General features: G+C 40.0%; 1 protein-coding gene across 4 annotated transcripts; it reads right to left on the bottom strand.

The window, feature by feature from the left end:
* Positions 1-11,430: 11,430 nt before the first annotated feature.
* Positions 11,431-64,170, bottom strand: ZC3H12C (zinc finger CCCH-type containing 12C). 4 transcript variants are annotated; one of them, XM_070749747.1, is made up of 6 exons: positions 64,121-64,170; positions 29,115-29,867; positions 17,622-17,761; positions 16,585-16,819; positions 14,849-14,955; positions 11,431-13,741 (listed from the first exon to the last, which is right to left on the bottom strand). In XM_070749747.1, the coding sequence occupies exons 1-6, from the start codon at positions 64,138-64,140 to the stop codon at positions 12,345-12,347; spliced, it is 2,652 nt and encodes an 883-aa protein (XP_070605848.1). In that variant the 5' UTR covers positions 64,141-64,170; the 3' UTR covers positions 11,431-12,344. The 4 variants fall into 4 exon arrangements, with proteins under 4 accessions (XP_070605848.1, XP_070605851.1, XP_070605849.1 ...); XM_070749750.1 differs by lacking the exon at positions 64,121-64,170 and adding an exon at positions 61,065-61,234; XM_070749748.1 differs by lacking the exon at positions 64,121-64,170 and adding an exon at positions 60,790-61,133.
* Between the last annotated feature and the right edge of the window lie 1,060 nt (positions 64,171-65,230).

Genomic DNA, 65,230 nt, shown 5'->3' with positions numbered 1-65,230 from the left:
AAGATGGTAGTGCCCACGGATCGGCACTGACTGTGACATGACCAATGGGTCGCTATCGATTCAGGGCATCCGGTCTGAACCAGGAGGAACCCACCTCTGGTACACACTTTAGAGACCGTCCATCTCATTCACAAAATGACTCTTCCTGGAATTACCAAACAAGTCAATTATATATTTTGATTTCATTGCGACTTCCACATGATCCTAATTTAGGAAGAAATTATGTCCATGTCTCCACTCATTGTTAAATTATAAAGACCATTTCAAAGGTCTGGTGAAACATTTTTTCTTATTCTCAAACCATTACATTGGGGGAGGGGACCTATAATTTAATAATCTACGATTATTCCCAAACTTTATTCAAGGCTGGTGGGATTCTGAGGCCAACAACGTCTGTTTTTATTCTAAACTATGGATCATGCAGATATGAGTCTTCTAAACATTTGCCACTGGCCATGTTTGATGTGTCTCTAAAGTATCTGGAGGGTGCATTATAGTGAATCCCTAACTTTAATTGAATAGCTATGCTTGTATGGGTAAGACTATTAAATCTGCTTGGTTTCTTCCTGTGTCTTTATGCAGGTTACAAAAGTACGATCTCTTGCAACCTTTAGGATAGAAACTTATTAAGAAGCAACAGAAGATTCTGAGGTTTGCCTCTATTCTTCTGTTAGTTGGAAGTTTGCAATTTTATAAGGAAATGTAAAGCCCATACCAGAAAGTGTTTGTGTGAAACTAAGCACACTGATAATGATGGAGTTTATGATGTGGAAATGATAGAAAGCCCTCAAACGTGATTATATTCATCCATTATATTTATATTCTTGTTTAAAGATGATTTACTGAACAGCTACAATTAGCAAGCTGTGTATAATAAGCCATAGTTTATAAATTGCTGTTTGGATTCACAATTTATTAGATATTTACATTGCTTGACTCCCCACAGCCACATTGATTTCATAAATAGGAACAATAGAATAAAACAATAAAGAGAATTTAAGTAAAATATGGCTCAGTACTATATGCAAACCAGATCATAGCAGTATTGTGTACAGTGAAAATGACAAAGGTATATGTAGGAAACAAACTGGGGGAAAACAACAACAGGATCAGTATGGAAGTACCTTTGCAGATATTTATGATGCAGTTAAATGTAGAGTATGATATGCAATTATTTTATTTTCAGCCCTGGAAGCAGTGTGTTACAGTCAACACTAATTGCTGGAGAACAGGAGGTGCTGTTGTGCTTATAAAGGCATCTGGTTTCAAACATTAGGAACAATTCTAGAACATATGTCCTTTCGTCTGATGCAATTCAACTTTTCTAAGTTCTTACATTAAAGCACCAAAAAAATATAAACACGATGATGACCTGGGATTGTCCAAGTTCAGATTGGAAGTATAAACTTTGTGCCTGTTGTTTCACATTTCTGCAAAGGGCAGCAGCTTGTAATGCCAAACTATCAATATACGGTACATCCTTCAAGAGAAAGATATGTACACCACTTCACAGAGTCATGTTACCCCAGGTATTTCCTCTGTTAGAGACAGTAAATCAAAGTTCATAAACCAAATAGGTTATAGACTGACAATGGAACAGAGATTTACATCTAATCATCTCTGAATAAAGTATGAATAGAGCATAGAAACATAGAAGTCTGACGGCAGAAAAAGACCTTATGGTCCATCTAGTCTGCCCTTATATTATTTTCTGTATTTTATCTTAGAATGGATATATGTTTATCCCAGGCATGTTTAAATTCAGTTACTGTGGATTTATCTACCATGTCTGCTGGAAGTTTGTTCCAAGGATCTACTACTCTTTCAGCAAAATAATATTTTATCATGTTGCTTTTGATCTTTCCCCCAACTAACTTCAGATTGTGTCCCCTTGTCCTTGTGTTCACTTTCCTATTAAAAACACTTCCCTCCTGGACCTTATTTAACCCTTTAATATATTTAAATGTTTCGATCATGTCCCCCCTTTTCCTTCTCTCCTCCAGACTATACAGATTGAGTTCATGAAGTCTTTCCTGATACGTTTTATGCTTAAGACCTTCCACCATTCTTGTAGCCCGTCTTTGGACCCGTTCAATTTTGTCAATATCTTTTTGTAGGTGAGGTCTCCAGAACTGAACACAGTATTCCAAATGTGGTCTCACCAGCATTCTATATAGCGGGATCATAATCTCCCTCTTCCTGCTTGTTATACCTCTAGCTATGCAGCCAAGCATCCTACTTGCTTTCCCTACCGCCTGACTGCACTGTTCACCCATTTTGAGACTGTCAGAAATCATTACCCCTAAATCCTTTTCTTCTGAAGTATTTGCTAACACAGAACTGCCGATACAATACTCAGATTGAGGATTCCTTTTCCCCAAGTGCATTATTTTACATTGCATAGGTCTTCAAACTTGACAACTTTAAGACTTGTGGACTTTAACTACCAGAATTCTGGAGGTTGAAGTCCACAGGTCTTAAAGTTGCCAAGTTTGGGGATCTCTGGCATAGAGGTTTTGATATTTGAATAAAAGCAAGCAAAAAGCCACGTCAAAGGAAAAATAAGTCAAAGAAGACAGTTTTATTATATTCTTATTTTTCTTTATTGTACAAAGGTCATTTTTTTTCTGTACAAATTAGGAATTTGTGTAATGTCAGTCTTTTAGCTATCCATCTGGCTGAGTATGAATGTGCCAAGTTTTCCCTCCAGTTTTCTTGTATTATTTAGAGCAAAATATTGAGCAATTTATAGCAAATCAGCATCATTTTATAGTCCAACTGGCATGCTGCATTTTCTTTTGTAAATTTCTTCTAAATTACTACTTTACTATAATCTGGGCCACTCAGGAATGTATTCTATTCAACTTATTCAAATATAGCCTGAAATATAACATCTATTATTAAATTTGTATTTTTTGCTCTTTAAATGATGTTTGGTTTTATTTATTTGTGGCAAGATTGATCTAAACCAGGGGTAGGCAAAATTGGCTCTTCTATGACCTGTGGACTTCAATTCTCAGAACTCCTGAACCAATCATGCTAGCTCAGGAATTCTGGGAGTTGAAGTCCACAAGTCATAGAAGAGCCAATTTTGCCTACCCCTGGCCTAAACCCCAAGGCTGAGGACGGGGAGAGGAAGAGTTGAATAATCAAATCATGTACCTCTGTACTCCATGGCCAGGAGCTTTATTACTGAAATTACTGTTTTTATCCTTTAATCAACTCTCACTCAAATGGGGGTGAATCCCTGGTTAAGAACCCCTGGACCATATTGTATTTTTCAGAGTATAAGACCCACCTTTTTCCTTCCTAAAAGAGGCTGAAAATTCAGGTGCATCTTATATTCTGAATGTAGGTTTTTTCCAAGCCCCCCCCCCCCCCCACCAGCTCTAGCTAGGTGCTAACGATCTTCCCAGCTCTTGCATTGCAGGCTCTTTCATTGTTTCTCTCTGCCAAGAATTTTTTCCAAGCCCTAAGTCTTTGCAGGGTTTTATTCATTGCCCTAACTTGCTCCAAATGTTTCTTTCCAGCCCTAACCAGGTGCTAACGATGTTCTCAGCTCTTACTGGCTTGCAAGCTCTTTCATTGTCACTCTCTCTGAATAGGTTTTTTTTTTTTAAATGCTAACCACGGAATAAAATAATGTGCCGGAGCTGACCAGACTAAAGATGCTAGCCAGATGAATATCTGGTAAGCAGATTCTTTTCCCTATTTTCCTTCCCAAAACTAAGGTGCGTCTTATACTCTGAAAAATATGGTGCAGTGGGTAAATAGAAACATAGAAACAGAAGTCTGACGGCAAAAAAAGACCTCATGGTCCATCTAGTCTGCCCTTATACTATTTTCTGTATTTTATCTTAGGATGGATATATGTTTATCCCAGGCATGTTTAAATTCAGTTACTGTGGATTTATCTACCATGTCTGCTGGTAGTTTGTTCCAAGGATCTACTACTCTTTCAGTCAAATAATATTTTCTCATGTTGCTTTTGATCTTTCCCCCAACTAACTTCAGATTGTTTGTCCTTGTTCTTGTGTTCACTTTCCTATTAAAAACACTTCCCTCCTGGACCTTATTTAACCCTTTAACATATTTAAATATTTTGATCATGTCCCCCCTTTTCCTTAAGTTCCTTAAGTTCATTAAGAGTTAATTAAGTCTAAGTTATTAAGTTCATTAATTACTAACAAATTTTAATCCCAAAGTAAAAAAATAAGACGGGATGCAAACTCCCAGAAGGCTACTGAGGTTTGATACCTTCAGCTTACCATATGGATACAGCCACTCACCTCTGTTGGTTTCAAGCCACAACCAGGTAACAATATACTCTTATATACTCTGCACCTCTATATTGAAAATATCATTAAAAATGAAGCCAAAACCTTAACCAAAAAAGAAAACAAGGATTTGACATTCACATATTCTAAAATTTAGCAAGACAAGGAAGATATGCAGCGGACCACGTCTTTGACTTGTGGGGCCCGGGAAGAGAGACTTCTCTGCCATTTTCCTGCCCTTTGGAAAATTCTCCCCTAAGACCTGACTCTGCCAACTTGCTTCGGTTAGCGCCCCGAAGCTCATCCTCCACCTTATTACTATTTTTAACTTTTTATTGTAATATCTACTGTATATATTCTTTTCATGCCTATTTATACTTCCCAGTCCCTCTATGAGGTAGATGGGCATTGTATGAATGTGGTGTATAAATAAATAGTTCTGAGTTGAACTTTTATTGATGCTTTTGCTTTCATTACATTTATGAAGAGCTGCTATGTGAGATGGGCGGTTAGAAAATAGATGATGGATGGATAGACAGAGAAAGAGAGGGGGAGACACACACACACACACACACACATCTACATATAAAAATAAATATGACAATGTTGTGGTTGGCTCTGGCCCAGCTCCTGCCCCAGGGAATGGGAAGGTGGATGCAGGGGAAACATCAACATGTCACAGGCCTGTGTTATTGCCGACAGAATCAGTTCAGAGTTTAGTTTCCTCGGACGAAGAAGAAGGTGGGAGTGACTCGGCAGAGGAGGGCTTGGCACACAGCCCAGGCAGTCAATCTTCCTTATCTTCTATTGCTTCAGATGATGACATGTTGGACCCACGCAAGCGCAGAATTATGCGTAGAAGAGACCAAGAACGAACATATTACAGGAAATAAGGGAGGCCACCTGTGTTTGGGTGGGGCTCCAGTAATTAGGACTGCTGCTATAAATAGCAGCATGTGGGTTTGGCCATTGTGGAAGAATATCTGTTGCAGTTCGTCAGGGATCTTGTGTGCTGGACTTTGTTGCTTTTTCACATCTTTGAAACCAAAGCAGAGCAACGTGTGTGTGTGTCTCACTTCGTTGGAAGAAGAAGGGGTGTGAAGTTTTTTCACAGGTGCTGGACTAGTACTTAATGACTGCTTAAGGGAAATTGTACAGGCTACCTGGTTGTTTTGGGAAGAGTGCTCTTTGCAATCCAAAAAGAGTGCTTAGTTTGTTTTGACTTTTGTGATAAAGAATATTGTTTTGAATTTTCAAACGTGTGTGTGTCTGAAATTTGTATCCTTGAATTTTCGGGAGGCTCCTATCAGAGAGCCCGGCAGAACAACTGAAATAGCCTGAAAATATCTTATGCCACCTGATGTGCAGAGATAAACAAATCCTGTAGTACACTTGTGGCTAGTACATGTTACTTGTGGGACCACCACCTGCCGCATGAGTCCCAGCGACCAGTCAGGTCCCACAGAGTCTGCCTTCTCCAGGTCCCGTCAATTAGACAATGTCGTCGGGCATGGCCTAGGGTGCAAGTGCCCACACCCATAATTCAATGCCTGGGGAGGGTGAAAACAGCTCCCCCCGCCTCCCAGAAGCCCTCTGGAGGCCAGAAACGGCCTATTTCCCAAGTTCTGGTGGGCCCGGTAGGCTCACCCCAGACTCCAAAGGCTTCCCGGGAGCCAGGGGAGGATAAAAATGCCCTCTCCCATCTCGGAGGCTCTCTGGAAGCCAAAACTGCCCTCCCAGAGCCTCTGTGCGAGCCAAAGATCAGCTGGCAAATGCCCGTTGGATGTCCGCTAGGGCAACGGCTCGCATGCCAGCAGATACGGCTTCTGTGGCACCCGTGCCATAGATTCTCCATCACTGGCCTGGGGAAAAACCTTCTCTGTCGGGGCTCTGCCCCTCTGGAATCAGCTCCCCCCAGAGATTCGTATTGCCCTACCCTCCTCGCCTTCCATAAGAACTTGAGGCCACTCTGCAAATAAAATGGGCTTTTAAATCAAACTTAAGTGAATGGAGAAGCTCAGTGCCTGTAAAAACACGCCATTGAGGGTCTTTTGGGGTGGAAGATGCTTCCCTAACTAGCCCATGGGTTGCCAGGAGGAATCACTGCAGAATTTGGGGAGCAGGTGAGAGGGGCCTCCTCGCTTGTGACCGGAGCATGAGCCATGGCCTCGGCGAAGATTTGAAGACCAAGTTCCAAGTTTGAAGACCGCTGAGTTAGGAGTGCAAGGGTCTTCAAACCTGGCAAGTTTAAGGCTTGTGGACTTCAACTCCCATTCCTGAGATAGCGTGGTTGAAGAAGGAATTCTGGGAGTTGAAGTCTACAAGTCTTGAAGCTGTCAAGTTTGAAGTTTTTAAAAAGTATACATGGTTTTAAAAAGTGTACATGGTTTTAAACAGTATACATGGTTGTAAAAAGTATTCTACACCGGTATTTTATTAAACAATATTTAATAACTTAATGAACTACACCATTTAGTTCAGAATACTTTTTTCCTTGTTTTCCTCCTCTAAAATCTAGGTGCATCTTATACACCGAAAAATACTGTACGTACTGGCATTTGCTGGATTTGTAGTTTTCTACATGGACTGCTTGATATTCCCCAACAATGGAAACACAAGAGCAACAACTATGACCTCCTCTTACCATACTTTCTCTTTCGCTCTAGCATAAATTTTGCCAGAGTGAAAGAGGACATGTTACTAAGTAATAGTATCAATGGTGAACAAGTTTCCCAAAATGTAGCATTTGACAACAATGGAATGCCTAATTAAGACAATATCCACAATGGCCAAACTGAAGCTCACACACAAAACAATGTCTATGGAGATGTTCAGTCATCCAGCTCAAGGCAACTGAACTTGAAGAAGCTTCTTGGATAAGAAGTGAAACATCTTCAGCAAAAACAACGGAAGTGTAATGCCTCTTGAAAAAGCACCTTTGGGACACATACAGATGTTAACAAATTTAATGGGTTTTTTTTAAAAAAAAAGCAAGATCAAATTGATGTTGTTTCCTTCTATTTAGTACTAGCACCACTTAAGCATCTAAACACTAATTTCTACACCTACAGCTTGACTGTATAATGCATATCGATCTGCCTTGAACTTGAACATATCAACAGTATTTTCAGTTTCCATTTTACTAGTAATGCTTTAAGAATTAAATTTCCCAGGCACAAATAACAAAATAACCATTTTTCTTTATTATTTTATCAAGGCATGTTAACAGATACGAATTAACGGTATATTTAACATTTCAATAATATTAGGAAATATCCACAAATACTACTTAATATTTTTTTAAATGCCAGACTGTTTTCGCTGCTAAAACGTGGTATTTGTATATAGGTGTTACAAGCTATTTGGGTGTGTATCACAAGAAAAAGGGTTGGCACAAAATGGAAGTAAACAATTTGAGTAACTCTTAGAGGAGGTAAGTAGAAAGTAGATTTGTTGTGAGAAGTAAGTTAAACTGGAAAGAAGATAGGCAAGTGAGGGGATAATATTAAAGGAATAAAATCTGAAAATATACATACGAGAGAATGAAAGAAAAGGGCAGAGTGAGATTAGAATAAAAAGGCATAGAGCACAATACTTAATATTGTTCCATTTTAATGTATACTTAACATATAATGGACACAATACCCAAAGCTAAGGAATATTTAAGTTTTATTGCTGATTTGCTGACAGTACTATGATAGACAGCATTCATGGATACTACAGAAAGTACGAATATTTCTTAAATCAAAAGCAAACACAGCAAAATTTAAATAGCTTTTAAAAGTTTATGAGATACAACTATGGGTTTGTCTACCCAAATCTTTGTAAACCTCATTAAGAATAGAAGCAACCATGATAAACATCTTGGTTTTGTTATTGCTGAGGTTTTTCACAGTCGTTATGTTATTCCGCCTCCCCCTTGTTTTCAGAGCTCCAACTCTACCCACTTCTATTTCAAGAAGTTGGTATATTTTAGGCAAGATCACACCATTCAACTAGGAAAGTAGCTAAAGACTAGGGAGTATTGGTGAATGGGCCATTTACAAATTGCTGCTGTTGCAGTTTAGAACTGTAAAAGGAGAGCACTGAAGTGAAAAATTCTTGCAAGTGAGGCAGTAGAAATAATATACTGTAAAGGAAAGCCTTCTCTATACTAAAAGCATCAATATTTTCCACAGTATTATTAGATTTAAAATGACATTCTAATGGATAGCAACTGCAAAAAGAGGTGGCTGCAATTATGTTCTCATAAAAAATTATTTTTGATATGCCTGGGAATTTAGGAATAAAAGTTTAGCTATAATAATGCAATAATACTTTCCTAAAACTAATAATATTTGAGTCTCATATCTAAGAAAACGTATTAATTTTTAAAAGATTAGGTTTCAAAAATGTTAATGTGACACACACAAAGCCTCTGAAAACTGTTTATCTTTAAAATGTATCTGTACAAATGTAGGTATTTGCACAAAATATAACACTATGAACTCCTATATATCCATACATTACAAATACTGAAATGGTTCCAGTTACTTATATCCATCAGCTAACTGCCAAGCAATAACATAGTTATATTTTCATTTTGTCCAGGACAACTTCTGTATTTGTGGAACCAAGTGTAAATTGCATGAACATTTCAAAGCTAAAACTTTACCCAATAAAATTACATTTAAACTTTACAATCATAATTGCCTGGATCAAAAATTGATATGCATGAATGCACCAATCATGCATGCTTTAGTTTGCTCACTGAAAGACTCTTTTTGAGATAATGTAAATATTCCTTGTGTTAATGGAAGTGCATACAGTTGGTGGGTGTGTTTCTGAATTTCATCAAGCATTTGATACGAAATAGATCAGATTTACTATAATTACTCTCTCTTTTATTCTAGCACCACACGGCATTTCTGAAAACCTACCAAAATATATTTTAGAAGAATATTCAGTTTCGGGAGGTGAACGATAACAGCAACCTCTGAATATCTGGGTTATAATGACAAAAAGAGTTGAACTAAAGGATTAAAGCTGTCAACAGTAGATCATTGGGTTCAATGTTAGATATCCCGTCTTTCTTCCAGGAGCTCAGGGAGGTCACCAATTCATTTCTGCCTCCAATATTTCCCCAACAAGAGCAAGCCTATAGAGCAGATCGGATTTTAATAATGAGTGATTGATCCTTGAGTTTCTTGGGCCTTACGAGGCCTTAGGTAGTTAACAGTGGATTTTCATCTGGTTTCCCTGCCTCTACACTCTGACCACATAACGTATGCAGACAACAGTTAACCAGACATTCCTGGATTTTCTAAATGTTAGAACTTAAAAGAATACTCTTTACTCAAGTAGCTTATTAAAGACTTGTGTAGCACAAAAAGGAACAATAATGCACTTCATCAAATTCCATCGTTTATAAGATGGCAGAATTACACTTAGCCCAAACCAAGTATTCCTACCACAGGATGATAGAATGAGGGCAGAAAATTGATTATTTCACACTCTGGCGCTTTCTGTAAAATATAATACACAGTAGAGCCAGTTATGTTAAGTTATTGCAGTGGAACACAGCCGAGACATTTTGTGTGGCATTGGCTGGGGGTGGGATGGAGGAGAAACCTGTTTTTAATTGTAACTAGAGAAGACCATATCAGCTCTGAAGAGGAGTATCAAAGCAGAGCTGCCATGTGGCCTAAGTTCAGTTAAGCCAGCACATTTCTCTTCAATGTGTTTAAATTCTGCATTACGCGAGTCCACATTTCTCTTCAATGTGTTTAAATTCTGCATTATGCGAGTCCAGCAATTGCACATTTTAACACTATAACACACAATGTACAATCATATAATTTTTTCAAGAAAGGATGCTGCAGTCAATCTTAAGTACAATTCCATACACATCAACTGAAAATAAATATAAAGCACTTCTATTCCAGACGTCATGTTTCTGCGTTTCGCCCTCACTAACCGCAACAATCCAGTTATATTTTAAGGATGCATGAATACTTGTTATCAAGTCTTTGAAGTTACAGGTGAATAATAAGCCCACTGCAACAAATCAGTTATATATAAAAGAGGATCCGCATACCCATGCAAAATGTACAATCTCTCCAACAAAATATATTCTGCAAAAAGCAAGGGACAAGGTAACAGGACAAAATAAAGAAATATTGAAAGAGGTTTTTCTTCAGGAGTCATGGATAAAATATAAGATGAACCTAACAGAAGCGATATCCTCTTTGATTATACAATAGTGAACGCTGTGTAGAAGAGTAATTCCTGAATTAAAGTTGCTGAACATGGTTCAGATTACTGGATACCTCTAAAAGTATAATGCTTTGTAGAAGCATTTACTGTGTATCAATATCTACTTCTTACAACACACAGTGTTGCGTAAGTAGTGAAAATGTATTCAAAAGGTGCTTGGACATTTTTTAGGCAGCATTTTATCATCATTTTTAACTATCACCTTACTCGGTTTTATGATAATTGGTCAAGGGGCTATTTAAAAAAATAGTTGAGGTTTGGACTAATTCTTTCTAAAAAAAAAGGAGAGAGATAAAATGTTGCCCAAAATCTAAAATCATTTTCACACAATTCAATGTTCATTTTAAAACTATAAATTAAATAGTTCTAATAGTTAAAGATACAATTTGTATCAACAGCGTAGGTACTTTCTGGTTCTACAGCATCTTCAAGTTGCAGTCAGCCACCCAGTTATCAGCAATGATTATGTAAACTTGAGAATCATCACAGTGCAAAGCTCTGAAGGGATTTCTAATATATGAGCAATCACGATATTTACGATATCAGGCACTGTGAGGTCTACTGTTAATCTATTTATGTAAAATTACATTTTACAAGAGCTAAAAAAGCTCAAAACTTAAAACCAGAAATCTCCCATACTAAATACTAGAAGAGATGACAGTGTCTACTTCTAAAGCTATGTTGTTCATGGCAAGAATTGGGCCTATATAATGCAACAGGCCCGACAAAGCTAATTCGATACAGTATTTCACAAAAAGAATGTGCTGTTTTCATCTATAATTACCATTACTATAGTGCAGTTAAGATGTTGCATATCCTGAACACAATGTTAAAACCTTCTCAATAAATAGCATGAAAATACACAATCTTACATACAAAAATTGCATTGAGAACACAATTTCTTTCTTTAAAAACAGTTATTTTATGAAATAGCTGTGCATTAAGTAAAGGAACAAAAGATACACTTTTCAATGCCATTTCTGATTAATGGAAATGTACATTGGCGGCATAAGACTGCTGCCTAAATGGATGTATTTGTAGTCAAATTTGTGACAGGAACTGGATAAGCTCAATAAATTTCATCTGCATAATAAATTAATAAAAACAGGTTTTTTTCCCTACTGATTGCTTCTGTTTACACCAAAATTAACAGTAATCAACAAATAAATTAAATCCATAGTCAAACAAATTAAAAAGTGCCATACTATAAAGTACTAATATATTGTTACCTATTTCAATGTAAAAACTGGTAACTTATACATTTAAAAAATTCAGTGCTGTAAAAGACTGTTGTTTTCTATAAATAAAATGATTATATACAAAGAAAAATCACACAATAAAATTAAATAACTTAATTATGAAAAAATAGATCCTAATAAACTTGACTTGAAAAAAAGTTGGCTGGGGACATAAAATCCTCTTCAGTTTTCTGCTGTATTGAAAAAAAAATGCTTTGCACTTGGAGGATAAAACATCCAATAATTTAATAAATATGTAACAAATATTTAAAAGTGCTGCATATAAAACCCATATGCACTAGGGATTCTTACTTGAGACATCAAGAGACATTCCAGCCATGAACTTTTTTTTTTTTTTTAAAGAACTGAGTATTTAAAATAAATCCTGTTACTTCCAGTGTTTGGGGTTGTATACATACAGGTTCCATGGCACAGAGTTTCACATATATGGATTACTATATAACCTCCTTGCTGAGAAGGAGATCACAAATGCTATTGTAGCAAACCTCCCTCAGCGATACAGCTGAAACTGAACTAACAGACACCATAAAGATGCATCATCAATGTCATGTCGTCAATAACCTAGCTGAGACTTCTCCACTAAAATGGCGGCAGCAAGCTGCTGGGCGTCTACCATGTGAGGATTCCTTTTCATGACAATCCTCACCAGATCAGGCGGGAAAATGTTGCACAGGTTGATGTAGACCTTCTCTCGACTGTCTTGGTACCTCGGAAGATCTTGAGGCATCCCACAGTAAGGTATCTGCCAAGGCTGATCGGGTTGCTCAGGTAAACTTTGGAAAGGAAACTGCTCGTAACATGGTGGGGTGGGATTGCTGGGTAAAGAGTAAGTTTGGCGATAGCCGTACGTATCCATCCCGTAGCCTGGCCTCTCCCAACTACCGAGTCCATCTTGAGTGGAGTACGTTTTTCTTTTTCTCAACGGAGAGTTATCGTACAAACGTGAATCGGACACGCTGTCCAGCCTGGTGGATGCGAGAGCTCTCCCCAGAGGCATGTTTTTTGAATGCGGCGAACTCTGAGAAGCTGGGTAGTCAACGGGACAAGTAGAACGGCTCACCAGGTTTGGCTGCTGGAAGTGCACGGCCATGTATGGAGGCGGAGGCTTCGGATGATGCTTTGGTTCTTCGTGACTGTAACTTTGCACTCTGGTTAGCGTATCGTGGTAATTCTGCAGGAAGGACTGTGAGTTCAGATGGCTATGGGGATGCAGGTGTTGACATTTTAAACTCTCTTCCAGCTGAGGGTCAGGAGAACTCACATAGGATCGATCGTTGTAGCCCATGTAGGAATCGCTACTGCCGCAGCTCATACTCCCTTCGCTGCTACAATCGGAAGCTACAGAACTAATTCTGTAATCTGTGTCCAAGGAGAAACGTCGCTCGGGACTTCGGGGGCCAGAGATACTTAGGTTTGAATATGCACTGAGCATAGAGTAATAACCTACGTCCACAGGAGAATCACATTTGGGATACTGCTCGTAAGGCATTGGCGTTCCATGATTTTTGGTTGTCATTATCGCTGGAGAATACGGTCCCTGTGGTCTTTGATCCTGAGGTGGGAAATGAGCTCCAGATGGAAGGCCATTGGTTAAAGGTGCAGTACTTTGGGGTTTTGCAGCAGCAGAACTTGGAATACTAACTAAGGAAGGTACAGACCTGGTTCCCAATTTATTTTTGGTGGGAAGCTTTTCTTCCAAGTCTTGGTAGACTTGAGTCCTTATGCTAGGATCCGACTGCCTCTTTGGAGTGGTTCGCTTGAGATCTGTAGTGTTATCTGTCTTGGTACTACAAGGAACACTGTTGCTTTTCACTAGCCCTCCTTCACTAGCAGCTTTGGCAGCTGTGTTCCTAGACATGGCACGAAGTTCATCAGCTACTGACCTCTGAGGTTGATTTCCTCTTTCCGGGTGGTAATATTTGCATTTGTGTCCATAAGTGCATTTCTTCCCTATAAGAATTTATAATTGAAGATGTAAGCATACAAAGAAAAAAACAAAACAATGTAATATTTTAGCAATGTTAAAAAAGTACTATACATACACATACAACAAGGGTCATAAACTTATTATGCAATGAAATCAAGTAAATTACCAGTATTTGGACAGTATGTTTGTATAACACATTAACCCATCCTGTGATTAGCCCTGGCTTATCATATTAATGTAAGGGGCGTGCATAAGTGCACTTATGTGCCTAATGTCCCTGTCCTACTGTCTTATTATCCTTTCTATTACTACGTTCTACTTATGTTATGTTGTGTTAATATGTACTATAATACTATACTTGTTTGACAAATAAATAAATACTGGTAAATAAAATATTCTTCGAATATAGACCAAGATTATACAATAATTGGGAACAACCATATAGAAACCAGTATTATTTACCTAAATAATCAGCCTTCTCCAGATCCTGTTGACTAAACAATGTAGATTGGGGGGGCCGCAGGGGAGGGCCTTTTCTGTTGCTGCCCCGGCTCTATGAAACCAACTCCCCCCCCCAATGTTCGCACCGCTGCCACTTTACTGGCTTTTCGAAAAGCTATTAAAACCTGGCTTTGTCAACAGGCCGGGGGGGGGGTGAACTTGCCCGAATCATGTTTGTTTGGTATGGATGTTTGTTTGATTGGGGTGTGTGTGTATAATTGGATTTGTTAGGGTCTTGGGGTTTTATTTATTGTTGTTGTTTGACTTCTTTTTATTATTGTAACATTGTATTGTTTTTATTGCTGTAAGCCGCCCTGAGTCCTATGGGATTGGGCGGCATAGAAATTGAATAAATTAAATAAAAAATATTTGTCTGCTATTTTAACTGGAGGAGGGGTTTGATAGAGAAGATAGGTCAGTCTCTCTGCAGGCTCTCTGCTGTTCTGGGTCTTTTTTCCCCATCCACAACTTAGGAAGGATGAAATGAGGACATGAACGTCTTTATTAAACTTCTTGTATAATGAAAATTTCAACATATATTTCACTTCATTTAGAGAGACAAACAAACAACCTAATCTCAATTTCAGAAAACACATTTAATATTTAATTAAATAAATAAATAATATTACCATATGGACAGGGTTGTTTCTTATGTTCTGGTACAACAGGTTTCTTCCTCAGAAAGTTCTCCAGACTTGGGCCGTGTCGGCCGAGAGGATCATCTGGAGGCATGAATCTAAATAATAATAATAATGAAATAATGAAAGGAACAATGCATTTCCTGTACCGTTTCAGTTCATGCATTTCAGTTCCGTTTCAAACCTGCTCCTAATAAATCACTCACGTTTTATAAGCTACGATAATTTAAACGCTATTGCCAGTGAGATGCTAAGAAAGTAAATACGATAATGGAAATAATTCATTTGGATATAGTGCAGATAGCAGCTTGATTTACACACTAATCTACTCAATTTGCATTGCAGATAAATGGGAGTCCTAACTTCCTTAATTCCAATTATTTAAGATAATATCCAGTATAGCTGTTCTATAAGGATTTATTTGCATACAGGTAGTCTTCGCCTTATTTATTTATTATTTATTATTTATATTTGTATGCCGCCCCTCTCCGCGGACTCGGGGCGGCTCACAACAAGGCATAAACAAATCGTAACAAATCTAAATAAATTTAAATATTTTAAAAAGTTTAAAAAGAACCCCAATATGCTAACAAGCACACACACAAACATACCATACATAAATTGTACATGCCCGGGGGAGATGTCTCAGTTCCCCCATGCCTGACGACAGAGGTGGGTTTTAAGAACTTTACGGAAGGCAGGGAGAGTAGGGGCAGTTCTAATCTTTGCCTTATGAACCTTCATTTAACAATCAAAGTTACAATGGCAGTGAATAAAGTGATTTATGGCCAGTCTTTGCACTTATGAGCCTCACAATGTCTCCCAGGTCATGTTATCAAAATTTGGGTATTCAGGCTCCAAATCCAGAAACAGAGCAAATCAGAGATGCATGTCGTAACTGAGTTTAAAACTGCAATACCCCAAAAATCTTTTTTTAGTTGTGTTTGGGCTTCCTCCCCCAGGTTGAAGCACATTCTTGTCCTAATGATACATATTTAATCCTCAAATCCAGCTTTCTGACATATGAATCTACTGACATGAATAAATATAAGAAATGAATAGTCTATTGCAAAACTGGGTAGTCAGCAGTTTAAAAATATCTACCTAGTTTTCCAACAGAACAGAAATAGCAAAATTTATGGGATGGAATATTTATCCATAAGACGTATGCCTGGTTTTAGTTACTTCTGGGGATTTGAGGAGGAAATTATTTCAACTTATATATCAGATACTGGTTTGCCCCTATAGTAGCATGGAATCCAACTGCTTGTCTTAAAACAGGAAAAGAAAAATGATAACAAGTAACTTCATGGCTTTCTTAGGACATGGATTTCATTTCAAAATTACTCTGTCCCGAGATAGTAAAATCTGGTCATCAGAGAAGTACAGAGCCGCAATGACCTTATGCAGAGCCGTGGTGGTGCAGTGGTTAGAGTGCAGTACTGCAAACTGCTTCTGCTAACTGCCTTCAATTTGGCAGTTCGAGTCTTACCAGGCTCAAGGTTGACTCAGCTTTCCATCCTTCCAAGGTGGGTAAAATGAGGACCCAGATTGTTGGGGGCAATATGCTGACTCTGTAAATTGCTTAGAGTAAAGCTGTAAAGCACTGTGAAGTAGTATATAAGTCTGTTGCTATGCAAGACTGAAGTAAATGACAAAATGTGCTTGTCCCAAATTTTGTTGGCAGTCATTTTTTTAGATATAGACAATGAAAAATTATAACTTACTTGTCATTGACAAATGAATACATCAGGAGTCGCTCATCAATAAATTTCTTCCATTCTGGCTTTTCATTAGCTAGATCCCTGTAGTTATCATTAGATACAATTATACCATCTGACTCAAAAGCCAACTTCACTATGAATCGGTCGTCATAGCATACCACCCTTCTCCCTTGAACTCGCCGTGATGGGGTGAACACCAGAATTTTCTCTTTTTCCAATTTACGCAAGATCTCTTGATCTAGAGTATTGAAATTGAAAAAGGAAACACAAATCAGAACACTGAAATTCACTTAATTTGGGTTACCTAGCTCCACCCCATTAAAACTTTAAAACATAAACATGCACAAATGCACGCCCCTATCTGCCTGCCTATTACTTACAGAGAGAGAGAGGTGGAGGAGGGAAGGAGGAAGAGAATATGACAGATTCAGTAGACTTGGCTTAATAAAAGCAAATATTATTCTTAGAAGAAAGTAGTTACAATTCAGCAACACAAAAAAAATGTAAGTTGCTTTTACTGGTGACCTTAGCAATTAGGACCAGATGTTACTACATTTAATTCCAATAATCTGTAATTAAGACCTTAAAAGAATGGAATGTTATGTTTTCTATACATTAAGAATATGCTTGGTTATTAAACACATAGTTACAATGCTATATTATATTTCCAATATCTGTACACATAATTTGAGCAGTTTCTGCTAAAGATGTATTCAAATAAATAGTAAAACACAAATTCTTGATCAGCCCTTAGATATCAAGACTGAAAAAGTTTCCAATATCTTCTGAACTACTGTATTTGAGTATTGACTGATATTACAGATACAGCCTCATAATTCAATTTGAGACGATGCAAGCTGAAATACATTCACAGTTAACTCAGGATTTATAAAAAGGGCCTTTCTTATTAATGAAGTAGTTGCTGATAGGTCTAAAATATTTTGATTAAAGTAATCCTTAAAATATTTACACAGAATAAGCATGATCAACATTGTCATAGATTTTACAAATGAAACTGCTGAATGTTGATTAAAATATACCTGTAATGAGCGCATCTGGTCGAGACTGTTCTTTTCTCCATGCTGGAACAAACACTGTGACATCTTTGTGTCCTCTTTCCAAAAACCAGTCCACAGCCAGTTTTATCCCACGACAAGAGAATACTTCTTTGTTTCCATGGCTGAAACAGAAGTCCTAAAATTACTAATTTACATTACTGTAACTACCACTGTTTCATATATGCATGAATGGAATCTACTTGCATTCTGCTGTAATAAGCACCAAGCACTCCAAAGTCATTAAGAAAAGCTAAGTGTGGCATTTAAAAACTCCCATAAAATAATAAATTGCCTGTATACAAGAAGCTTAATTTAGAAATGGAACTTTTCAATTAAAAATCCCTACAAAAGTAGAAAATATTTTCATATGTAAATTTGCATGCGGCATTACTTTGACAAGCGTTACTCCAGATCAGTATGTTTAAGTATCAGGAGTACAGTTTGTACATTTCAATATTTTCTGAACCACATGTGTAAGTATTTAATTTCAGTGTAATTTATATGCAACGCATCTCTTGATAACTAGATCAAAATAAGCTACTTAGCAGATAGTAAAATATGGCAGTCAAATAAATCAAGACCACATGATTTTGATGTTTGAAAACAAAACATATTTATCTTTCCCATATAAAAATGGGAAGATAACTATTTCATAACAAGCATTTCAAACAAGAACTTTGAAATGCAAAGTAAAATTATGACTGTGACTGTTGCATAAAGGACAGAAGTACAGATTATTGTCATGGCTTACCTCAAGAAAATAGAAAGTAACTTGGTACTGAAAAAGCACATATAATTTGCACCTTGGTTTATTTTCTAAACAGCCAGCTCTTTTTAATCTGTAATTTTTTCACTTGTACTTGTATAAAATCATTCTTAAATTTATACTGTGTTTCCCTGAAAATAAGCCCTCCTCTGAAAATAAACCCTTACTCCAAAATAAATATTCCCCAGGGCACCAGAGGGCCGGACGAGGAACAATGATTGGAAGCTGACCAAGGAGAGATTCACCCTGGAAATAAGGAAGAACTTCCTGACGGTCAGAGCGATCAACCAATGGAACTGCCTGCCAGGGGAGGTGGTGAACTCCCCAACTCTGGACACCTTCAAGAGGAGATTGGACTTCCATTTGGCTGGGGTGCTGTAGGGTTTCCTGCTCAGGCAGGGGGTTGGACTTGATGACCTAACAGTCCCTTTCAACTCTATTAATAAAAAATAAAAATAAAATAAAATAAAATAAAATAAGCCATCCCTGAAAATATTTAAACACATGCGCAGCTGGTCTGGAAATCAGGTAAAACAGCAAGCGGAGCCTCGTCTTGCTGCACACGCCTCAAAATAATAAGATTTCCCCAAAATTAGGCCAAGCATTTTTTAGGGGTGTGTGTGTGTTTCAAAACAATATAAGGTAGGGTCTTATTTTGGGGGGGGGGGAAACATGGTACTGATTTTTTTTAAATCAACACTCTCATACTATAGCAATATGGAAAAAAGACAGAGAGTAGCTCCAAGTACATTCAATATTTCTTCCATGACTTGAAGAATCAGATTTTTAGGGTTGTTTATTTCATCAGCTGCCATTAGTCCACAACTGTATTGCTCAGAGAAGAGAGTCAGAAGGGGGATTTTATGTATGGTTTGTTAGGTTGTGTGATTGTTTTCTTTTTTATAATAATGGGTTTTAAATTGTTTTTTAACATTAGATTTGTACATGTTGTATTATTGTTGTGAGCCACTCCGAGTCCTTGGAGAGGGACGGCATACAAATCTAATAAATTATTATTATTATTATTATTATTATTATTATTATTATTATTATTATTATTATTTCAACACAACTGAAACCAAAGACCTTTTTTTCAGACTAATGGATAAGCAACTAGAAAAAAAAGTCAACTTTGCTTTTCATTAATGACAACTCCAGCAAGGCTATTATATGTTCAAAACTGGGAAAGCTTGACACTACCTATAACAGAGGAATCTTTCCAAAATGGTCGCTGCAAGTTCGCAGGTCCCTCTGAACTCAACCCCCCCCCCCCCCGCTGCTCATTATGGGAAGGAAGACCAAAAGGAAGCAGGACAAGCCGAAACCAGGGAGATACAAGCCCAAAAGCTCCAAATGCAGGAGCTAAGGCAAGTTACATCCGAGAGCTGAGACGGCATTGAATGAACAGGAGACCATGACCAGGGAGGTGTGTCTTCAGTTCAATCAATGCAGTCTATAGAGCTAGAAGACAGAGGTGATCCATCCTGGATTCCCCCATTGATCAGAGCATGGAGAATAGTTCAATTCTGGTTTCATCACACCACCAAATTGTTACCAGTGTAAATTTTTAAAAAAAAGCTGCAAAATTTCCTGGGGACAATGTCCTCAATTGTCCTTGAGCTCTAAAAAACAATCATTCCCAAATAATAACTAGTTGTAGGATTACAAAAAAGTTGGAAGCAGATTTAATTAACTACTTTACCAGGAGGTGCGCAGGATGAAAAATAAATTGATATGTACAATGCATACGAATGGCAATGTATCAATGTATTGTCTTCAACACTCCGTGGCTTGCAGTGGCTGCCGATCAGTTTCCGGTCACAATTCAAAGTGTTGGTCATGACCTTTAAAGCCCTACATGGCATTGGACCAGAGTACCGCCGGAATCGCCTGCTACCGCACGAATCCCAGCGACCGATAAGGTACCACAGAGTTAGCCTTCTCCGGGTCCCGTTGACTAAACAATGTCGTTTGGCGGGCCCCAGGGGAAGAGCATTCTCTGTGGTGGCCCCAGCCCTCTGGAACCAACTCCCCCCGGGAGATTAGAACTGCCCCCACCCTTCCTGTCTTTTGTAAACTACTCAAGACTCACTTATACCGCCAGGCATGGGGGAGCTGAGACACCTTTCCCCTAGGCTTTTTTAATACTTTGTTTTATGTTTGGTATGAATGTGCTGTTTGGTTTTTTTAAAAATAATGATAGGGTTTTGTATATTTTTAATATTAGATTTGTTCCACTGCTATATTGTTTTTATTGCTGTTGTGAGTCGCCCCGAGTCTTCGGAGAGGGGGGGGCATACAAATCTAATAAATAAATAAATAAATAAATAAATAAATAAATAAATAAATAAATAAATAAATAAATAAATAAATATTGTAAAATAATGAATTCCCTTCCCTTATAATCTGATTGATTTTGGAATGTTAGTACTTGAACTGCCAAGTTAAATGACTCTGCCTTTAATGGATATATTATTCTTTTTCAGGAGACATGCAATAATGAAGACTCCCCCTCCCACTTTAATAAGAATACAAATTATTACCTCTATATGCTTTCCCAGGAAATGGAGAAAGATTGTATGTATGCTGGGTTTTTTTAGCATTGGAAATATTAGAATTGCCCCCTTTGGAAATATGCATGTCAATATTATTACATTTCATAGTTTTGTTATTAATTCATGTACATAGAGTACATTCCCTTATGCACTCATTCATTGATTAATGAAGTAGGGTACAGGTTTAAAAAAATCATTCCTATCATTTCCATGGCTAAAGTCAATTGTTCATATGATATTGGCGGAGGACATCAATGCAAGAATTAGATTTATTAAGCTGTATATGACATTTCACAGCTTTCCCCGCTTTTATAACATTGCATCCCTTACCACTGCATCAATGGAAAGGTGATATTACAAATCTACAAAGATTGTGTATTATACAATCTTTGAACAGTTTACATTGAACAACACACTGGATACAAGCTAGTCAGCAGTGAAATAACAGGTTGCATTATCAAGGATCCTGGTCTTACATCTGCTAAAATTGTACAATTGTTATGTGTTCTGCTAATGACAACTTTCTAGCTGTTCTCCATTTAAGAACATCAGGGGAGATATCACACTTGGGAATTACTGCTGCTCGTAAAATGGATTCTGAAATAGGTTCCAATTTGGATTAAATGGCCATTTCACAGTAGGACCATTTGGTGAAAGGCCTATTGAGCTCTAAAGGAGTTACACAGGTCCACTTTACTATTACAAAGATGTGGATGGATATATTCTAGCAAATTATAATAAATTACTCCTTCTGGTAATTGGTAAAAACATTCTTCTACACCTTAGTGGTTTGATTCCCCCTTATTTCTTCTGACAAATTTGTCAGCAAATGGAAAGGCTGGATCTTACATAGGTTGAATCATTGTGGTAACTCTCTGGAGTTATGTTAGGTTATGACTTAAGATAAGACAGAGAATAACAGATATAGAAAGCCAGGAAGCTCAGTCCTGTATACCAACAGGGGTATATCTGGGGTAATCAATCCACTCACTAGCTACCGTATATGAGGCAGACTGTAATATTCAAACAAGATGGAATATATTAGAATGATTTAATGTTTTGGCTACCCAGTTGTCTTGGTAAGTAGATAAAAATAAAATTTTGTAATAAACTCACTGGAATCACTGCTCAATTTCTTTTACACTAATGTTTCTTAAACCTCTTTGTCTCAGGATCCCTTTCCACTATGAAAAATTATGGGGGACCCCAAAATAACTTTTTTTTGTATATGGATAAGTCCTTGACTTGTAATCATTTATTTAGCAATCATTCAAAGTTACAATGACACTGGGGGGGAAACTTGCAACTAATCCTCACATCACCATGATCAAAAGTTGGGTGTTTGGCAACCAACACCTATTAAAACACCTTTTTGGCAGCATTCTGGGAGTCATTGCAACTTCCCAGCCAGTTAGCAACAAGCAAAGTCAATGGGGAAAGCTGAATTTTCTCAAGAACTGCAAAAAAGGTCATTAAAATGAGGTGCAATTCTCTTAACTGCCTTGCTTAGCAATGGAAATTCTGACTCCAATTGTGGCCGTACACCAAGAACTACCTGTTGATCATATTTATTGAATAAAAAATTAAAGTTGATGCATTTGCTGTGAGTCCTCATGCTTAATGGGATTTTCATACTGAATTACATTTCAAGATAGGCTTCCAACTTTGAGAACTCCTGAGGAGACCTTGGGGAAGCCCCAGGAATCCAAGGACCATGCAAGTCTGTTCTATGCTATTTGTTTTATCATGATATTCAGCCACAGGTAATTTAACACCCCAAGCAGCAAATCATCCATGTGATCAAAATCTATTTTACCTCCATTTATTTGTCTGTCAGACTTGACAGTCTCTCTGAAGGCCACTAAATATTGTATGTGCAAGAGTATAGAACCATAGCATATTATGTTATTATTTTATAATTCTGGATTTTATTTTATTGTTGGTTATAATTGTTGCAAAGTAGTCTATTGTTAGTATTTTTAACAAAAAACCCATGTCTGTCTGTTCATCTTTTAGTCAGTCTTCACTTGGCAGCTACCTGGCAAATCTCTGCCCTCTTTCTTGGCAACATGTGCAGAAATGATTTGCATTTGTCTTTTTCCTGGAGCTGACAGAATGTGACTGGTTCAAAGTCATCCAGTTGGCTTCATGTCTAAACAGAATTACAACTCAAATCCCCTGGCTTTTAGCCTGGTGCTTAACTGTACCAAAAAGATCTTGTATAAACATTAGTTTTACTATATTACAGAGATAAATTCCTTTTCAGTCTTGTTATTTAATTAGTTAGTTAGTTAGTTACTTTATTTATTTATTTGATTTTTAGAATAGAATAGAATTTTATTGGCCAAGTGTGATTGGGCATACAAGGAATTTGTCTTGGTGCATATGCTCTCAACGTACATAAAAGAGCCTTCTCCTAAGTCTTCTCCTTAGACTCAGGGTGGCTTACAACTTGTTAGCAATAGCACTTTTTAATAGAACCAGCATATTGCCTCCACAATCCGGGTCCTCATTTTACCCATCTCGGAAGGATGGAAGGCTGAGTCAACCTTGAGCCGGTGATGAGATTTGAACCACTGACCTACAGACCTAAAGTGAGCTTCAGTAGCCTGCAGTACAGAACACTACCTGCTGCGCCACCCCGGCTCATTTACATTAATATTATGGATTTTATGGATTGAATGCTGATAATTCTATGTTATACTACACCACACTCAAGATCACCCAGTTGACTTTGCCCAAGGCAAGACTAGAACTGACAATCACCTCGTTTCCATCCTGATTCCTTAACCACAAAACTAAACAGGCTCTCGCATCCTACTATGTATTTTATTTCATTGACTGAAATAAAGTTCCTCTCTCTACCTCAAAAAACCATTCATAAAGCCTCTAGAAGCAAAGTAGTTATTTTTAGAGGTTCATTAAAAAAGGGACATACGCTACTTCATAGAAAAATCATATCGTATCCAGATTCTCAATGCTTTTTTGTGGGTTTTTTAAGAAATGTTTTTTTATGGCACAGCGTCAGATCTTTGTAATTGCTTTCCAAAAACATTTCATTAGTAATTTATTTTATTTTTGCTAATTTATTTCATTTATTTTTGCTGAATAACATTTCTTCTTCATTTTCACAGGCAAGCAGACCCTCTTGTTCAATCTCATCTTCTTCAGATAAAAATGGGACTCTCCATAGAAGCAACAGAAAAGTACCGTATTTCTGATCTACAGTATATCAAACCATATAAGTGTCTAATGGAATTTATTCAAGTGCAATCTTGATGCTTTAGGAAATACCTAGGTGAAATAGAAGCAAACTTCTATTTCTCAATTACAGAATATCTAATTTTCATCTTTTTTTTTCCAGGGATCTATCTGAAATCAGTCTTTCTCTTCAGCAACAGGGCTCTCTACTTACCCAGATTATAAGCAATAAGCAATTTTCATTATTCTTTCCAAACTAAGTTGATTGGATTCACTTTGGACTCCAATATTGGACAAGTTCCCTCCCTTCCTTGTACAGCAAACAGTTAAAATGAAGCCAATTTAAGTTTCTTTCTAACATATCTTCCTTTCCCAAACTAAAATCATGCATCGCGAAATGTCACATTTTCTTTCCCAAGGTCACTTCTGTGCTTCTTTACAGCAATGCTTCCCTTACCTAATCAGGTGTCCTGATAGACACGTCAGGTTTTTTAACACTTATCATATTGTGCATTTACCAATATCAGACTGAGACCAAGTTTCTAGCAAACTGTCATCTTCTTGGTCTCAAGAAAGAGGTGTTTTGGCTTACTGCAGGGAACCTGATCCCCATTTTTCTCCTTTTACAAAGGGAATTAGAATACTGGCAATTCTTTTCAATTTCTTTTCAAATCAGAAAATGATTCTTTTAAATCAGATTTTAAACCATACAATGGCATTTGATAATGCTCCAAACCGTGTCACTTGAATAAAAGCATCGGTATTTGTTTTTACTGGAAAAACTATCCCTGTCGACCCATAGAGTATTAAGTTGTCAACATTAGTTTCCTGCAAATAGGCAGCTAGAAAACCAGTGAGAAGAAAGCTTTGTTCCATTAAAGTATAAAATATAGTGTTCATCCAATTATCTGTAAAAGGATTTCAAGCTAGACTTTTTCCCTTGTAGGATCATTACAGTGCTTATTAAGAAATGTTCGCTGTTCCCAGAAAATGAGATACAAGGTAGATTTTTAAAATTTCCTCCTACATAACATTATTTAAAAGCGTAAGCTTAATGCTACGTTTTAGACAGAATGTTCTTATTGTGTACTCCACATCCCCAGATCCTAAACTCTCTGGGGGGGGGATGAAGATACAAAATTTAAGATTTACAGAACAAATCCACCCCACAAAATTCAATGTTATAACAGTGCTGTTCAAATTTATTTACAGCATTACTATCTGGCAATTCCCGATTTGGGGCTGGAAAAGATACAAAGAGTTTACTTTAAAGCACGAATGCTGAGTTTGTTCAGCCTGAGCTGCCATGATTGAGACTATGTTTGAGATTGTCCGAAGGTAATTATTGTTTTCTTGCCAGATGCATGAGAAATATAATGAAAGTCATTTAAAAGGTTCTTTTAAAAAATTACCGTAAGATACCTATGGGCAGGCACATCTGCCCCCTAAAGGAAGTTTTGTTAAGTGGCAGATTTATTAAGCTAAAGAGTTGAATTTTGTGCTTTGAGGGGAGTATTACCTATCAAAGTGATCAGTCATTGGAGGAAAGAAGAGATTGCTAGAAAAAGGAATGTGCAACTGATACTCCAGCAGGAACAGTGAGAACTGAGAATACTGATTAGTAAGTAGAGTTTCTGCTAAAAGGTTGGAGAATGGAAAAAAATGAGCGACATTGGACGTCTAGAACAGGGGTGTCCAACTTGATTTCATTGAGAGCTGCATCAATGTTGTGTTTGACCTCAGGGGGCTGGGGTGGGTGTGGCCAGGGTGGGTCTGGTCAGCTCAACATCACTCCTGTCGAGGGTGCCTGTGGTGGCTCCAGAGCCCTGCCGCCAAAAATGGGCTCCCGAGCTCTGTTTTCAGCTGCAACGGTCTCCTGCAACTCTCTGCTAGTGAAAATGGAGCTGGGAAGAGCTGCACATGGCCCTCCATTTCTGGCCAGGATGGACTCCTGTAACCCACTGCCAGTAAAAATGGAGCTTGGGAGGGCCTTACACAGAGGCACCGTGAGCCAGTCTTCTGCTGTTTCCAGGGCGGCCCTGCAGGCCAGATCTAAGCAACCTGTGGGCCGCATCCCGGCCCTTGTGTTTGACACTCCTGATCTAGAAGGTGCCTGGAAAAAGAGGGGAATTGTGCCTTTTCTTTTCTTTCTCAATACCTTGTAAAAAAGGCTTGGCATTTTTAAAATGAAATAAAGCAAAATTGTCTAGAGAAGGCATTAACAAATGTGATTAAATTAAGCAACTGATGGCTAAAGGAGGGGAGTTAAGGAACTTCAAGGAGGCTCTGTAAAGAAATGTATATTAGATTGTTAAGCTAGGCATGTAATTAAGGCATGCACAGACACAATAGAGATAATTACATATTTCAAATACAAACAAATTATTTACTTTGTTTGCAATAAACATGTCTTTAGTTTGGAAGAACATTTTGTTTGGATTAGTTTCTGTTCCTTTTCTACTTCCAAGAGTTTGCAAGAGTTGTTCTGTACATAGTTTCAACTATTCTGGAAATGTTTCAAACTTGGAATGAACTGTTTTGAACAGGACGTAGAGATATTGTCAAGTTCAAAATGCTTCCAATATGACTGACACAATTCATTTCAAACTTGAATGTGTTTCAAATTTAAAAGTTTGCAATCCACTGTTAACATTATATTTGTTGTATGTTCCATTTGAGGGGAAGGGACGTTGACCCTACCTGATACGCTTCTTCTACAATGGTGGATATAGCACCCATGTACGGGTTAATCCTGTCTGCTCACTGAGCCTGCCAAAGCTTCTTGTGATGTTGTTGTTACCTTCCCAGTTTCGGATGAAGAAGCGTAATGACAGACTCTATAGTGCTATAAATTGAAACTGTCAACCAAAGCACAGCCGAGGCCAACCAACAAATGCCAAACTGGGAGGGTCTGGCTGCTATATCCACCATCGCAGAAGAGATGTATCAGGTAGGACCAATGCCCCTTCTCCCTCATGATGGATATAGCAGCCATGTATGGGACATGCCCAAGGCAAAGACAGAAGACGTGAGGGACCTAACATTTGGTGTGGCCTCAATCCCTGATGACCTGCTGCGAAACCCTCCGGCCAAAGGACGCTTCCGCCAACACATAAGAGTCAATTTTATAGGAATTTTGGGCTCAATTGTCTTATATGTGGAAGACTATCTGTATATAAGTTGTCTAGCTTTGCTTCTATGATTAAAGTACTAAAAAAAAAAAAGAGTCAATTTTATAATGCCTAACAAAGGAAGAAGGTGAAATCCAGGTCACCGCTCAGCAAACCTCCTCCAGAAATGTCTGGGTTGCCCATTCTGCCATAGTAGCCATGCTCCTGATCGAGTGGGCAGTGATCCTGGAAGGTGGTCTCTTAGCCTGCGACTTGTAGGCCTTGGCGATGGTAGACTGAATCCACCTGCCTACAGTGGAAGAAGATACTTTGTGGCCCATTGAAGCCAGCTCAAAGTCCTTTTCCAATCTATTCTTCAGATCTGCAGGCATACATTCACTAGAAAAGTCATTTATCAGTAGGCATTCCATCAGTTTCCATATCTTTCTGGAGTAGTGATGATTTTGCTGATCTAATTTGTTGTTCTAGTGCGAGAGGTTTTTTTCTAAATAGGGGTTATCTTCTAACTAGTTTATCATTAGCCAGGTGGTGCACTGGTTAGAGTGCAGTACTGCAGGCTATTCTGCTGATGTTGGCTACCTGCAAGTTGGCATTTCAAATCTCACTAGGCTCAAAGTTGACTCAGCCTTCCATCCTTCTTGTAGGTGTGTAAAATCGTAGGAAAAATGAGGACCTAAATTGTTGGGGGCAATACGCTGATCTGTAAACCGCTTAGAGAAGACTATAAAGCACTGTAAAGCAGTATACAGTATAAGTCTAAATGCTATTGCTATTATCCAGTGTTTATTTTACAAGGCATAAATAGTTACATTTTAAATTAAATTGTGAACTGCGTTCTTTTGGTTTAGAACATTATGACTAGGGTGTCAGAAGAATATAGGTTACTAATTCAAAAACCAAAGATGCAAAGTCGGCCTTTTGATATGGGTCTGCTGACAGTAATTTCTAACTATTGTTTGGAAGAATCCCATACTGACACATCCTTAACCTCTGCTCCTTATCTGGGATCAGTTGCCCCATCAAAAGCAGAAGTGCATATAAACAAGTGATTATGGTTTTAAGGTGCTGACCCAGAAATCAGTAGACTGTGAGTTCTGCTCCCAATTTAGCCATGGAAAAACAGCTGGGTGACTTTGAGCAGCCATATTCTTTCAACCCAACTCACTGGTAGTATTGTGGGGAAAATGGGAGGAAGGAAGACTGAGTTGTATATGAAAAAAGTGGGTTTTTAAAAAACTCAAATAGGGTTTGTTTTGAATAATTATTTAAATTTTGCATAATGTCTGAAATAGAACAATGGACCATACATTAAAATCACAATGCTATGAAATATAAATCTGTATTTTCTGTAAGCAATCATTTCCCCCAATAGGTAACTTAATTTGCACTTCCCTGTGTCAGTAAAATAAATTGGTTAGAATATTTAGTATAGAATACCTAGTTTCAAAAAGCACATTAAAATAAAATGTGGGTGGAAAACAAACTGCAACTTTGGAACCATTTGTGGTTGATAAATTAAGGATGCTGCATATCCTCTCCTTTTCTCCCACAAGAAAATACCTGTCTAGTGGATGCTGCTGTGGATATTTGTGAATCCTTAACACTCTGTATCAGAATTATTGAAGAATTCACATCACGCCTTTATAGTACAGTATTGCTCTTGAAATGTTGAATTTTCAAAGGAAGCCTTTGAACTGTGATACCTTTTATGCAAGTAAATATTGGTTTCAACGATAGAAACCTGTTTCAATGGGTCATAAATACAATTGTGTGGACGAAATAAAATAACAACAGGTAAAAACAACACTGCATTGCAACATACCTCATTGCCACATTGCTGCCATCAATAACTATTGGTCTCAGGTTGTCACCATCCACAAGCACATCCTCCTGAAGGGGAGAGTCAGATCTTTGGGAGTCAACAGAAGATGCTTCTCGCATGACACTAGGGTTAATAGAACTCGCATTCTGATCTGCCTCAGTTTTATTCCCAAGTTTGACCAGTTCTCCCAATATATCATTGATTAAAGCATCAGTACCAAGTTTATTTAGCACAAGTTGAACTTGCTCTTCTGAGTAACCTAACTTAAGTGCAAAGTCAAGTTTGGTTTGATATTCTTTCACCATATCAGGAGGCTTTTTAATTTCTTTAGTTCCTATCTGAACTTCCTCTAACTTAATGTCTTGTAAAATTTCATTGCGCTTTAGTATATGTGGTTCTAAAGATGGATACGTCTGTCTGTGATCCTTAGATAAAGAGCATGGTTCTGTTCTAATTTTAGTAGTTTTCCCCAATTCATTATCAGAATTCGTACTTTTCTCAGAATCACGACTGAAGGTTCTGTTTTCTTCAGACAGTTCTTTCTTAGGATCCTCCTTTCTAGAATTAATTTTATCCATAGTTGGTTTTTCTATCATTGACCAAGGTGCTATTGCACTTATTTGAGTCTCTGATGTATCCTCATAGAGGTGCCCAAGGTCATGCTTCAAGTGATCCTTCAAGCCCATGAAGCTGTTGCTGCATGTGATTGACTCCACTTTGTTGGTTTTTCTGTGTACCAAGTATCCTGTAGTCCTAAAAAAGAAAGAATAAAATTAAAACTGATGTTTAAAATGTACTTTGCAATTTTCATTTATTTTTTTCTTTTTAATATTGGATCCAAATTTTCTTTTGATCACCTCATTAGGAAATGCCTGACATGCCCTGCATGCAAATATGACTTTAGGAAGCTTCTGAAATGAATATGTAAAGCACAAAGCAATTTATGAGACTGAATGTCTACAAAAGCAGAAAGAAATAAAATTAGAAACATTTCCTCTAATGCAAGGGAGTCAAGTTCGATTTCATTGAGGGCCCACATGAGGGTTGTGTTTAACCTTGGAAGCAAGGTGGGTGTGGCCAGCTCGACTTCACTCATGTTGGGGGTGCGTGTGGAGGCAAGTGCTCTGCCAGCGAAAACGGAGCTTGGGTGTTTGTGATGGCCTCCTGCAACCCTCTGCCAGTGAAAATAGAACGGCTGAGCTTCGTTTTCACTGGCAGAGGGTTTCAGGAGGCTGTCGCAGCCATCCAAGCTCTCTTTTTGCTGGCAGAGGCATCACAGATTGGTCCTTCGCTGTTTCCAGGATAGACTTGCGTGCCAGATCGAAGCACAGGCCAGATTCGGCCCTCGAGTTTGACACCCCTGCTTTAATCTATAAGTAGCAGCAAGCACAAAGGAAGCCCCTCCAACACAGTTTTTCCATATGAGAACAATACCGATTATTGGATTAGGAGTGAAAATAGAAAGACCTATTTCAGGCACCCCTTTCCCCCTCAACAGGTGTCCAACATTATCACATCTAATGACAAGAGCCATCTGTTTGGCATAGGGTATCCCCAGAAGCCTAAATCTGTGGAGTGGGGCCAAGGGACAAAAGAAATGATTTTTGTCCCCTATCTCAAAAACATTTAACAATTAATCCTAGATTACTTGCAATATTACACTTTTACATACATGGTTTTTTCCAAAGCCCCAGAGTAACAGCAAAAGTTTTAATTTTGCAGCTTGAAATGTTCAGTCTGAAAACATTGGTATCTTTAATGTGTAATGTTAGAAATTTAAACTGTCTGAATTGTTCATCATGTGGGGAAATGGATTGTGTAAATTATCAGTAAAGATGGGGAAAAGTTCATAAATTATTCTCATTGATCTATTTTTCTCCAATGTTTTTCCTTTTCTTTGCTCAGCTGTTAAAAATTAATTTCTAATATTATTTGTAATTATATTTTTTCCTTGATGTATATTACTATAAAACTTAACCGGATTGCATAGCTTATTTTAGTCTCTTTTCAGAAAGTCTGCTTGTTTTCTTTCACTGCTCTATTTCAAGGATGCAAGACTACAACAATATCAGTGTTGACAATGAAGACAGAAAAAGCTTAAGTTTATTAACATAACCTTTTGGTTCATTCAAACAATGTTACAGGCCAAATACATGGTTAATTCAGAAAGTAAAACTAAACATCACGATGATTTTCTAACTGCTGCAATTCACTCAAAGTCCATTGCAGCTGATAAATTACAACAGTATAAAAGAATACAGTTTAAACCAACACTTTGGCGGCCTTCATAAACCACAACCAAAATCTACCTTAGAAAAAGAAAAAGAGATGGAAAACTATGTTGCTTAGCAACTAGCTTTCTGTTGCTAGGATGCACTCCTTTAACAAGCTATCATGAATGCTAGCAGAGTGCAGGAATAATTTGGTATGAACAAAGCCTATAAAAAAAGAAGGGGACTTAAGTGCGTCTGGTATATCCTTGGAGAACAATGCAGCTGCCAAATGAATATGGAAGCTCCGACATCATTGTTCCATAAACCCTACAAGCTGCTCTGATTGAAGGAAATCATTTAACAGGCAACACTTTTAAACTGAACTAAAAAGTTCAAATTGGCTCCTGTATTGCAGTAGTTAATAGTTAATACGTTGAGGTAAAGAACCGCTCACCAAGTACATGCACACTGCCAGTACTGCCTTGTACTGAAATATTTATTTTCTTGAAGCAACAGCCATCAATTTCAATTGGATTTCGGTAAGACTGGGCTCCACTTACACACAATCATACAACACAGACCTAATCAGAATGCTGTCTAATTTAAAGCTGAAATTTTAAAAAGGCCAGAAACGTCCACTTACTTTCGAAATTATTTTAGCTAAGGAATATATAACATGTGAAAACTATAAATAAATGGAATTTACAAAATTGGCCACTTCTAATCAAAGTTATGAATTAAACACGTGCACACTGAATATAAACTAAGCCACAGTGGATGGTATCTGCCAATAGAACTTTCTTGCAAGAATGCTTACATTCTAATCACAAGCATTATGTGGAAATCCACAATGGATAGTGACAATTTGTTAGCATTAGCTAAAATAATAAATAAAAAAACTAGAGGAAAAATATAAAACGACTAATGTAGTTATTTTTTTTAGTTAAAAACACCGCAACCCATACAGTTACTTGAAAAACAGTCCATTGATTCTGTGACTAAAGACTAAATTCACAGAAGACTACATCCTTAAGAGTGTTTTTCGTAGAATCCTCTATAATATCCCAGAAACACTCCCATATTTCAAAGCTATAGATTTTATGGCTTCATGGAAAGTGGCAGCAATGACTTCATTTCTGTTTAAAGAAACAATCCCATTACGATATAGATAGGGTTGGAAAAGATTGACTGTCCCAAAGTTACCCAGTGAACTCCCAAAGTCGAAATGCACTTGAACTTCAGTTTTCTTGGTTCTTCTTTACCACTTCAATAATTGTGCTTATTGGTTCTTATGAAATATTTAGAGTTGCGGTTAAAAGTAGAAATGTAGTTTTGAAGAGAACATCTGTTGTGCTGTATAGTACAAATAAACTAGAGGCACAATAATTTTCTTTAAGTAACAAATAAAAGCTACTCGTATTTCGCAATGGAAAATAGGCGTTGATTGCTTACCTGAACGCCTCTTCTCGTACGGTGAGCGGGTACAGCAGTCACATGGGTTGCTCATGTCCAATCCGGTGGAACTGAGCCTAGTATTAAAAAAGCTTGCCGGATCCGCCCCTTCCCCAGAATTCGCGAATCCATAGACTAGGCTCAGTTGTGAAGCTCTGTAGTGTTCAACTCTCATTGTTAGAGGAAGAAAGAGATAGAAAGGTAAAGAAGACACATACAAGGGCGGGAAGTGACTGCTGTACCCGCTCACCGTACGAGAAGAGGCGTTCAGGTAAGCAATCAACGCCTATTCTCCGTACTGAAGGAGCGGGTCCAGCAGTCACATGGGACATACCCAATAGATGGTCCCTAGGGTGGGATTAGCTTGCTATCGTGTGAGATAACGGATTGGAGTACCCTTCTGCCGAAGGCAGCGTCCGCTGAAGCGTAAGAATCAATTTTGTAGTGCCTGATGAAGGAATTTGGCGAGGCCCAAGTGGCTGCTTTGCAGACCTCCTCCAACGGGGCTTGAGTCGCCCAAGCGGCCGAGGTGGCTGCGCTCCTGGTGGAATGCGCAGTGATGTTCCTTGGAACTGAGAGGGAGGCCGACTCATAGGCCTTAGATATAGTCCCTCTGATCCAACGGCCTATTACTGTTGAAGACACTTTGGCCCCCATGACTCTGGGATGATAGGCTACAAAAAGTGCTTCTGACCTCCGAAAGGGTCCTGTGCGTTGGATATATATTCTCAGCGCTCTGGTGAGATCCAGGGTGTGCCATCTAATTGCCAAGGGATGGTCTCGTTGGAGGCAGAAGGAAGGTAGGACAATATCCTGAGATCTGTGGAACATGGAACTGACCTTGGGTAAGAAGGTGGGGTCCAGTCGCAAGACTACCTTGTCCTGATGGAATTGACAAAGGTCCTGCCTGATTGAGAGGGCAGCCAGCTCCGAAATGCGTCGGGCAGAGGTAATAGCCACCAGGAAGGCTACCTTAAAGGATAGGTACCTGAGGGACGCCGATTTTAGGGGTTCGTATGGTGCCTGCGTGAGGGAGTGGAGAACCCGTGGCAAGTCCCAGGATGGATACCTGTGGACCTTGGAAGGTCTGAGGTTGGCTATGCCCTTGAGGAATTCCTGAACTTCAGGGAAGGATCGGAGAGGCTGTCTGCGGGGGCCCCCTAGGACAGATGAGATGGCTGCCAGATGACGCCGGAGGGTGCTGGTGGAGAGTCCTTTATGGAAACCTTGCATAAGGAAGGAAATAATTCTGTGTATGGGGATGCACAGAGGGGAGAGACCTTCCTGAAGACACCACTGGTGAAACTTGGACCACGTGTGGTCGTAGATTCGATTGGTCGAGCCCCTTCTGGCCTTTAGAAAGACCTCCACTGAATCGGGGTCATGCCCACGCAGTTCTAAATCTCTCCTGATAACAGCCAGGCGGTGAGGTGGAACCGCTCCGGGTCTGGATGGAAAGAGGCCCCCTGCCGCAGCATATCCCCCGAAACGGGGAGTCGCCAAGGGTCCTGGACGGACAGCTGTTGGAGATCTGCGAACCAGGGCCGGCGGGGCCAATGAGGGGCGATTAAGATTACTCGGGCCCTCTCGGTGAGGACCTTGTGAATCACGTCCGGGAGGATTGGAATTGGAGGAAATGCATAGAGTAGGCCTGGAGGCCATGGACTCCGGAGGGCATTGATCGCTTCCGCTCCCGGGGATGGAAATCTGGAATAGAAGCGAGGGAGTTGGGCGTTCGCATTGGTCGCGAAGAGATCCAGGACTGGTAGGCCGAATCTGAGGGTGATTTGATGGAACAGGTCTTGATGGAGGTTCCACTCTCCTGGGTCTATCGTTGCTCGGGATAGCCAATCCGCCTGGATGTTGAGACTCCCCGAGATGTGATCGGCTAGGAGCGACTGGAGATGTTTTTCCGCCCAAAGGCCCAGCTTGAGGGCCTCCCTCATGAGAGCCTTGGATCTCGTGCCCCCTTGCCTGCAGATATGGCTTTTTGTGGCAATGTTGTCGGTGAGAATGAGAACGTGCCGGTTGGGGATGCGAGGAGAGAAATGCTTCAGAGCCAGGGAGACGGCTCTTAACTCTAGCCAATTTATTGGCCTGGAAGCTTCCTCCGGGGACCACGTGCCCTGGGCTATCATCCCCTGGGCGTGGGCGCCCCATCCCGATAGACTGGCATCTGTGGTGATGACAAATTGATCCGGGCACCTGAACGGGGATCCTCTGTCCATGGCCGGAGACTTCCACCACTTGAAGGATCTGCGAACACTCAGTGGAATGACGATGCGTCGATTTGAGTTGCTGTGCCCCGATCTCTGAAAAGGCAACAGAAGCCACTGGAGTTCCCTAGCATGAAGGCGAGCCCAGGGAATGATGCCTATGCATGACACCATCTTCCCCAAAAGGGAAGATAGAGTAACTATGGATACTGAAGGATTAGATAAAATGTTAGAAATTAACTCCACAATACTGAGTTTTCTCTCGGGAGAGAGAAAAACCTGGGAAGATTTTGAATCAATAATGGCTCCCAGGTGAGGAATGGAAGTGGAAGGTTGGAGGTGACTTTTTTCAAAGTTAATGGAAAACCCATGGTCCTGAAGGACTGACATGGTGACAGAAAGGTCTGATTTCACTCTCTCTAGGGAGTTCCCATGAATTAAAATATCATCAAGATAACATAAAATGTGGATGGGAGACGCCCGGATATAGGCCGCCAGGGACCCCAAGAGCTTTGTGAAGACCCGAGGGGCCGAGGAAAGGCCAAATGGCATCGCCCTATACTGGAAATGCCTGCCTTGAAAGGAAAAACGTAAAAATTTTCTGTGGCATTTGGCTATAGGAATGTGAAGGTAGGCCTCAGTGAGGTCTAAGGAGACCATGAAATCTCCCGAGTGAATGGCGGCCAAAATAGAAGACAAGGAGTGCATTTTAAACTTCCTATATTTGATGAATAGGTTTAGTTTCTTTAAATCCAAAATGGCTCTCCAACCTCCGGAGGACTTTGGAACCATAAATAGGATGGAGTAAAAACCTAGGCCCTTCTGACCGGAAGGGACCGGCTGAATGGCTCTAATGGACAATAGATGAGAAATGGCCTCCTCCATACGGTTACAATCTGAGGATGACCTGGGCGAAGGGCAGGAAATAAAACGTTTAGGGGGAGGAGAAATAAATTCTAAAAGAAGGCCTGTTTGAACAGTGTCAATGACCCAAGGGTCCTTGGAGGTGAGACGCCAATTTGCAGCGAAATGAGCTAGGCGACCCCCTATGGGAATGGAGGAAAGGTTACCATCTAGGTTTTTTTGAAGCCCTGTTAGAGGCAGCTCCCCTTTGGAAACGAAAACCCCTACCCCTGGAGTTCCTACCTTGGGAACGAAAGCGGGGGGAATACTGACCTGGAGATCTCTGATAGGAAGCCGCTTGATCTTGCTGGCGCCCTGGGCGACGAAAGGACTGCGTTTTAGTAACCTTTTTTGTGGTTGGACCCAAAACCTTCTTCTTGTCTGTGGTCTCCGTGAGGAGAGGGTCCAGAAGATCACCGAAGAGAAGGTCGCGCTTTAAGGGGCCCTGGGATAACTGCCACTTTTGGCGAACTCCCGCTTGCCAAGGGCGAATCCATAGGAGTCTTCTTGCCGTTGTAGAGGCTGCAATAGACTTAGCAGAAAATCTAGTAGATTGTAAGGTGGCATCAGCCACGTACTGGGCAGCTGCAAAGACCTTGTTGAAGTCTTGTTGACCTCTCAAGTCATCTGGAGGAATGTGCTGTTGAAGTTGGCGAAGCCACAGCAGCATGGCTCTGGAGAAGAAGGAGGCTGCTGCAGAACTTTTAATGGCCCAGGAATCAGCGGAGAATCCTCTTTTGAGCATTTGCTCGATGCGCTTGTCCTCTGGACGGAGGACTTCCTCCGCCTCGCCTGGCACAGCCGCTGCCGAGTGAAGAATTTTGACAGGTTCATCTGGTTTGGGAAAAGATAGAAGCTCTTCATAGGAAGAGGAGAGTTTATACAACTTTCTGTCCTTGGTAGAGGGATTAAGGCCAGAGGCTGGAAAATCCCACTGTTTAAGTAAGGCATCTTTAAATAATTTAGGCATAGGGATTACCTCGTTATCCTCCTGTTCCTCTGTGAAGTAAGGTAAATTCTCCTCCGGGGGATCAGTGGAAGTGGAGGCTTGTTTCTCCTGGGCCGCTAATCCCGTAGAAATTCTAGCTTTGAGGAGGAGAGATTTGAATAGTTGAGAAGGGAAAATAGTAATAGGAGGAGGGACCTTTATTTGGGATTCCTCATCCTCTGATAAGCCCTGGAAAGGGTCTTCATCCTCCTCTACATCCTCATATTCATCTTGGGAGGACTCTGAGTCATCCTGAATAGGAGCTCTGACCGCTGGGGAAGAACCCAAGGGACGGGAGGAACGAGAAGGAGGAAGAGGTAAAGGAAGCTCATTGATGGAGGAGAGTTTGGCATCAATGGCTTTGGACAACACAGCAAAAATAGATTGGAACTCAGGAGGTAAACTGGAAATATCAGCAGAAATGGCAGAAGAATTCCTAAAGGCCTGGGAGGATCCTGGCTGGGGGGAATCTTCCATAATATCTGGTTCCTCTGGACCTATGCCCCATAGGTTAGGTTGGGGTCTGTCTAGGTTTGGCTCATCCAGAGATAACACAGGGACCCCAGAAGGAGGCAGACTAGAGGCCTCTGGTGGGTCTTGACTACTGATTACTTGGGCCTGCACTTTCAAACGTTTTGCTGATTTATCATGAATCTTTTGTAGGGCTAGGTCCCTTCTCTTCTCGGCCCTGGTGACCTTGGTCGAGGGGCGGGCCCCTGGAGGAGAGGAGGAAGAGGCCTGGGGGATACTAGTAATCTCATCGCCTGTAGGCCTGGCCTCTCTGGGACCTTTAGTTGTGCCTCTCTTGGGAAAAGTAGCCATAGTCTGACAATTAACAGAAGACAAGGCTGAGCCAATAACTAAATTATAAGGAGAAGATTTCAAGGACTTCCCAAGAGGAATGGATCCTGCTTCGAGGCCTCGAAGCTGCTGAAACGTGAGGACAATCTGGGCAAACCCAGAGTTCGTGCCCCCAAATCCAGCGGGGCCAGCCTCCCTAAACTTTGCAATTAAGTAAAACCAAGGCACTCTGGTTGGAGGCTAGGCCGGTGGAGAATTTAGCCTGGGACCCCCAAGGCCCGCTCCCGGATCCACGCGGTGGACTGAGGCCTACGCGGCTGGCAGAAGGCCAACACGAGAGGCCTAGATATTTTAAGAAAGGGCGCGAAGGCCTTCGCGCCAAAAAATCGCTTCGTAGAATTTGTTAAGGGAAAAGCGATCGACTAAGTCCAGGAGACTAGAGGCGTCCCACTCCGCAGGAGGTATTTTATAAGCCCTTAAATATATTTTTATACAATAAATAAGCAATAATCCAATGATAAATACTTGCACCAGGACCTCCAGGCCAAGGGATTAGAAGAATCCACAAGCGGCCGCAGGAATCGTAACCGGCAAAACCGCCGGGGGAAAACGAAACCGCAACTTCTCCCAAGTAAAAAAGCCTAGCCGCCTTTTACTTTTTTTCCTTTTTAAAACGGCTGGCGCAAATAGTGCAAGTAATAAAATAAAGACAATAAATCTTACTACTTTTTTTGAAGGAAAGATCGAAGGGAAGGTGTTAGAATGTTGAACGAGCTATCACATACAACCGCAGGATATGCGAACTGAGCGAATTCTGGGGAAGGGGCGGATCCGGCAAGCTTTTTTAATACTAGGCTCAGTTCCACCGGATTGGACATGAGCAACCCATGTGACTGCTGGACCCGCTCCTTCAGTACGGAGAATCATACTTAATCTTTTAAATAATGCACTGAAAGGGGTCTTACTAACGTGTGATTTAATCCAAACAAGAATTTACATGAGTTCCGCTGATTATTTTTATCCAACACACAGAGATCATATCATCTATGAAAATTTCTGCCCTGAGGCAAAAAAAAAAATCACTAATAGGATAGTCAGCATTTTACAGCATTTGGATTGTATATGCCAAATTTTGCAACTATTCTCAATAGCAAGACTATATCATGACTATATCTTGAATGAGATGCTACATGGCCACGAGATCTGAATTTTCAATCAGATTACAATTAGAATATAAGGAAAGTAATATAAATATTGAAAGACTGTAAGTTATAAATCAAAATAATGAATACAGTATGCAACATGTTGAGGACTTTTAAGTATTTAATTACTCAGAGAATACTGCAGACAACAGTCCTCATGCTAACAAAGGAAAGATGTCCACTTGAACAGATTGGTTAATGCTCTGGGGCAACAGATGTCTACTGGAACCGCGGGAGATCAGCAACTGGTGGCCTGCCCATCTTCTGAAAACTTTCAATAGACTTATGCATATGTTCACACAATAGGGCATGTGGTAGAAATGCAAACCTCTTTTTTAACCAGTTCAGTGCCTCCATTTCTTTCCAATTGATCCTTTTTTCTCTACTCTCATCTTGAAACTTGAGAACAAATTATAGAAACCAAATTGAAATTCCCAGAATTAATATAGCACAAGCTATAAGTTGCAGCACTCTCGGAACATTAATGTCAAAATATCTTTTGACCTTAATGGAGTTGGATTGTGTAACAGATGAGGAAATCAGATTAACTTTAATTCATCCCTTAAACAGTGATCTGACATCTTTCCCACCTTTTCAACGACTTGCTCATTCTATCAAACAAATTACTTAAGTTTGTTAGTTATTTAATCTCAGGCTGCTAAATGCTATTCAAAATTACATCAGTTGATTTGAGATTTGCACTAGTATCCATTTCTATAACATTTTTTATGTAAATGTATGCTTAAATATTGTTTGAAGTTATAGTTTTTACAAAGTTTCTTTCCACGGATGTTGCACTTTAAACCCAAACTGCAAAAGAGTAAATTGCTAAATCTGAAAATTACCACATGCCTAAAGACAAATGCTTACCTTCTCGCCAGCACAAATTATAACAAGCACAAGTGTTTTGCAGCAGTTCCCAAATACTCCTTAATACAACTTTAAGCTTCAAACTTCCAGGCAGGCGAACAGAACAATGAATGGTTGGCCAGATGGAATAGGTTTTTGCTTAACCTATTGCTGATCAGAAGAGCCACCAATCACAGAGCAGGAAAGGCTCACAATTAGTTGGCCAGGCAGATGCACGGCAAACTCTCCACCCTACGTCAGGTTTGTAGATTTCTAAGGGAAGCGAGCTGATGTCATTCTTAGGTCTGCCCCTGGCAGCATGTGTAATAATAAGGGGTGTGCTACAACAATAGCCCATACAAAAGAGACTAGCAGGCAGCTGCTGTATGAGAGCCAGAGTCATTAGAGAACAGCCTGCCAACAAGAAACACCTGGCCTAAGCAGACTTCAGCTTTTCCTCATTGTTTCTAATTCATGAAACAAAGAAAAGGAATTATTTCTGAGTGGTAAAAGTTGCAAGGAGTGTTCAAACCCCCCTCCCAAAATCCTCATCTCAAAACAAACAAAAAACCCCATACATTTGTCACAAATAACATTCACTTCTACTGAGGAGAATGATGTTGGAGAGGCTTTTTACCTGCATTCTCTTCCAAGTTTAAACTGGAAAATTAAATAGGGGCAATTAAAAGACGTCTAGAAAGGCATCAACACAATTTGCCAAAATGTTTGTTACCTTTGTTAATGTGTTTCAATGGTTTCTTAAAAACCATCATTTCTGTCCCTATACCACGACTCTATCAAACAAATACATTTCGGTAGAATAAAACAAGATAGTGTCAGTTGACTTTTTTGGGGGAAATAAGTTTATTCAGAAGCTTCTGATAGCATTTGAAAGGAAACAGAAGTCAGCCATGGTTTGAGGAATGGAAAGAGTTGTGATAAATGCACTTTTTTGAAAGAGGTATATATGTATCCAATGACATTATTGGCTATCATTTCACTGTTTATTTGCTTTAATAAGAGTCTTAGCCTGTTTTTCAATCTTAACAAAAGTCAAAGCATGGCATTTAATCTTAACTATAATCAAATCTGGTAGGCCAAATTCGGAAGAACCCTATATAATATGAAAACTTATTTTACTGAATAAAAAAAAAAATCAAATGCAAAAACTAAAAATCCTCTACTACAGTATTCTGAAAACTGACCTTGTAGAGAAATAACCAATTGTCTTTTTCTGCTAGCAAATAAAATAAAGTATTTAGTAAGCGTAACAATGTACCGGAGAATATGAACAGTTACTAATTGGGACACTAGTTTTTCTAGATATTCATACTGGAATCCTAACATACATGTACTTTTGCTGACATACGATTCTAGCAACAAATAATGATGCACCACTGCATCTAATTTTTTCTGAGAATGGCATTAAGCGAGCTGACATGGATAAAAATCAACCATCCAAAATATATTTAAATTTTTATTTTCAGGCTTTCACTGATATTTTAAGGGTCCACAAACAGGTTCTCATCACCTCCCCAATTTCTGCTACTGTAAACACAAAGAAAGAATGGAAACTACCTCAAACCACAGCAGGACGCCTGATCTCCAGGACTGGATTAAGCTGATTTGCAAACAGTGAATAAAGGCAGCGATCTGAAAAAGCTAATCAGTCCCTGCTGTGATATTTAGACTGCCACAGTTACCAGTATTGGATAATGTTAAGCATATTAAAAATATCTATTGGTGAAATGCAGGATCAAAATCTGTTTTAGGGAGCTGCAAATTGTACATAGGAGAATCTACAGGATGATGTAGAAGCACTTTTCAAATAACTCCAGAACTGTTTATTTTAGTAGGAATGGGATGGGTAATATGCTTATTATGACCATAATAATTCATCTATCACAAACATCTCTTGCTCTGTATTGTAAATAGTATGCAAACACATACACTCAAATGCTATAATAGCATAGAAACCCCAAATCCAAATACTTTCTACAATCCTAATAAAACTAATGATCAGACTATTTAAAATGTTTAAAAATGTATGACACAGTACTGTTAAAAACGTTTATTGATATGTACATTGGAAAAATTAAAATTAAAAAAATAAAATAAAATGTAAAAGCTACAACACTAAATTCAAATTGTGCCTGCAAAATAATTGCCATCATTTTGCCCTGTGAAAACAAGTTGTTTCACAATGCAGATATGAGTTGGTACCCTCCTGGTTTCTTAGAACAACTCATTTCAAAATGTGGGAGTAGAAACTGAGAATACATTTCTTAGATTTCCCACCCTTCATTCTCTTGGGAGGACAGAATCTGAAGTCACCCAAGATGGATGAAGGAGACATCTGACAGATAACCCAGGAACAACCTACATGGAGCTTTATTGGTTAAAATCACCCTGGGAACTGTATTCAGAACTCTTTTGTCACCCAATACAGGACCTGCAATCATTGTGTTGTTGAGGCTATCACCTGCCAACAAATGGTAGTCCTAAGGAACAATATAATACAGAAGCTTAACGCCAAGAAGATAAGATACATTTCACTGGCTCTAAGGTCTGCTGCTACAAAATGTGTTAAAATTGATATACTAACCAAAGGCTGACAAAGTCACAGTTTTAAACGTCTGATCAATCAGTGGCCTTCAGCTACAACTTTGCCAATATTTATTTATTAATTGGATTTGTATGCCACACCTCTCCGAGGCCTCAGGGTGGCACAGAATAAACTGTGCAGTGTCAATACCCACCTCAGTATAAATTTTACATCTAACAATGTTAATGTAAAAGAGAGAATTGTCTTTCTTTTAAAACAGCATTTTGAAATGCCTATTTGCCTTCTTTAGCAAAAGGAGCTAGCTTATTCATGTTTAAGTCTCTAAGTTTGCTATTTCTTGCTCACATAATTCTAATATGTATTTATTTAGTATATTATGTAGGTTTGCTTTTATACCATTCTCTGAAATATTCTAAATTAACCATAGAAAAAGTCAGATGTTGTGAGAGTTATTGGGATTGGTCAAGGTCATTTCTTAAAAATATCATTCATGCATCTGTAAATCATTTGTTTTGAATGTTAAACTAATTTTCTAGACTCCATTCAGGAAGTAACAAAGACAATAAAATATATTGGCAGAAAGTATGTTTCTTGTGACACTGATGACAACGAGCACTGACTTTACAAGAAAAGACATTGATCAGAAATAAAAAGTACACTTTAGTTCTTCATTAAAGTTTTCAGATCTAATGAACTTAAGCAGTCTACGGTAACTATTATCTACTGCTATATTTAAAACACAGTGATGACATTTAAACAGTTGCTTCAGGTCATGGAAAAGTGGCCTGAAGATATAATTTCTACAACATAGGCCTTTTGCCTTAAGAGACCAGATTTTCCTGGCAGAAACCAGAAAAATCTAATAGAGTTCATTACTAAATACTGTTATTTCACTTAGGGTTTTTTTTTTTTGTAAAATCAATGGTTATAACTAAGTCCCAAGTAATATAGTACTGTACTTGAGAATGATACTCAGTCTATTAAACAGAGTCTCTTGCTGATTACTTCTGGAGGCAAGTTATTCCACTGATTAACTGTTCTGTCAAAAAATTTCTTCTTAATTCTACATTGCTTCTCTCCTTGATTAGTTTCTACCCATTGTTTTTTGTCCTACCCTCAGATGCTGTGGAAAATAGCTTCATTCCTTCTTGTTTGTGGCAGCTCCTGAGATATCAGAACGCTGCTATCATGTCACCCCTAGACCTTCTTTTCATTAAACTAGACATACCGAGTTCTTTGTTGCTTTTCTCTGCACTCTTTCTAGAGTCCCAACATCTTTTTTACATTGTGGTGACCAAAGCCAGATGCTGTATTCCTATATAATACCAAGGCATTATAAAAATGTATCAACACTTAATTTGATCTTGATTCTATCCTTCTGTTAATGCAGCCTAGGACTGTGTTGGCTTTTTTTGGCAGATTTGGCAGTATTTGCGGATAAAATGGACTTGTGTGTAAAAGCAAAAAGCAAATAATGCACATATAAACATAAGGCCTGATTGCCAAATAAAGTATACTTGTTCCTCTTTTGAAAATGTCAAAAGCAGCATGTTCAAACACAGAGGACTGTCCTTCTCATTGATATATTTTTTCCCTTGTACCATGTCCAGTCTTTTTCTTAGAGGTTTCTCAAGCAGCTTTTAATTCTTGATGTTTCTATTTTTTATTTATTATTAGAGTTGGAAGTGACCTTGCAGGTCATCTAGTCCAGTGGTCCCCAACGTTTTTTCCACCAGGGACCAGTTTCAGCAAGGCAATTTTTCTATGGCCCGGTGGGGGCGGAAAGGGGTGTGGTTGGGGGCGGGATTAAGCATGGGGGTGCTGGTCCTTCCCGCCCCTCTTTCCCGCCATCGCCCTGTGGCCGGCAGAACCTGCCTCCCAAACTCTCTTGCCCGGCGGCAGGTAAAGCGCTGGAGGGAGGGGGTCAGGCAGGCCCTCCTGCCTCCCCCCCCAGCCAAAAACGCAAAGGCGTGCCACGGCAGAAGCCAAAAGAGGCTTGAGCCTCCCGGTCCTTCCTGCCCCTCTGTCCCGTCCATCGCCCTGTGGCCGGCAGAACCTGCCTCCCAAGGCCTCTTTCCCAGCGGGAGATAAAGCACTGGAGGGAGGGGGCGGCGGCAGGAGGACTGGCAGCTGCTGACTCCACGGACCGGTGCAACATGCCCCGCGGCCCGGTACTGGTCCGCGGCCCGGTGGTTGGGGACCCCTGATCTAGTCCAACCCCTTCTTGAGCAGGAGACAGTATGCCATCCCAGTCAAATGGCAGTCCAATCTCTTTTTGAAGGTGTTTAGTGTTGGGGCGTTCACAATCTCTGCTGGCAAGCCGTTCCACTGGTTGATTGCTTTCTTCGTCAGAAAGTTCTTCTTTATTTCTAGGTTGAATCTCTCTTTGGTCAGCTTCCATCCATTGCTCTTTGTCTGGCCCCGTGGTACTTTGGAAAATAGTGAGACCCCCTCCTCTCTATGGCAGCCCCTCAAGTATTTGAAGACTGCTATCATGTCCTCCCTGGACCTCCTCTTTGCTAGACTATCCATGCCCACTTCCTGCAACATTTCCTATGTTTCGGTTTCCAGTCCCTTTATCATTCTGGTTGCTCTCTTCTGTTTGAACATAACTTATTCATTATAATTTAATAGAGATAAATAAAACAGGCAGATATTCATCTTAATGCCCATTTTCTTCAATGCAATATGCACAACTGAATTAATTTCTCTGACATAGGTTGATGGTTGCCTAACCAGATAATCTTAAATGTCTCTAAATACTGTAATGGATACCTTTACATGTATCTGATAACAATGCACCATCTACATATTTACATAGTATGCCAGTAAACAAAACAGAAAGGAACTTCTTCAGGTCAATATATAGATAACATTTTAATAAAAAGGGGGAAATTATACCAAGATTAATGCAAAGCACTATTTTTAATATCTCAATTTATTTTTGTATGATTGAGACGGTGACTAATTGGCATGGTGCCAAAATATTGTTCATGCAAAAGAGTAAATGTTGCTGGGAAATTGTTGAACGAAGAGATTAAGGAAGTACCGGTACTTAGAAAAATATGCAAATAATTTAGAGGGAAAATTGTTATCTGGGGACGTGGAACAACAATTCCACTGCATGTGTTTATCACTCAAGCAAAGGAGAAAGCATTTTCCTTACTAATAAAAAAGATACACCAGGAAATCCATGCACTGTTAATACTGTAGTAGTAAAAGATGCCCCAGACAAAACAGAATTTCTTATTTTCTTGAACTTTTGCAGCATTACACAGCATTACATACACACACTCACACACACAAACACACTGCCTATCTTCCTCACAGAGGGTTCTGGGCGGTGATTGCTCAATTAAATGCAATGCTCCAAAACCAGACAATGCAAAATACCTCTACAGTAATTGCTTCAATTAATTTTCTGATAAGATTTCCAGTGGAATACATCCGTGAATTGTTTGGATTCCCAACATTACAAACCGCCCTATTTAGATAGCAATTTATTATCAAAATACGGTACAAACATATAAATGCCCTGACAAAGTCAATGTTATTAATATGGAGTTATACACACTCATTAAATATCTGATAGTATCTTAAAACCTATCTCTCTGGCACTGAAAAATGTGGAAGGAAATGTTTTTTAATCTCCATGAAGTATAGAAAGAAATGAGGCAACCTTGAAAAGAGAAATAATGACAAAGTTCAAGTATAAGCCAGTGATGGCAAACCTTTTTTGGCTCAGATGTGTGTACAATAGCGTGCACGTGGGGGGGGGCATATGCATAATACAATGCCCTCCCAATGCATGCACACATCTCCTGCACTATCCCCTGCGCATGCGTACAGGTGATACTGAAACTTCTGGTAAGCCCATTGGGCCGTTTTCTGTTCTCACAAGGGTTCAGGAAAGCTTCTGAAGCCTGGAGACAGCGAAAAATGGCCCAATGGGGCCAACTGGAAGTTCGGAAACAAAACAGAAGTGGAGATGCCCTACCACTTACCTTCAGATAGTTGCCAGCAGGCCTTGCACACCTAAGAGCCTTGGTGGTGCAGTGGTTAGAGTGCAGTACTGCAAGCTACTTCTGCTGATCAACGGCTGCCAGCAGTTTAGCATATTGAATCTCAGTAGGCTCAAGGTTGACTCGGCCTTCCATCCTTCCAAGGTCGTTAAAATGAAGACCTAGATCAGTGATGGAACTGAGCTATGGTCCTAGCTCAGTTCCAATGTGCATGTGTGCGCTGGCCAGCTGATTTTTGGCTCTGGGAGAGCGTTTTTGGCTTCCAGAGAGCCTCCGGAGGGATGGGGGAAGGCGTTTTTACTCTCCCTCGGCTCCAAGGAAGACTTTGAAGCCGGAAGGCAAAACATGAGCCTACTGGCCTCACTGGAAGTTGGGAAACTGGCCATTTCTGGCCTCCAGGAGGTGGGGGAAGGTGTTTTCGCCCTCCCCAGGCATTGAATTATGGGTGTGGGTACTTAGGCATGCACAATGGCACACACACATACTCTTTCGGCACCTGAGGAAAAAAAGGTTCACCATCACTGACTTAGATTGTTTGGGGCAATATGCTTACTCTCTGTAAATCACTTAGAGAAGGCTGTAAAGCACTGTGAAACGGTATAGAAATCTAAATGCTATTGCTATTGATCGATTTCTTCTGCAGCCAGCAAAGCTTTCCTGGAGGCCTCTGTAGCCGATAACAAAGCTCCTGATTGATCCAGAGTTCTGTTATCAGCTGCAGAGGCCTTCAGGAAAGCCTTGCCGACTGCAGAAGAAATGGATTAAGGTTTAGGAGGCCTGGCTGCAACTGTCCAAAGCTGAAGAAGTTCCTAAAAACCTCTGACAGCGAAAAGGAGGCTGGAGATTATGCACACAAGTGAATATCTGGTTGGTCCGTTTTCACTGGCCCCAGGCTTCAGAAGGCTTTCCTAAAGCCTGGGTAGAGCGAATATGGCCAAAAAGAAGGCCAATAATCATGTGTGCTGGAGCTGACATAAGACAATGCCTTGCATACCCTCAGATATGGCTTCATGTGCCATCTTTGGCATGCATGCCATAGGTTTGCCATTACTGGTGTAAGCAATATTTTTGGAACAAGCATTGCCTTTTTACATTATTTTCAATTCTCTGTGTCAAGATCAAATTATTGGAGGAGTTCAGCATAATGTAGTTACCTGACAAGTATGCTTCCACAATACCAGTTTCTTTAAAAAAAAAAAATCAAGGATGATTCATTCAAAAAACATGCTGATTGCATTAATTACACTAGAAACATAGTAAGATAAAGTAATACCTCATGATACCAACTTAATAGGTGCAAGGAGGAGGTTCGTAAGATGAAAGGTTCGTAAGACGAAACATTGTTTCCCATAGGAAACAATGTAAAGTCAATTAATCCGTGCAACCAAAAAAACCCCCGCAAAAAAACGGCTTTCGGCGACTGCTGGGAAGCCGCGTGGCTGTTTTAAAAGGTGACAGCCGGCCTGGGGGGCTTCCCAGCACCCCCCCCGAACCCGGGTTTGGGGTTCGGGGGGGTGCTGGCAAGCCCCCCAGGCCGGCTGCGACCTTTTAAAACAGCCACGCCGCTTCCCAGCTGTCTCCTGAAGCCGAACGCTAAAGCCGAACTTCCGCGTTCGGCTTCGGGAGACAGCTGGGAAGCAGCACGGCTGTTTTAAAAGGTCGCAGCCGGCCTGGGGGGCTTCCCAGCCCCCCCGAACCCGGGTTCAGGGGGGTGCTGGCAAGCCCCCCAGGCCGGCTGCAACCTTTTAAAACAGCCGCACCCCTTCCCAGCTGTCTCCTGAAGCCGAACGCTAAAGCCGAACTTCCACGTTCGGCTTCAGGAGACAGTTGGGAAGCGGCGCGGCTGTTTTAAAAGGTGACAGCCGGGCTGGGGGGCTTCCCAGCAACCTCCCGAACCAAACCCGGGGTTCAGAAAAATTTTGCCTCTTCTTACGAACTTTGTCCGAGTTACGAACCGGCGTTCGGGAGGCTTCTGGGAAGCCCCACCGTCCGGCTGTCACCTTTTAAAACAGCCGCGCGGCTTCCCAGCAGTCTCCGAAAGCCGGTTCGTAACTCGAAAAAAGTTCGTAAGAAGAGGCAAAATTTTTCTGAACCCCGGGTTCGTATCACAAGTTGTTCGTAAGACGAGGGGTTCGTATCTTGAGGTACCACTGTATTTAATATTTGATTCAGAACTCATTGAAATAGTAGTATAACTTAACAATATTTGTTTCTTTGGATGGTATAAAGCAAGTACCTGTATTATCTTTCTATAGCATAATTCCTTTACAATTATGAAGCAATCTGGAACAGAAAAAACAAACTTATCTAAATCTATCTAAATAAAGAAGATAGATGTAGGCATTGTCTATTCAATATTTTCAATTTTTCATTTACCAACTGGGGTGAAGTTGCCTGTTTTATAAAAAGTAGTATATAAATTGATTAAAAATATAAGTTTTATTTTTAAAAAATATTAGTTTTTTTAAAATGTTACTAAAATTTTTACTATCTTTATCAGAAATAAGTAAGATTTCTAATATAATAGAAAGTTTGATTATTATTTTTCTTTTGGTGGACTATGTCAAAAATATATTCCAAACTCACAGAATAATTATGTTGACTGAATTCCTAATGGCATCATATGTTTTAAAATTGTTTAACTGCAGCCAGTCACTAGCAAAGTCTCCATTATAGACTAGCACAAAAACGGGTGGGGGGGGGGGAACTGGTTTTTTAGGCCCTGTGATACAGATAACTCAGAAATGACAGCAAAGAGATCCAGTACAATATTTGCTCAATGAATTAAACAGAATTAGTAGTAAAAGTAATCAACAGCTTTAATAAAAAATGAATTAAGTACACAGATATTGACAGGACCACAATTGAGCCCAACATTTCTGTTGCTAGGTGAGACATTTGTTAAGTGAGTTTTGCCCCATTTTATAGCCTTTCTTGCCACAGTTATTAAGTGAAACGCTACAATTGTTAAATTATTATAACACAATTGTTAAGTACATCTGGCTCCCCCATTGATTTTGTTTGTATAAAAAGGTCGATCATGTGATCCCGGGACATTGTAACCGTCATAAATACAAATCAGTTGCTAAGCAACTGAATGTGACCATGGGGATGCTGCAATGGTCGTAAGTGTGAAAAACAGTCGCAAACCTCAGAGGCTTGATTTTTTAAACTGTCATTTTTTTTCCTTTCGAGCAAAAACTGCTCCAAAATGGCTGACCACCCAGTCGAAGCTGCAATCCACTTCGCTGGAGAGCCAAGAGGCCATGGCCGGACCACAAGCACCAAAAGCGAGGCCTAAACAACCAATCCTGAAGGTAGCCTCCAACAATCCCAGCGGCGAGGGCACTATCCGCAGCCACAGAGAGCACCGCTGGACAGCTGATCGCTCTGACAGAGTCTATGATCCAAGGAGAAGCTAAACAAGGTCTCTTTGGGAAAAAAAAACTAGCAGGGATCTTTTATCCACTACCAATCCTAACAGAAAAGGCTGAGGAGAAATCTCCAAAGCATCCTTCAAGACCTAGGACTGAGTTGGAGAACTGGACCGTTAGCAGGGAGGCGATCCTAAATATTACAACTCAGTCATAGAGCTGGAGCACTAGAGCTACCACATCCTGGCCTCTCCGGAGAATGCCATAAAGAAGTTACTTTTTTACTTGGAATGGTCACTAAATGAACTATTGTCAATCAAGGATCACCGATATCTGTATCTCTATGCTTTGGCAGATCTGCAATATTAATTAAACACATCTACATTTTCAACTTGTGATCTATTTTATAACTAGAGATCATTTATTCCAAAGTTCATGTTCAACGTCTAATGTAAAATATTGAATCCAGGCACAATGTCACCAAATTCAAAATTAATTCTTATTGATTATATCGGTCTGATTATTGTTCAGGCATGCAACAAAATGAACATTTCTGTGGACAAAAATAGCCTAAAGCCTCATATTTATCAAGTAAATCTTCCCTGAGATTAAGTTATGCAGCTGCATAATTATTTTAAGAATTAGATATTAAAACTGTACAAAAATTCAAGTGGAATTAAAGAGTCTAAAAAAATAAAAAAAAAATACATTCTTAAAAAATCAGTAGCCAGTGACTACAGATTGTAATTATTTCACAATAAACAAAATGAGTTACTGGTAGTTCAAAACTGACATTCAATATTATCCTGCTTACAATGCTTAAAACAGACTGTCTCTCAGGAGACAGCCTAATAATTTACCAGCTCTCTCCATTGCCCACTGCCTTTTCAGTTCTATGCAGGGAACTGGATTTTCTATTACTTCAGTTTCCATCAACAAGCCCTGAGGCCAAATTGCAATTTATCCTTAATAATCCTCTGTGGAGAAAAGTGAAAAACACTCTTCTTCTTTGTACTCATCGAACTGTGAGCCGCCCCGAGTCTGCAGAGAGGGGCAGCATACAAATCTGATTAAACTCAAACTTAAACTTATAAAGGGTAACAAAATTAATAATGCAAATATTTTGGTGGGTTTTTTTTACTAGCATCTCTGAGAAAACACTTCACAAAAGGAGACAGCTCTCTTGTAAGAAGGCATCTTCTCTTGGTTACCATTTTCTTTGGCAAATGAGGCCTAACGCAGGCCTAGAACCCAGAACCCTGATCCCATATGCAAAAAACTGAGTAACTGAAAAAAGACTACTATTGCTACTGTAGAATTGCTATGCTGTGGCAGGTCTGGATTCGAGAGACGCAGGAGATCTTGGAGACAGAGCTTTCCAATAAGATTGTTTTAACAAGAAGCAAAAAACGCTGCTGCCTTGGACAGACCGCTCCTCTGAACGCCTAAGCAAGTGCTTGGGATCTCCAACCTTGGTTTTGATCCCAAGTCACCTGCAAAGGATTTAATACAAAGTTTTCTGGTGCCAAATCTCCCTCCCCAATTGCAAAAAAGGGTGTCCAAAACGCAAAGAACTGGAGGAAAGAGATATCAGGTGGCAGATTCCCCCACCCCAAAAACAGAGGGGGATCTGCCACCTGAAAACTTTGTATTAAATTCTTTGCTTTCTTGTCTTTGAATCTGCCATTTAGATGTAACTCTTATATCCTTCAGATTATATGAGATATATGTGTAAGAAGCTTTCTATGCCCTGTCTATGAAAAAATGTATTCAAACAATGATATGCAATGAAAAATGTTCAATTATTATATTTGTGTATGTATGAAAATACTATTAAACTAAATATAACTTCTCAAAAGCAGAAAGAAATGTACATTTGGTTGTGCATTTAAAGAATCCTGATAAACAACTGTCAGTCATCCCTCCTGACTTAGTCCAGCGAATCACTCTCTTAGTGCAAAGAAGATACAGGTTAGTCCTTGACTTATGATTTCACAACTGAGCCAACATTTGTTGCTAAATGAGTTCTGCCTCATTTACCGGTATGCCTTTTCTTGCCACAGTTGCCACAGTTGTTAAGTGAATCATTGCAATTGTTAATTAGTATGGTTGTTAAATGAATCTACCTTCCCCACTGAATCTGCCTTCCCCACCGGTTGTCAAAAGGTTACAAAAGGTGAACACATTCCCTGGGACACTACAATTGTCATAGATATGAGTCAGTTGTCAAGCATCTGAATTTTGGTCACAAGACCATGAAGATGTTGCAATGGTTGAAAGTGAGGAAAACAGTTATAAGGTCACTTTTTTCAGTGTCATTGTAACTTCCATCACTAAATGAATCTTTGTAAGTTGAAGACTATCCATACAACATTTTACCCTTCACCAGTATTACTATGTTATATTTACACATTGATTCCTCAACACTGTCAAACTTTTTACTAAGTCTGCACTTCTATTTCTACTAGTTTTTTGTCATCATTCCTCTCATCCTTTTCTTCCCATTTAGGACTACAGTATATGACTATAACTTGTTGCTTGTATCCTATGATTTTTATTAATATTGATTGTCTCGTCATTGCTTATTTGACCCCTATGATAATCATTAAGTGTTGTAACACATGTTTCTTGACAAATCTATATTTTCTTTTATGTACACTGAGAGCATATGTACCAAGACAAATTCCTTGTGTGTCCAATCACCCTTGACTAATAAATAATTCTATTCTATTCTATTCTGATGAGGCACCTAGGAAACTTTTCAGTAATGGGAATCCTTGCTTCTCCCACATCAAGTAGAACATGTTTAACCTAGGATACTACACTGATTCTGTATTGGTAACTCATTCTCTGAAATTCTATTATGTTGAACTTCATAGATCAGTGGCTCTCAACTAGGAGTAGGTTCCACTTACCTTCACCAGTGGTTCACATCGCAACACTTTGTGTGTGCACGATCTACTCAGGCACACGTCCCCTAGCCCCATTTCACTTCTGCACATGCCCAGATAGTGGCTTCAGTCTGAAACACAGCCGAGGAGCTGATCAGCTGTGCTTCGGGCGAAGAAATAAAGGTCAGTATTAACCCAGGGGTGGGCGACAGGGCTTTATTCAAAGTACAGAATGAAGAGAAGCCACGAAAACACAGGAAAATTGGCCAAAAATTCAGAAAAAAAGATGGTGGCAAACATGGACCAGCACAGACAGAACCGGATTTGTGATGCCAAAATTATATCACCAACGGTTCTGGAGATCTGGTCCAAACCGTTAGGAACCCACCCCTGTTCTCAACCTATGATCTGCAAACCCCTGGGGCTCCACGATGTTATCACACTCCGTAAAGACTTGAAGAAATGTTAAATTTAAATCTGGAGTTACATCCTGGAGGACTGTGGCCATGGTCTCTTGCCACAAAAAGGTATTTAAAGGAAGTCAACGGTGAAGAAAAGGTTGAGAACTACTGTCATAGACAATATACCAACACGTGGACTATTAATTAACTTATGGAAAAACCCAGCCCAGTCAGCCCATGAATATGTATTAATTTTCCCATAAAAGCAGGCCACAAACAAGAGGAAATAAAGCATTTGATAAAACTCTGCTGAATGTGACGATACAGAAATTAAATCATTCAATTTTGCAACCACAACCATCACAGATGCCAACACACGTGACATCAAGCTGGCCATGTCCACACTGACCACTCCCACTGGGCTCCACGAGGTCAAACACAACTCTGATGCGGCCCTTGTTGAAATAATGTTTTGACACTTTTGCTGTATAACAATGGACTGAACTTTAACCAGCCCAACTTGCTATTCTGAGTGAACCACCATACAATTATCTGTGATATTAGATGAGCTTCTTACATATTGTTATGCTGGGCTCTTCACTAATAGCCCCCAGTGAGTTAGGAATGCAAATTCAAACACACACCGGCATAGATGAAATGAAAATAATTTATCCAAACCGTTTTTTAAAGCACACACTTTAAAAAGAGCCAAATCTTTCACATTCTGGAATGCAGCCAAAGGCAAAAACAAACGAGCAATTAAGGTAGCTGTGAATCCTCACAGCCACCCCCTTCTATGAGTCCACAAGAGTTAGTTAACTGTGAAGGGTCCAAAGGGTCAGTAGAAGTCCTGGAATAATCCAAACATTTGCAATGGTTTTTCTCCAAACAGATAAATGCCCACATGCGCACTCCCCAACGCCCATAATTTATCACCAAACACATTAACTGAATTGCCTCAGCAACAGGTGTTCTCCCTTATCTTCGACGATACCTGTGCAGCTGGTCCCTTCTTGCCATGAGCCTGCACATACGGGCATCTACCAGCGGATCCTCCTCCGAGGTCTCACTAATGGGAGCATTAACTGATGGGCTGGCTGAACCCATCTCTCTGTCTGATTCCCCTACCCCACTTTCTGTCCTTGGCAATGAATCTTCACTATCAGAATCGTCTGGCAATAACACACATCTCTGTGAATCTGAGAATTCCCCTGAAGCAAGGTCCAAATTCCCCGTTGCATAGCCAACCACAACACATATGGAAGAATGATATTGTTGTCCAGCCCAACATCATGCTTTCCCAAACTATATATTACTACTGAAACATGCATCAGCTGGCCTGTAAATACTTAACAGTAAAAAAGACATTCAGGCAAATTTAATACTTCAAACCTGTACACTGCAAGAGTCAAAAAGAGGGCAGTGAAAATATTTACTGACCCCTCGCATCCTGGACACAAGCTGTTTCAACCCCTACCCTCAAAACGTCACACCAAGCTAACTAGACACAAGAACAGTTTTTTCCCGAACGCCATCACTCTACTAAACAAATAATTCCCTCAACACTGTCAAACTTTTTACTAAGTCTGCACTTTTATTTCTACTATTTTTTCTCATCATTCCTATCATCCTTTCCCTCCCACTTAGGATTGTATGACTGTAACTTGTTGCTTGTATCCTAAGATTTTTATCAATATTGATTGTTTCTTCATTTCTTATTTGACCCCTATGACAATCATTAAGTGTTGTATCACATGATTCTTGACAAATGTATCTTTTTCTTTTATGTGCATTGAGAGCATCTGCATCAAGACAAATTCCTTGTGTGTCCAATCACACTTGGCCGATAAAGAATTCCATTCCATTCCATTCTATGTGAAGCCCTGTCAAAGAGCACAAATGATCTAGATTCTCGGCTATCTGTTTTGATTACAACAAATCATCTAACTAGTTCACTGGCTGTTTAAACCAACTAATTGTTTTAGAGCATTTTGTCTCTGGTTTCTATATGAATTTATCATAAATGTTTATAACATTAAAATTGACCACTTATAGCAACAATGAACTACTAGATCTCAAAGTAAATAATAAAGGAAGAGAATCCCAGCTGACTATTTTTAATGTACAGAAAGAAATAATACAGTAAGGTTGCATAATACTTGCTAATTAAACAACTAATCCCCCCCCTTTTACAACCCTGTAATCCCTTAATTCGGGAAAGAATCGGGGTGACTGGATGCAGCTGAGCATTTTAAAGGATGCCCCCCTTATTGATGCCACATGCAGTTCTCAACAGATAGTTTTTCTTTGTGCCCAAGAGAGAAAGAAACATCTGCCGCTACCTAGGATTGAACTCTCAACCTTCTTAGTGGGAGGCAAGTGTCTTCACCGCCAGACCACTGCATCACACTTACTAATTAAACAACTAAAATCTATGATTTCCACTTATTGAGACAAAACAGTGATGCATTGAAACATAATATTTTACTTAATGAGTAGTTTTTATAATTACTGATAATTGACAATAATTTAGTGAGAAAAAGTGTAGCTCAAATCATGAAGTCAACAAATTTTAAATGCACGATGAAAAGCAGCTATTTTTAGTTTTTTAAAAACTACCCCAAACATTTTAGACATACAAATGAATCAAGAGAAAACTTTTAAAATAACTATTTTAAAATATTTACAGTACATGCAGGGAATTTTGAAGATATTACCAACTGAAAATTGTGAGAACATTTTGCAGAAAATGTAAATATTAGTATAATATTTCAGTAAATATACTAATTAGCATTTGTATAATATTAGTATTTTATTAGAATGTTTGTCATTTTGCTAGTAGAGCCAGCTTGGTGTAAGGCACAAGCATCAAAATTGATCTCGTCACGTGTCATATGCTGGTGTATTGTGACATTTTTTGCCTTTATGGAGCTGGGCTGAGCGTGGCCTGAGCATAATGCAACTGGCCCAATTTTTACTACCACACTGTGGGCGTGGCTTATGCAGGACGTCCTTCATTTTCTTTCAACATCTTTCAGTGCAAATTGGGTGCTCTGGGGTGGAGCTCTATTTTCGCTACCCCACTGCGTTCCCCCCATCTGGGCAGAAGCCCACCCCTGCCCACAGGCCACCAGTTTGACAGGCCTGGGTTAAGGTATCAATCAGAAACTGGGAAATCATGAGTTCTCCTACCAACTTAGGTATAAAACCAGCTGGGTGACCTTTGGCCAGGTACTTTCTTTAGCCACAGGAAGGAGGCAATGGCAAACCATGTTTGAAAAATCTTGCCAAGAAAACTTCAGGGACTTCTCCAGACAGTCTTCAAGAATTGGACATGACTGAATGGAAGAAAATGAAAAACTTTTCCACAACTGATTTTATCTATGGTATTATTTAGATATTAACAGAATATTATATAGGTACCTGACTTACACTATCAGCAAGCACACAATTTCCACTGCCAAGAAAAGTAGCTCAATTGTTATGCTCTATTATATGATCTTTTCTACGACAGTTGTTAAGCAAATCACTAAATCATATTAAGTGAATCATATTAAGTTAAGGAAATCTGATTTTCCTCATTAACTTTGCTTGTCAGACCCAAAGTAAGTTGAGGACTGTCTGTTTAAGTCATATAATGTATGTTCTGAAATCAACTCTCCGGGGGTGTCAAACTCAAAACACAAGGACCTATTCCGAGCTACAGGGTGCTTAGATCTGGCCCCTGAGGCCACCTTGGAAACAGCAAAGGACTGGCCTGCAGTGCCTCTGCCAGCAAAAATAGAGCTCAGGAGGGCTGCATGTGGTGGTCCTTTTTTTTCCACCAAAGGGCTGCAGGAAGCCATCACAGCTGAAAATGGAGCCGGGGGGGGGGGGACTGTGCAGGGGCCCCAGAGCTCTGTTTTCACTGGCAGACTGGCAGAGTGCTAGCAAAACAAACTACTAGCAAAAGTGGATGCCCACAGTCCCACCCAGGCCACCACAGGTGCCTGACACGAATGACATTGAGCTGGCCTTGCTCATCATGGCCATACCCACCAAATCCCCCCCTCAGGCCAAACACAACCCTGATGTGGTCCTCAATGAAATTGAATTTGACGTGCCGACTCTAAACAATCTCCACTATCCATTCCACTTTGCGTTTAGACATCAGTGGGGTTGATGTCTCCTGCGAGTGGGAAGAATCAATCTTATTTGAACCATAATTTGTTTCCAGTTTGTTGGAAAAACACATTTGTTTCCAATTTATTGGAAAAGTATGGCTTCACATACTAAGCAAAAGTTTAGAAAACATTCACTTTGCCTGAGTTTATTCAACACGCTAAACCAAAACCAATCAAACCAGATAATTGTTACAACACACTTCGTTAATATTTCTTAACTTTCACAGGATCAAAGTCATGGTATAATAGTGGGCAGCATGTTGCATCAATGAACCTTAAAAAAATACCCTATCAAGATCCAAATTCTTTCTCAAGCACAGGATGGCCTTGAGCAAATTACTTGCTGAAATTATTTTCTATTTGCATTTTGGCACAAGAATATCTATAATGATTACATATTATCAGAATTATTATGTTAGGTATATTACGGGCTAGTTTACTCCACTGTATAAAGTGAAAGATCCATTACTGTATTTAATACCATGTTTCCCTGAAAATAAAACCCTGTCTTATATTATTCTGAACCCTGAAATAAGCGATTGGCCTTATTTCCATACACTCAAAAGCCCAATTGGGCTTTATTATCAGGGGATGTCTTATTTTGGGGGAAACAGGTTATATGTAAATGTGTTCCTCTTAAATTCACAATTATTGACGTAGATGAGTGATTGCCATAGCTACAGACCTAACCAGTGAATTGTTCTTGTTTTTAACTTAATATTTGAATTTAACTTTCTTAACTTACACAATTTACAGTATTTAAATTAAAGAAAAAAGAATCCAAAACAAAAATAGAGGAAAAAAATAGAAAGCATGCAAAGACTACAAACTAAGAAATGAAAAAGAGATGAAAAATAATCTGCCTTATAGTTTATATTTATCAGAATATATATTTATATATTTATTTCTATTCTATTATATATTTAATAGAATAGAATTCTTTCCTGGCCAGGTGTGATTGGACACACAAGGAATTTGTCTTTGGTGGATATGCTCCCAGTGTACATAAAATAAAAGATACATTTGTCCAGAATCATGAGATACAACATTTAATTATTGTCATAGGGGTCAAATAAGCAATGAGGAAACAATTGGTATTAATAAAAATCTTAAGGAGACAAGCAACAAGTTACAGTCATACAGTCATAAGTGAGCAGAAATGGGCGATAGGAATGATGATAAAAGACTAGTAGTAATAGTAGTGCAAAGTAAGTAGTTTGACAGTGTTGAGGGAATCAGTAATCTTTGGTTTAGTAATAGAGTGAACCTCATAAGACGAGAAGAGATTTAAACCTGACTTTCCCTAAATTAATACTATTTATTTATATACAGCCACATGCTCATAACATTGTGCAATAAATGAGTCTCGGGAGAAGGGCGGCCTAGAAAACAAAATAATAAATAAATAAACCCAAAATACAGAAATAATTCCAGAAATAATCGTTAAAGCTATCCAACCCTTTTTAGAATACAGCATTCCCTCGATTTTTGCAGGTTCGAACTTCGCGAATAGCCTATACCACGGTTTTTCAAAAAATATTAATTAAAATACTTCGTGTTTTTTTCCTTATACCATGGTTTTTCCCATCCGATGATGTCATACGTCATTGGCAAACTAATAATTTTTGCAAATAAATAACAAAAAAAATAATTATTGTTAATAAATAATTATGTTTATAAATATCAGGATCACTAAGTGCCTTATTCAATGGTGAGTACCAGTAATAATGGTGAGTAAATGGTTGTTAAGGGAATGGGAAATGGTAATTTAGGGGGTTAAAGTGTTAAGGGATGGCTTGTGATACTGTCCATAGCCAAAAATGGTGTATTTACTTCTGCATCTCTACTTCGCGGAAATTCGACTTTCGCGGGCGGTCTCAGAACGCATCCCCCGTGGAAATCAAGGGAACACTGTACAGTGATCCCCCGATCATTGCGAGGGTTCCGTTCCAGGACCCCCCGCAACGAGCGGGTTTTCGTGAAGTAGCGCTGCGGAAGTAAAAACACCATCTGCGCATGCGCAGATGGTGTTTTTACTTCCCAGCAGCGAGGAGCCGAAGATTGGGGTTTCCCCGTCGCCCACGCCAACGTTCGCCTTTGACTTCGGGACTCAGTTGGTAAACCGCGCGGCTGTTTTAAAACGTCGCCGCCGGCATGTCCCGAAGCCAAACAAACCCGGGTGGCCGGGCGAGCAGCGAGCGAACGGCGGGTGGCCGGGCGAAGGGCGGGCGAAGGGCGGGTGGTCGGGTGAACGGCGGGCGAGCTGGGCGAAGGGCGGGTGGCCGGGCGAAGGGCGGGCGAGCGGCGAACGGGGGAAGACCCAGGGAAGCCGCCCAGCAGCTGATCTGCCCGGCGCCATCTACGCATGCATGCCCATAGAAAAAAAGGGCGCGCATGCGCAGATGGTGTTTTTACTTCCGGGTTCAAAAATCGCCATATAGCCGTTTCGCAATCATCGGGAGCGCAATACCCGGGGGATCACTGTATACTAAAAAAAAGAAAAGAAACCCTCACCAATGCAATAGGCATGACTGATCTTAACTCAATGCCAGTCTTTCCAAGTATTTTTCCAAGTGGTTTTCCAAGTGTCAGATGCGCAAATTTCTTGTGAAAGGTTGTTGAGCTGCCAAGAAGCAACAATGAATTTGCTTTCCTTGGATTTCCAGCTGGGGGAAATCCCCAGGATGGCTCAGCATACATCCTGGTTTCTTACGTGGACTACACCCCAGTCCTGTAGTAGGGAGTGTAGTGATTTGTCATGCGTAGCGCAACATAAAAGGGAACTGAATATTAAATTTGTACCTGGATGCACGTTCCAAGAAATTTTATTTTATTTTTTAAAAAATGCAACTTATTTCCCAGACCTAACGAGACAAATAAATTCACACAGAGACAAATAAATTTACACAGCAGGTTCGTAGAAAGCTTATTCTAAAGCAAAATGAAAGGGTTTCTTCCTCTCCAACAGGCTGCCTATACGTAGTTAAGTTTTGTTAAAAGATGTATTTATACACTGCTCAAAAATAATAATAAAAAGAAACACTCAAAGAACACATCCTACATCTGAAAGAATGCAATATTCTCATTGAATACTTCTGTACAAAGTTGAATGTGCTGACAACAGCGTGTGAAACTGATTGTCAATCAGCGTTGCTTCCTAAATGGACAGTTTGATTTCACAGAAGTTTGATTTACTTGGAATTATATTGTGTTGTTTAAGTGTTCCCTTTATTATTATTTTTTGAGCAGTATATTTGACGCGGGGAGGACTCTTGTCACCTTCGGCTAATCGCTAGTCGCAACTTCCCCTCAGCATAGAAGTTCCCTCAGAGGCAAATCTTTTAACCTAAAACTCCCAAGGCAGAAGCGGGCCGGGGAACCAAAATGTGCAAATCTGAGGGAATTAAATGAGAAAACAGGACAGAGGGGAGTCGGGAAGGGAAGCCACTCGATACCTTCATTACGGTCGGGGGCTCGGCTTGGATTAAAGCAGCTTTTAGGGGCCGCGGGGGAGGGGGGAACACGGGACGTTTTACAAGCCGAAGCGGGGTCGTTTTTTCTCCTCAGGACGGAGACGACTTTTTTCCCAAGCGGCTTCGGCGCCTCTCGGCTCGTCCCGGAGACGGTCTCTCACCTCCCATCGGTTCAAAGCGAAGCGGCGGGGTCCCTTTTCCTGCCTTCTCCCTCCTCCTCTCGCCAGAAGTACCTCGCGGCCTGCCGACGGCCGGGAAGCTCAGCAACGCGACCTCGAGGACTCCTCCCCGCCAGGCCGGGCCTGCAAAACACCCGGCCGGTTGCCCCGCAGAGGGGCGGGAGCACAGGCATAACGTTACACGGGGAGGCCGGGGCAAGCCCGGGTCCCGCCTCCTCTTCGCCGGTGAAGGATATGTATATCCGAGGGTCTCTCACCTTGGCCCTCGCTCCGGCTCCACCCTCCAGCGGTGCGGGAACCGGCCGGCCTCCCTCACGGCCGTCCCCGCCGTCTCGGGAGCGGCCCCCCGGAGAGGCCGCGGCGGCCTTTGGTGTCCAGGCGCCTCTCCCCCCTCCCCGCCTCGCGGCCATCTGCCGGGAGGGGCAGAGACGGAGGCGGGCCGCAAAGGCGAGGGAGCCGCGTCAGCCGCTCGGAGGTGGGCGCGGCGGGGTCTGCGAGCCGCTCCTGCCTTACCTGCCCCGGTTTTCGCCATTCCGATTCGTGCCAAAGGGGGGAGGGTGGCGGGGGAGCCAAGTTAGGAACAAGCCTGGGCTGCGTGGAGCCTTTGGGGGAAACTGCACTTGCTCAAGGGCACTTTGGAAAGGGGAGGCTGAGACGCCGCGGTGGCCGATTCCCTGCTTGCCACAACTTCGTACAAGACGGAAGGCGCGGATAAAACAGCAGCCCGGTCTTGTACTGGCGTGTAGGAAGAAGGAATAAGGATAGATAGATAGGTAGGTAAGTAGATGGGATAGATAGGTAGGTAGGTAGGTAGGTAGGTAGAGAGAGAGAGAGGCAGGCAGATAAATGGGATAGATAGATAGATAGATAGATAGATAGATAGATAGATAGATAGATAGATAGATGGATAGAATCATAGATAAGATATATAGAATAGATAAGATAGAATAGATAGATAGAATCAGGAATAAGGTCAAATAAATAAGTAAGTAAATAAATAAATAAATAAATAAATAATAAGGAAGCAGGAATAAGGAATAATCGCCAAAAAGGCTTCAAGAATTGTTAACCTAATCCTAGGTAGCTTCTGCTCTGGTAATCTCACACTACTAATCAGAGCATACAAAACTTTCACCAGACCAATCCTTCAATACAGCTCACCTGTCTGTAACCCACATCCATGCTTTAGAAACTGTCCATAGATACTTTACTAGAAGAGCCCTACGTTTCTCCATTCGCAACAGAATACCCTACGCAACTAGACTTACAATCCTAGGTTTAGGAAGTTTAGAACTATGTCGCCTTAAACACAACCATAAAATCATCTACAACGTCCTTCCTAGCAACAACTACTTCAGCTTCAACCACAACAACACATGAGCACACAACAGATACAAACTTAAAGTAAACCGTTGCAGACTCGACTGCAGGAAATATGACTTTAGTAACTGAGTAGTTAATGCATGGAACTCACTACCTGACTCTGTAGTATCATCACCTAACCTCCAAAACATTACCCTCAGACTATCCACTGTTGACCACACAGATTTCTAAGAGGTCAGTATCTTTGTATACTACCAATACTTGACAAAATAAATAAATAAAATAAAATGAATAGAAATCTGCAGCAGGGATGGACATCTGAAGGGGGGAAAATCCCAATGCTTAACACCTGAATCTAAACACTTGAGACTTTCAAGGGGAGATTGGACTGCCATTTGTCCGAAATGGAATAGGGACTCCTGCCTGAGCAGGGAGTTGGACTAGATGATCTACAAGGTCCCTTCCAACTCTAATAAATAATAATAATAAACCTGTCACTTGTCGAGTTTCTTAAAAACTTTAGCCTCTCCAATAATTTGCCCTGTTAGTTTGCCTAGAGACACAAATACAAAAGTTGCAGAGCCAGCCAGCTTCCCTTATTATTGCAACCGTGCTAGTATATTTTTAGATCTGAAAATGGGAAGTAATTAACCACAAGTGCTGATTTTTGCAGAATTTTACATCACAAGCATAAATCTCATTCTTGCTTTCAAAATACTATAACATTTGACCTATTAACGTCATTACTAATCAGCATTTATTATGCAACGATATTTGTATAAAGGTTGTTTGTACCCTCCTTCCCTGTGCAATTAAAAAAAAAAAATTAGCTCAAGAATGGTATCCGCTTGTCCATTGTGGTCTTGGGGAATTTTCCCATACCCATCCTCCTAGCCGCTCTCATCCTTTCCTCAACTTGCCCAATAGTAAGAAAACAACTCTTAAAATTCAATTCCTTTGTGTGAAGCAACAGCCCTTGATGCTGCTTTGCTCCTATCATAAATGCTGTCATAAATGCCACCCGCATACCCCTTCTTTCTGTTCCAACTTTAGATTTCATCTAGGCATCCCCCAACGTTTGCAGATTGTAACTATTATGCCTGAACTATCAGCTTTTTTCTTATTCTTTTCTTATTCTTGGACTCTTATCTTCTTCAACCCAGTAATGAAGTTTTTAATCCCATTCTCTAAATCTGGATGCTGATAGCCCCCCCACCCCGCCAGTACCTGAAACAGATACATCATTTTTAGTAGTACAGTAGTTTACTCATCAGCTAGTATCCCCCTTTCCCCCTTGCCTCTCAACCATAAGGATTTTGGGCTGCAAAATACCAGACAACCACTAGAGTGCAGTAAATATACTTATACACTGCTCAAAAAAAATAAAGGGAACATTTAAACAACACAATATATCTTCAAGTAAATCAAACTTCTGTGAAATCAAACTGTCCACTTAGGAAGCAACACTGATTGACAATCAATTTCACATGCTGTTGTGCACATTCAACTTTGTACAGAACAAAGTATTCAATGAGAATATTTCTTTCATTCAGCTCTAGGATGTGTTAGTTGAGTGTTCCCTTTATTTTTTTGAGCAGTATATTAAAGCACTGTTTTTTCAAACTTGGTAACTTTTAAGATCGTTCAGCTCCCAGAATTTCCTAGACAGCAAGTCAAAGGCCACAGACATATCTTAAAATCTGCCAAGTTTGAAAAATACTATTCTGCTGTGAATTCTGTATTACATAACCCATGCACATTATTCCACGTACCATTTCTTGCCGTTCCCATCTTCCTTCCCTGCATTTAGCCTCACCAGGAAACCGCTTCCTTTCAGTCTTAAGTGTCTGATTCCCCAGCTTGCAAAACAACTTAGTCACAACCTCTTCTCTGCTTCCTTGGCGCTTTTCTTTCTCCCTTCTTAACAATTCCCCTGTGCATTTTGGTCTGCTGGTATGTTTCCTGCCCATCGGCACCTCTTGTACTTTACCTGCTCATCTTTGTCTTCATTCTCTTGCATCATTTGCTCCTTAGTGGAGTTATCCAGTGTCTGAATTAAAAAGGATCCGGCAAGGAGCCTGACAAAAATTAGAGAGAGGTGGGAAATAACAACTGTAGATTTCTTTCTGTCTCTTGTTCCTCTTTTTTTAAAAAAATAATTCTTGTCTTGCATGCCATTGTTTGAAAAAAAAACACCACCCCGGCATGAATCTTTTAACAAGCTGATTCCTATGAGTTCTGGAGCTGCTTCCTTCTTTCAAACATCATTCACGTCTTAAATCCTACAGGCATCTGAAATCTTCTTCTGTAAATCATGCTTTCTTTTCTTTCTTCCACTTTACTGAGAAATGGGTGAGATTTCTTTTTCCTCTGGGGGGTGGAAATCGTGCTCAAGAAACTATTGTATACTTTTGGTGGCAAAAGAGGGTTGAGAAAAGAATGGCAGTCAAATCATGTGATTGCATTCTGTTTCAAAACAATGTTGACAAAAGTGAACACAGATTGACTGGCTGGAAGACGAGGCTCAAAGGCATTTGCCAGAAAGAGAATCTATGCCTTGCTGTATACCTTACTGTTCTGCCGGGCTCTCTGATAGGAGCCTCCCGAAAATTCAAGGATACAAATTTCAGACACACACACACACACACACACACACACACACATGTTTGAAAATTCAAAACAATGTTCTTTATGACAAAAGTCAAAATAAACTAAGCACTCTTTTTGTATTGCAAAGAGCACTCTTCCCAAAACAACCAGGTAGTCTGTACAATTTCCCTTAAGCAGTCATTAAGTACTTAGCCAGCAGCCGTGGAGAAACTTCACACCCCTTCTTCTTCCAAGGAAGGGAGACATACACACACGCTGCTCTGCTTTGGTTTCAAAGGTGTGAAAAAGCAACAAACTCCAGCACACAAGATTCCTGAGGAAACTGCAACAGATATTCTTCCACAATGGCCAAACCCATATGCTGCTATTTATAGTAGCAGCCCTAATTACTGGAGCCCACCCAAGCCCAGGTGGCCTCCCTTATTTCCTGTAATATGTTCTTACTTGGTCTCTTCTACGCATAATTCTGCGCTTGCGTGCAGCCAAAATG

Source organism: Erythrolamprus reginae, chromosome 4 (assembly GCF_031021105.1).
Source record: "Erythrolamprus reginae isolate rEryReg1 chromosome 4, rEryReg1.hap1, whole genome shotgun sequence".
In the NCBI taxonomy this organism is placed as follows: domain Eukaryota; kingdom Metazoa; phylum Chordata; class Lepidosauria; order Squamata; family Dipsadidae; genus Erythrolamprus; species Erythrolamprus reginae.
Note: the sequence above shows the minus strand (reverse complement) of the source record. Positions and strands in the feature narration are given on the sequence as shown.

Coding starts and splice junctions, on each gene's coding strand:
- ZC3H12C (XM_070749747.1), bottom strand. CDS start 64,140: ATGAAGACAAAGATGAGCAG. Junction 17,762..29,114: donor GGCAGCAATGTGGCAATGAG/GTATGTTGCAAT, acceptor CTTCTGTTTCAG/CCATGGAAACAAAGAAGTAT. Junction 14,956..16,584: donor TATTCATTTGTCAATGACAA/GTAAGTTATAAT, acceptor ATTATTATTTAG/ATTCATGCCTCCAGATGATC.